General features: G+C 37.3%; 1 protein-coding gene across 1 annotated transcript; it reads right to left on the bottom strand.

Moving 5' to 3' along the window:
* Positions 1-30,735: 30,735 nt before the first annotated feature.
* On the bottom strand, positions 30,736-32,724 carry FLRT2 (fibronectin leucine rich transmembrane protein 2). The gene has a single exon (XM_009485593.2). It carries the CDS (start codon positions 32,722-32,724, stop codon positions 30,736-30,738), a length of 1,989 nt encoding a protein of 662 aa, XP_009483868.1.
* Between the last annotated feature and the right edge of the window lie 39,365 nt (positions 32,725-72,089).

Below are 72,089 nucleotides of genomic sequence, written 5' to 3'. Positions count from 1 at the left end.
TCACACCAGGTCTGGGGTGGGGGTCTTTTATAGGCTGTGTGCCTGAGGCAACAACTTCATGCTTGCGCAGAACTCCCTCGCATCCTCCTTGCCCAGGGCGATGGCACTTATCCCACGTCTCTGAGCCCCCCTCTGCCCGGGGTCTCACGCACCAACCGCATGCACATGCCCACAGCCAGTTATCTACATGGAGCAAGATGTTGCTATGGCCTTGCTGCTGTCCTTGTGAGCAGGTGACATCTTGCACAAATTCCTGCAAGATTTTGTTAGCTTCATGTGGGCAAGCTTTGAGACAAACGTTCAGCCATTTCATCCCTCACAACAGACAGTAAAGCAAATGTAAAGAAGGGACAGCAACAAGAAAAAAAGCTGCAAATTTGTAAGTCAGGAGACTGGATATTACAGTAAAGAGAAAGTAATGATAAAGCTTTGGGTGGGGCAGTCTCATCATTAAAGACTCTCGTTTCTCTTTCATGTCAGATCCTGTTATAAAACCCAGTGAAATGAATCTTGGAAATTGTAAAGCTCATTGCTGAATTTGTTTGGGGAAGATGCATACTGTTGTTATTGCTGCTCACTCTTGCTCTCCCATACTCTGTCTTGCTCACTCACTGAGTCTGTATTTGGAACATAAGGAAAACATTTCTCAGCTAGCATGAGATTATATTTTTCACTAGCGTTTGACATTTCCATGGCCTGTGATCACAGTGGAATTTTCTCCATAAGTGTTATCATCTTCACATGACTAAACCAGAGCTGAAAATCAGGCTCAGGGAGAAAACAAGCTAAACATACCTGACCACAGCCTTGTATCAGGAAGGGCGGTGACTTGAGACCGACAAGTGAGGGGAGCAGGTTGAACAGGAAAAGATTCCCAACTGGAGTATAAATGTCTTGGTTTATATTCTTTTAAATAGTTTGTGTGACTTCTAGTGACCTTTGCTGCCTTCTGTGTCCCTGCGCGTTCAATTTGTAGAAGTCACCTCGACCTACCAATGCAGCAGCATATTTACACGGATGTTAGCTACTGCTAGGTTTCTGTTACGGAAGCGCAAGTCAGCCAGGGGTTAAGAGATAGATATGTCCACACTTTTTTCTTAAATAAACACAGGGGGGAAAGAAAAAAAAAAAAAAAACACATAGCAACTTCCCCTTCCCCCCAGACAACATCTCCCAAGACAGAATCACAGAATGGCTGAGGTTGGCTTAGTCCAACCCCCTGCTCAAAGCAGGGTCACCTAGGGCAGGTTACTCAGGTCTCTGTCCAGTTGGGTTTTGAATATCTCAAAGGATGGAGACCCCACAGCCTCTCTGGACAATCTGTTCCACTGTTCAGTCACCCTCATAGGAAAAAATCTCTTTTTTTAATGTTTAAATGGAATTTCTGTGCTTCAATTTTTGCTGATTGCTTTTTGTGCTCTCACTGGATTCCACTGACAAGACCTAATGCATATTTTTTTAAAGAATGTGAAGAACATATAATATGCACAGTAGAGACAGATTAAAAGAAAAGATTTTAAAACTCCCCATATTCACACAAATATTTTTGTGGAGTGGGTTTCTCCTCCTTTCTTTTTCTCACTCTAGCAATTTCCAGGGCCTCTGAGCACACTCCACACAGTCCTTATTCTGTGTTTGTTTGACTTGGCTATGTATTTGCTTCCTACTGCTCTCAGGAGCCTCCTCAACTCTGCTCCTGCTGGATGGTCCCAGCTTGTCCCTTCTCTCAGTCCCTGCTGACCCCTCACACATTCTGTGACATCCCGTACTTCCACAGGCACTCCTGCTCTTCAAAAGGTATAAGCTCCCCCTCCATCTCCCAAAGTGACCCATAATTTTGCAGCAAGGAGAACTCAAACAGGTGATCTTCTTCGCTGCTGTTCAGTCACATTTTTTAATGGAACATAATATAAATAACATACTGCAGAAGAAGAACAAATAATGTGTTTGCTGACTGTTAGGTATAGTTGGTAAACATTACTGCTAGTTTTCCAGTGTGCTGGTGTGCTTAGATTAGGCTGGGAATTTTTCCAAAACTCCCAGTGAAAAAGATGTATTAATCCAAATCAGAACAGTTTCTTTTACAGGGTTAGTATTGCATTATGCTGCAAGCAACAGATGGTAGGAGTACTTGAATAGTAATGTATACACAGAGAGATGATGAAGCTATATCCTTCATTGCTTGTCCTAAAATAATTTTATGTTATAATTTAGATGTTAATAGATTTAACTTTGTAGCTTTTTTACTCTGTATGTCACTGTCTTGTCCCTATTTTACAGTCAAGTAATCCAGTGAACAATAATAAAGATCATTACACATTATCATATCAATACATTATCTTACACACTAATCCAGCATTTTATACTACAGTAACAGTTTGAGTGACTTGGTTAAACCAACACAGGAAATATGTAAGAGAAACAGGATGATGTTCCAGCATTTTTATTTTCTTTTTTTTTTTTTTTTACTTTTTATGTTGTTTTTAACCACAGAGTCTGCCTCTGCTAATGAAAAAAATGAAAGATTTAATCCACCAATGTACATTACTATGTCACCAAACTTGATTTGCTTTAGATAATGAGGATGACAGAGAGTAGGATCACATTAAAACACCATCAGAAAAGCTTAGGTGAATTAGGTGGGTGTTGGTCTCTTCTCCCAAGTAGTTAGCGATAGGATGAGAGGAAATTGGCTCAAGCTGCACCAGGGGAGGTTTAGGTTGGATATTAGGAAAAATTTCTTCACGGAAAGGGTGGTCAAGCATTGGAACAGGCTGCCCAGAGAGGTGGTGGAGTCCCCATCGCTGGAAGTGTTCAAAAAACGGGTAGATGTGGCACTTTGGGACATGGTTTAGTCTAGTCTACCCTTGGTTGGTTTACAGTGGACTTGGTAGTGTAGGTTAATGGTTGGACTGGATGATCTTAAAGGTCTTTTCCAACCTAAATGATTCTATGATTCTATGGTTTTACCATATGTATGAGCAGGAGCATTTCCTGTACCCAACAGCATATCTGAAAGTAGGAATTCTTTTGCAATCACAGAAAAGTTATATTAAAACGATCAAAGAAATGAAAAACAACCCAACATTCATCCTAATCATCACAATATATTTCAAGCCACCAGCCATTGAGCTAGTCTGAACATTTTTCAACCTCAAGGGATATTAGTTTTGACCCTTTTGGCCTTTTGATTTAATAATTTTACAGTGCGATTGAATTCTTATATTCAGGTGTCTGGGAAGAGATGGCTGGTGCTGAGCTGGTATTGCTCAGGCTGAGCAGATGGGATACATTGTCTCTGGAAAGAAGTAGATATTTCTTGTTAGTTATGTTTACACTTTATTGCAATTAAATAAACACAGTAAATATACATACTTTTTTTTTTGTTTTCTGGTGGTTTTTTATTCCTAAAGCAAGAGCTGACTCCTCACCTGTTTATAAGATAAGCTCTAATGTAGTGTTAACACGCAGTTTTTATCTCTGCTCAGCAGTAAAGATGGTTTATAAATGATATCTCTGCCATAAAGTAAGCAAAGATAATAGACCTGATTTGTACACAGCATATGGGCCTTTGTATCCAATTTATTTCCTTTTTTATTTCTTGGATTTGCCTAAAGCCTGTGTTCTGTTTGTTTAGGGTTTAATCCAAAAATGAATCTTAAAGGCATCCTCTTCAAATTGTGCATTGCCCCTGTTATAAACAAAGTGTAATTCAGACATCTGCTAAACGGTTCCCAAATATAATCTTAAGAAAGACAAAACTAACACAGCTCTAGCCAATTATTGTGTTAATTCTACATTGTGGAACTTTAGCATCTGCATTTAATATAAATGTGTTATAATGAAAATATGCAGTTTAAAAACAGCTTCTGAAATTTAATCACTTATCTAGAGGAGGAATACTTTTTGTTGCTATATAAGCATTAAGCATGCATTTTGGATCATTCTGTTTTTTTCAGATGGCATTCTTTAAGAGAGAAGAATAAAGTTAAATTAGTATAGATCAAGGAAAGCTACCGAATAGCTTAGTGGGTCTGCTTTCTGCCTAATGGCTGCAAGACTTGCCATCATCTAAATCTGTGATTCCAAAAACTTCACCAACCTGTTTCTAGCCCTGGAAGAATCAAAAGTCTCTGTCAAGAAGGAGTTTGACCACTGTGTTTTTGGAAGTTAGCACACAATCTCCTGTGAGACAGCTGTACTTTAAAGAAAAAAATTAGCCCTTTCTTAGTTTCTGTATCAAAGAACTTTGGCACATGGATGAGCATTTGCAAATGGATTCAGTTCTGTGTCAGATTTAAGTCTTAGTCCTAACATGATCAGCAAAAACTCAGTGATAACTCTTATGTGCCACTGCATCCATAACTACCTCAACAGTTTAAGATGCTGCAGTCACAGCCCACGTGTCTATCTGATATTATGTCTCTAATGGAAGCTAAACTCGAGAGGTGGTATCAGACGATGTGTCCACAGGAACCCTATCTTGGACTAAAAGAGAATAAGTTAGCTTAAATTATTTTCAAGATTATTCTGATTAAAGTGGCTTTGCCTTTGAAATGGACAAAATAAATTCATACAATCTAGAAGAGCAGCTCAGTTCCAGAAAAAATAACTGAATTTCATTTTCTTTATGAAATCCTTGTTCCACTGAAGTCCATTAGGACTTAACGCAAAATTTCTTTGTATGAAATTCTTGTTGACTGCCAAGGGATGAGGATTTCACCACAACTTTTTACAGTGTCAGATTTTGCCAGACAAACAAAACTTAGGTTATCTTCCCTTTTCTTCAGTGCAAAATAAGCCAGCCATCTACTTTCACACTTCCTATTTGGAACTGCTCCAGAAACTGAAGCCTGAATGCAGACTGGGATTTATAGTTCTTGCCACAAATAAGTCAACACATCCCAAAACCCATGCTTTTTCCCCCTTCAGATTGGTACAGTTTGAATAACAACCCCACCTACCAGGCTCGCAGAAAAATCAGAAAGGCCTTGCCTCTCATATATGGAGGGTCTGTTTTGATACTTGTCCTAAGGGGCAGATTTTACTCTTCTATATTTAGGTGCCAGGTGACCAAATGAAATAAGAGCCAGAGTTGTGTTCTGAAGGAAAAAAAATATTTACTCAGCGTCTTTCAAATTTTCTTTGATCCTACTTCCAGAAAGCTGTGGCTGAACAAAAGATCGTCATCTCACATGTCAATTGCTAATGAGTGTTAGGAAGAAGCCATGTTCTGTTAACTCATTAGAAGATTTAAAGAGACAGCTGAAGGTGCACAGGTTGCCCCCTTCCCATCTGGTCTCTGTCTCCACAGGCAACAGTGCCTCTGTGGTATACATTTCCTGCAGGTAGCTCACAGAAGAAGGCAATGAAACTTTGCTAAAGGTGTAGTTGACAATATTATCTGATTCTATGAGGTTGAAGTTCCCTGAGATGTTAAGAGGCAGTGTTCTGCTTGAGTTCTCAATCTGCAGATGAGACATGAAACTAAAGTCTGGTATCCTTACAATCATTTAAAATGTCATGACACTCAGGTATCTGTGAAAGGACGTTAATGTAGAAAAACTTAATGAAAATTCCTCTTGTTGTTAGATGTATGTTGTAGGATCTGTAAATCTTATTAAACTGATTCCATTCCACACATCTTGAAACTACAAAGTGGAAAAGGAAATTTGAGGATAGCAGAACAATCAGTTTAATTTCAATTAATTTCAATAGTGTCAGCAAACAAATCAGATTTGTAAGCACTTGGGGAAAATATGATGATGAATATTGGCCAACTTTGACCGTCAAGTGCAAAATGTAACAAGGCAATCTAATTTTTGTCTATGATGCTGTAACAGCTGATACAGTTGGAGAAGCAGTAGAAGTCATACAGTTTGTTTTCTGGAAGCTTTTGTCTCACATGACATTTTCATCAACAAATTAGGGAAGTATAATAGAACCACTGCAGGGGAGATGCAAAACTGGTTCCACACTCAGAGTTATCAACAACTCACAGAGCAGACAGGAATGCAGTGGTGGAACAGGAACCTGCATGAATGTAGTGATGTTTCATATTCATATTCGTATTCATGATATACAGACAAGAAGATAGTTTAGAAGGTTCAAAACATGTGAGTTCAGAAGGTTCTTACAAACCACAGAACATTTTTGAACTGACCATCAAATTGAGTTTTAAGAATAAACAGAAAAAATTAGTACTAATAAATAGCCAACCCATGCAATATTAACTCATGAGTTCTACAGGCACTCAGAAATGAAATTTTTTAAATGTAGTAAGAAATCTAATAATTTAAAAATGTGCTTCACAGAAATGAATACAAATAATTTAAAAAGGTGTTATTAGGGACTGACACAGCTAAGGACCAACACGTCTGACTACCACGCTGGAAGGCAAAGTAAAAAAATAAATAGAAATAATAGTGAATATAATATACATGGGAAGGTCAGTATAATTTCTGAAAATGAAATTTTAGAATCATAGAATCATAGAATCATTTAGGTTGGAAAAGACCTTTAAGATCATCCAGTCCAACCATTAACCTACACTACCAAGTCCACACTAAACCAATCAAGGGTAGACTAGACTAAACCATGTCCCAAAGTGCCACATCTACACGTTTTTTGAACACTTCCAGGGATGGTGACTCCACCACCTCTCTGCACAGCCTGTTCCAATGCTTGACTACCCTTTCCATAAAGAAATTTTTCCTAATTTCCAACCTAAACCTCCCCTGGTGCAGCTTGAGCCCATTTCCTCTCCTCCTATCGCTAACTACTTGGGAGAAGAGACCAACACCCACCTCACTACACCCTCCTTTCAGGTAGTTGTAGAGAGCGATAAGGTCTCCGCTCAGCCCCCTCTTCTCCAGACTAAACAACCCCAGTTCCCTCAGCTGCTCCTCATAAGGCCTGTGCTCCAGACCCTTCACCAGCTTTGTTGCCCTTCTCTGAACATGCTCCAGCACCTCAATGTCTTTCTTGTATTGAGGGGCCCAAAACTGGACACAGTATTCCAGGTGTGGCCTCACCAGCGCCGAGTACAGGGGCACAATCACCTCCCTGCTCCTGCTGGTCACACCATTCCTGATCCAAGCCAGGATGCTGTTGGCCTTCTTGGCCACCTGGGCACACTGCTGGCTCATGTTCAGCCAGCTGTCTACCAGCACCCCCAGGTCCTTTTCGGCCAGGCAACTTTCCAGCCACTCTTCCCCAAACCTGTAGCGCTGCATGGGGTTATTGTTATTTTGGGTCTCACAGAGCTACCAGAGGTCTTTTAAGGACTACTTAACACATGGATAAAACATGAGGAGAGGATGCTATCACAAGCTGAACAGGAATTAACAGTGTAATGCTATGTTGTGAAAAGGAAAATGCCAAACTGGAGCAATAGCTGTAAGAGCGATATAATTCTGATTTCTTTAGCACTGGTAACATGTCAATATTATAGGTAGTTTTGTTGTGATGCACTTGAAAAAGCAAGTAAACTGCTTGGACAGAGGTATCAGGAAAGAAAAGAAGTGAAAAAAAAGGTCTTGGAAGCTTGAATGACAAGAAATGATTGAAGGATCTGACCTTGCTTAGTCAAGAAAGACATGACAAGGGTTAGAAAAACTAGTAGTTATTAAAATAAAAAAAGTCATGTAGAATAATATAATAAATGCTATTTCATTCTCCATTTCCAGGGCTAGTAGGACAAGTAATAATGGATTTAAGTTTCAACAAGGCTTTAGATAAGGTGTTGGGAAGCTAACTAAACTCCAGATGCAATTCCCTGGGACATAGTATTTATCACTAAATATAAAGCACTGAATGGACATCTGTCCGGAATGTCATGAGGTGTGGAAGAAAGGAAAGGATTAGAAGGCTTTGAAGATCCTTCCCAGACTAATTATCTATGATTCAATAATTATATCTATAAGTTTCAAGTTCTGTTTCAGGAATTTTAATCTAAGCACCTAATCTCAATAATTGTACAATACTTCAGTTATGACTTTAATTATAACATTTCCAACAAAATATCTTTCTGTGTTTTCTCATCGGAAAGTACCAATCCTATGCTTGTCGGGAATTGCTACAGTATTCCTCAAAGACTAGTTTGGGCAACATTTATCCCAGACCATTATCATTCCAAAGTGTTGATTAATGTCATGCCTCATCTCAGTTAAGAGCTGGTAATGAATGGCAGGCATTTTTTTCCATCTATAATCTTGAATTAAGTATGTTTTTCAGTTTACAGGTTGGTATCAAATTTAAAGCTTTGTATGTGGAGACTTTTTACATTGGAATGCACACATTTAGTAATTAAACGGGGAAGAGTGCACCTTACTACTAAAAGAGTTCAAGAGATGTTAATGGGCAATTCAAGAACAGGTGACTTTGCATTTCCAAAGAATAAAAAATGCAGTCTATAATTTAATAGGAAGAATGTCAAAACCATCTCTAGATCATTACAGGTGAACAAGCTTTGGGAAGAGAAAATTATTTGGGAAGGGAAGCCCTAAATGAGGCAGAGAAATGATGGGCTTGATAAGTGCCTATGAAAATATTTACACTAACAAAACCAAAACAAACAAGCAAAGCTCCGAGTGGCTTAGAAAGAATTTTTGATTGTCCAGGAGGAAGTCCTCAGAAAGTAGTTATGCAGTAAGATGGAGACCCATGTTGAATGAGAGTCTCTAGCTGAATACTGGCAACAGAGAAATCTGATGTTAGTATAATAAAATAATGTCCTTTTGTTACCTGTCCTTTACAAGCATCTATAACATTATTGTATATTTAAAGGTTTAAATACTCTTTATTCGCATTTTACCATAATCTGGTTCAGATTGTGGCCATTAAAATACATGTGGTTAACAGCAAGCTATTCTACATCAACAGATGTGGTGATCCTTAAAACTGGGTTCTTATCAAGTTCACAGCTTCCCTCAATATTGACGAAAGAAATGCAAAAGGTAGAGAAATCTATCCTTCCGTTTAAGCTGCATGGATAAGAGACTATATCATGAGATTAAGAGAGAAAGAAATATTTTTCAGTTTTTAGTAGTAACTGTGTGGCACTGTAGTGAGCAGGACAACGGAAGCCTGAAGGTCCCAAAGGAATTGTTCAAGAGTGCTGTAACCAAGGTAGTCTGTGTTCCTACTGGCCAGCCACTTGAATCTCAGTCTATTAAACAAGCAAGAATAAGTGTTTTGAAGGTACTATCAAGGAGAGGGGCTCACTTTACTGAACAGGTAAGAGAAAAAGAGTAAGGTTCAACCAGTACATTTCTGCTGGAGATTAAAAGATAAGACAGCACAGGGAATTTGCAGAATGAAAAGTCCTCTGCCTGACTAAGGACTGCTTTGCCCAAGAGAACAGTCACAGCCAGAGCTGTAACTGTACACAGAGAAACAACTGTTTGCTTTTGATGGCAGTTAAGAAAGACGTAATGTGTCTGTTGAGAACACAGACGGAGTGTAGCATATAGGACTGTGAGGGGGAAAAAATCCACAATAGACAGGAGCTTCTGTAATCCTGGAATACATCATGAAGAATGGGGAGTGTTATTAAGACAATACACTTGGAGGAATCAGCTGGGGAAGAGCAGGAATTTGTCCTTGAGTAAGAAGGTGTAGGGGGTGTCTCACTAGTGGGAGTTACTAATTACTTGCAGGCATGCTGCCTGACATCTTCTTCCATGATAAAAATAGAATGGCTAAAACCAGAGAAGTTGTGGATGACAGATAGAGCTGCCACTGTCAGCAAGCCAGTGGTAGCTAAGGACTAGGATCTGCTCACTGGCACAAATACTAGGAAGTCAGAGGATTTATAGAGGGAGGATCAGCCCTGCTGAATGAGACTACCTGCACCACAAGATTTTATGTGCCAGAGAAGAAACTCTTTTTATGTAGAAGTCCTTGTCTCAATGTGCCATTGCAGACCTAAAATAAAAAAGACATTACTCATGGAAAATTGTGTCTATGCAGAGAGGTACCTCAAAGGTGAGAGGGATTGTCAGAGAGAGACCTGTAGACTCTTAGACACATGCTATACTGTTACAGCTAGCACATTACTGTTCTGATTTAAAGTCAAGAATGTTTCTGAGGTTCTCAAGAAATGATTCTTCTTCATCCTAGCAGGCAGGGTAAAGTAAGAACTGCTGTAGCTTCTGTGACCAGACCTCAAAAACTAAAAAGCATATATGCTTCCAGGAAAGTCCCACTCAGTTCCTCTCTTGGTCAAACAGCCATTTTGAATGGTCATTATGAGTACACTTATGGATCAGGATAGATGGAGAAAAATACCCTCTAATTCTGGCCAGAAATTCCGCTACCTAATATCTTAAAGTAAGTGCTTTGTCCTGTCAGATAAGAACTGAAAAGACAACTTTTATGATCTTAATTTTTAAAGAATTATAAAATGGTGACACTTGCTTTCTATTATCCAGAAATAAACTGTTTAATAGGCATTTTCATCAAAATGCTTAAGGCTAAATTAAAAACATATGCAACCAGAAAGATTGCAGTGGCAGCATAGTATTACTCCATTTACTCTCTGGCTACTACAAGGTACTTCAGAAATCTCTGTGGTTCATCAGTTTAGACACCCATACAGAAAGAAAAAACAGAAATCTTCAGATCTCAATGGATATTTTTTGTGAAGCAGCACTAGGTTGAAGGAGGAACTTCACATATTCAGAGTGTTATAAGGTGATTTAAAATCCGCATTACATTTGATGCAACAAAGTATGATCAAAGGCCAAGGACCTGGAAGAAGTGGTACAGCTGGAATAGCTGCAAGAATTCTTTTGAAGTAGAGGACTTGGTGTTACCCTTAATCCTTGAACACTACTTTAAGATGCAAAATTCTTGGGAGGGAAGCCTTTAAGGAAATGAACATGTTAATGAATCTTCTCACAATGTCAGGAAATGACAGAGTCAGGCTCTACCACAGACTGTACATTCTAATAGTTTGAAAGCCTGTTACAGATTTAAAGAGGTTATAAACATGGTTTGTAGGAAAGAGAAGGGATCCCAAACCCCTCTTCTGTCAGATATACTCACCAACAATGAAAGGAAACTCATTCAAGAACGTAAGTCTGCTCTGGGATTTAGCTCCTTCTACAAAGGCAGAACCACACTTTGCAAAATCAGTAGAAATATGTTTCTGATAAAATAGCAGGCTGTTAAAGATCCTATCAGACAAAGTTGCAGCCAGGAATATGAGGTCAGGGAGGTTTGAGCATTGTAATTAAGGACTGAGGCAAAATTAAGTAGCCCCTGAGACACAGTAAGAATATTTTGAAAATGCATTTTCCATATGAGTTTACAAAGGCTAAGCACAATGACAATTTCATTTATTTCCTTTTTTCAGGGTAAAGAATTTACTAGAAACTTAGAACAAATTCAGCCATCTCAACCAAACTTCCATTGGGTTTGCTCAGTTTGTATGTGGGAGATCAGGACAGTGCCTCCTGGATTGTTCAGTGCAGAATTTACATTTCAGAAACCAACTAAACAAGAGATGCCAGGACTCCATTATTTTGCCCATGATTATCTTGGTGGCAATCATTTACAGAAGCAGATGCAAAGAATGCATGTAACAGGTTGGAGCTGTCTTTGAAAAACCAGATTCTAGTTATTAGGAGAACATCTGATGCCTCCACAGTTAATCACCTGGACCACCAGCTTGAGGACAGGATACCTTCCTAGTCCCTAAGTGAAAGCCACAGTGGATTGGATACCTGAATGCCAAAAATCAATGACAAAGAAAATTCTTTGGACCATGGAACCATGGTGAGGAGTGTGAATCTTGGAGGCATGACATAGGAACCTATTCTTGTTACCCATTTTTTAAAGGAAGTTATTGCAAGAATATTTTTGGCAAAAATAATTGTGGAATTCACCTTACATAACTGTAGGAATGAACAAAGCTGTGAAAGTAGGACAGTGAAGTAAAGACAGAATGAAAAGGTGTTGCTGTGGGTTTGATATTTAAAAAAAAAAAAACCACAACTTTCTTAGATATTTCTGTGGATTGATGGAAAATGTGAAAGTTTCAGCTTCTTATCTTTGTTTAAAATGCATCAAAATACTGAAATTCGACTATGTCTTTTGAAACCAGAATTTACTTTTTCTCCACATTTCTAGGCTTTTCTTCAGTGGAATAATTTCTGATTAACAAGAAAATCAGTATTACATCCTCTGCTGGAAATTATTTGTTTTTATAATTCTTTTGATTTTATCACCAGTGGTAGGATTGACAGTTTTGGTATTTTGTCATCTTTTACATTAGAATCAAGCAAAAATATGTAACTGATACTTTTTTTTTTTTTTGGTAGATTTAAAATTATCTGTGCAAAAAGGTTTGAAAATCTGTCTTATTGTCAAATATTCCTTAGCAAAAGCAAAACAAGGATCAGGCAAGATGTATATTTTTTAAAATGTCATCTTTTTATACTTAATTTGGATATTTGATGGCGTGATTCATAGCTTTTGTAATCCATGGACTTGGTAACATTTAATTGAATCAGATCATTCCATCCCAAATCAAAACAATCCAAGCCCCCTGATGCAGTAGGAGCATAACTGCAACTTTCTTCCTTAGAAGATATATGAAATTTTAAAAATCATTTAACGTAATTATTTCCTTGTATTTCTCTAGAAGTGCTGTTACTAGTTTGAAGTTTAAATAAGTTAAAACCCACAAACATAAACATATTCCGAAGTACAAAAAATGGCCTCGCATTTAAGGCTGTATTACACAATATAGTATACTAAAAAGGCTTTCAGCAAAGCCTCAAATCAAACCTTCTGTTGAGAGGACTCTCAAAGCATGGGTTAATTAAAAACTACATTTAAATCTTACCATTTGGGGCACATCTGTTTTGCTTAGTTTATGCCAAAGTATAAGCTATAATGTTTCTTCACAGACATCTTTTTAAATGCAAAGAGACTTTCATAAACACTGTCCATTTCTTAATGTTTTATCAGGAGAACAAGGTGATGCACTGGATGAATTGCATCCTCTGATACTATTACCTTCTTTTATTCTTTTCATCCTTTCTGATTTTAAAATTTTCAGACTTCATCCCTAAGTGAGGCTTATGCAATCAATCACCCTGTTTTTTCTAGTATGTGGCAGTGCCATTAACAAAACTCAATTTGTTTGATTTTCTTGCTCTTTTATCCTAGCAATACCCTGTTGTTCCCTACTCAGCTTGGTCTAATATGATTCCTTAGGTGATTTTCTTGCAGCATCACTTCACCATTTTTGGGTTGCTTTATTTAGAAAACAAACACTTTGTGTCCTGCATCCGCCTGTCAGATTGTCAGTCACACCCGTTTGGGTTGTTTTGTTGGGTTTTTTTGGTTTGCCTTTTTTTTTTTTTTTTTAATTTGTTGGTTATTTTTAAGCAAGTAGGAGAATAAAAGGTCTCAGAAATAGCCAGATGCTCAAAAATGTGTGAAAATTGGTGTCTGGGTAGATTGTAAAGTCTCTGTAAATGCCTGTTCTCAGGGAAAGCTAGATAGAGCACAACCAGCTGAGCAACCCGCTGCCCTGTAATGGTTTATCACTACGTCACCGCATCACTGCTCTCTGTCAGTCACCTACAGCATATTTTACCTGTTACCCAGCAAGTTCCATATTTAAACAGTGGCAGGTAATGTGGAAGGAGCTGAAAGCACTGTGCAGGCACAAGAGGTGTGCCCTGAACGAAAAGAAGGGACACAGTGGAAATGGACATGAAAAAGGAGGGGAGAGAAGAATGGAGAAGGATATGGGACCTATGAAATAAACTTGTAGCAGGTCAGCTTCATTACTTGCTCATGCAACAATTTTATAGTGGAGGGAGAACCCTGGCTGGGAACTTGTACTTTTCAGCAGCTTGCGGTACATTTTGGGGAAGAATTCTGTGATATGTTCACTTAAAGATTCTACAGAATAAGAGTTAATTAAAAGATGCAACAATAGACAAGGAGGAAGAGGAAAGAACAGAAGTATGAAGAGAAACAGATACAGCCTTGTAATATTTCTCTATACTTGAAATACCACATCTTCCACATATAAACTATGTGAACACTAAGCAGAAGGGAAATTACTGAAGCATTGAAAGGAAAAGGTTAATAAATAGACTTTTTCTTTGAGAAAAGCAGAACTTTTGGATGCAGTAACATGGCTGATAAGTACTTAAGAATAAGAAAAAGTTTAGAAAATAAACCAGAAAAAATCCTTGCCAGACAAATTGACAAAATTATCTAATTCTGTTTATAGTCATATTTGGATGGATGGGAAGGACACAGAGGTGTGACTAGAATACATTCTTCCACTAGGTAAAAACAGAACTCTCCTAGCTTAAAAAAACTATTTTTGTATCATATCTGGGCTGGAAAAACAAGTCATATTCAAGAATAAAAGAGAAAAGCCATATGGACGACATCCAGCTGAGCAATGATCAGAGGCCAAACAGCATATTCAGGGTTTTGGTTGTTTTTTTTTTTTTTTTCCTGTATTAAAAATCTGTTTTGAAAACAACTTCAAATTGTTTCATTTGATCATTGGAGGAATGAAAGCAACACTGGTAGGCTTTGTCATCAAATGTATTGATATTCGTTTCTTTAACTTTTTTTTAAAATTCAACATATAGAATTTTAGAGCTGAAGTACAAACATGCCTGCAGTTATGTTAGCTGTTTGAAAATTCAACAGAAAATAGTTATTATGAAAGTTTATTCATTTCAGCACTATCTATTCAGTGTTTTATTTAACAGTAGAAAGCCTGTGGACAGTAAATAACAGTAATGAAATAATAAAAGAGAAAATGCTTTCATTTGAGACTATGGGTTTTCCTGCTTTAAGAGAGGAAGCTTTTCATTGTTGTAAAGGCTAGTTGTTTTTAACCTGACAACCCTTAATTAGATTAAAACAAAGCACATTATCCCACTGCAAATATACAAATACATAAAGTAGGCACACTTGATACTGTAAGAGAGACAAGTTATAATTAGATATCCACCAAAAAAGAAAGAGAAAAGGGAAAGGTTCCCTTTCAAAAAGAAGAAAAGAAGAAATCTTGTCATTGAGGATGTCCTTGATTTAAGTAACGGGACTGTATCATTTTAGGAAATCTACTAAGGATTCTATTTAAGTAATAAAAATATGGAAGGTTCCCTATACAACAGAGATGGACTAAAGCATCCCATTTATATATGATATAACTTCCTTTAATATCTGTTTAGTATTGCATTTGACCTTCAGCTGGATTCCAGATCCGTGTGCCTTTACATGAATGAGGAATTAGCATGAAACACATGAAACTATGCTTCTTAGAGAAATATTGAGTGATCTGGCATATCTATCCTCTTACAAATAAGCAATGATTCACTAAATTTTTCACTTAGAGGGCAATATCTCAATACAAGACATAATTAATCAATTACTTTAAGTGTTAGCAAAGTTAAAGATTCAGAATCTGTTCAGAAAAAAAAAAAAAAAAAAAGCCAGAACATGAGAGTAAGACTTTAGGAAAGTCTTATGAGAAATGTAATCTCATTAGAGAAGCCAGCCATCACACTGAGAAAGACAATGCCTTTTAAAGTGGAACTGACATCTTGTAAAGATTTCTCAGAAACAGATTTTCCCTATCGAAGTTAAGGTTGCTGAATCACTGCGGAAACTATTACCAACTTTGCATGGGTTTCCACAATACATTCTCTTTCAGAAGACTTTATTTAGACTAAATTATAAGCCCTAAATTGTAGAGAGGTAGTAGTAGAAAACTAAAAGGACCAATTTTTTAAAATCACATTTTTAATTATAAATTTAAACACTTCAGGCCACTTTATAGGTACTCTTACAACTAAGATAATGCTTTTTATTCTTGAACAGATTCTTTCCTGTAATAGTCCATATGCTAGTCTCTAAACTAGGTTAGAGAGGATGTACAGGTGCCTTATTACAGCATTTTTAACACATGTACTATCTGTCCTAGGCTGTAGCTCAGAAATACAGTATTTCCATTGCTAGCAATAGACCACAGGATTTGTACTGAGTTTATGAGGCCTGGTTTGTCAGACTTACTTTGTTGACCTTGTCTCAATCTACCTGGAACTTTGCTTTGACCTGCTTTAGCTGTAACTATTTTTCTCTAATAACCATATGACCGTGCTTAATTCATTTTAATATAGCTTGTCTTCTCTAGTGTAACCATAGTTTTACATACAGTTGTAATAAGTACTTGTTTCATATACAATGAGGTATTTGTGACTCTAATGTAATGAAACAAATATAGAAAAATACTGGCTTAGTATGACAGCAGAGGCCTTGAGCAGAGTCACAGGATGCAGTATAGAGGAATACAGGCATGGGATGATAAGAGATGGGGCACAGGCTGGCACTGGAAAGCCTGTAGTTATAAACAACTCATCAACAATTAGTTAAAGAAATGCAGACCTGCACAAAATTGATGTTAAGGGTATCACAAGCGCACCATATGTAGTAAATTGGATGTAATGTGGACTTGCGGACCAATGAAGAAACAGCAAGGTGTAAAAGAGAATTAGCAAATAAAAAAGACCCCAGCAGATCCTAAAGTGAAGAAGAAGCCAACAATGTCAACACCATGGTCTTCCCAGTGAAGGAGTTGGGGTGCTGGTGATTCACCTTATGTTACCCCAGCAGATGGAAGGATCCTAAGGGGCAGTGGAAGAGTAAGCACACCACCAGAAAAAGGGCTAGTAGCTAGGAAATGTATGATACAATTGTAACTGTATTATTATTTAAGAGTTTTTTGGGGGCTTGGTTTGCTTTGGTTTTTTTGGTATGATGGCATCTTTTTCTTTATATTCCTCATTTTCTTTTTTTCTGTTATAGTTAGATGTTGACTAACTCTCTAATTAGACTGTTAAGATTGCAGTTATACTAATAATGAACTCCTGGCTTTACATATAATTGTTGGGGTTTTTTTACCCACATTTTTTTTAAGCAGAAGTGTGGATATTGTGATGATATAATTGCATTGTATTCTGTATATCTTTATTGAAATCCTGTGGAGTCCATATATTAGATTAAAGAAATCTCTTTGCTAAAATGGTAAATCAGATTCTTATCTCCTACTAAGATCCTCTAGGTGAATCTACTGTTTTTCAGAAGAGGTCATATAACTGCATATGGTGAAATAATAAAAATGCCTAGCTTTTACACAGTGCTTACCCTAAGTAGGTCAGTAAAGGATGTACTATTTGTCCCATTATAAGCAAGAATCAGCAGGCATGCAGACTCAGGATCATTAGTATTTTGGCATCATAATTTCTATTTTCTATGCACTAGATGACACTGAAGGTTAGAACTTTATATGTGGATCTACAGAAGAGACCATAACTGACCTAGATAGCCTTTTACAGAAATTATTCTAATCTGACAGTGGATTTAGCATGTTTTTGGCTAAAGATATGCTTCAGGATTTATTCCAGAACTTGTTGAAGCATTTAGAATTCCCTCTGAAGAAGTCTGTAATGCAATCCACAGACCATTCCATCCCTTTTAAACTCCCATGCAATCTACATCTTGCTAATATCTTTTTAATAAAGAGATGCATTTAAGTAGTCTTAAAGGATGTGGATCCAAGCAGAGGTGACAGACATGGTGATGGTCCACCATGCTGTTGCAACCCTTCCCCTTCACAGCACCTGCTGAGGGCTCTGTGTTAGCTGTGCAGGTGGGCATGCCTGGCAAACTGCTCTTGGGTCACCATCTTGCCCAGCTGCCCTGAGAAAAACCTACATATGGAAAAAATATGACATATTCTCCACATGATCTGCTCCATCAGGGGTAGTCAAGCAGGATAAACAAAAGGAAAAAACCTGTGAGCAAATCCAAGAGAGCATTACCAAACACCTGTCAGGGCTGGAAGCAGTTAATACACCAGAGGAATGGTATTTAGCATGACTAAAAGACCTTTCTGAAATGGACAGTTTCTGAAACACAGTAGTTACTCAACAGAGTAATGCTGTTAGTCTTTTACTCCTAACTTTTCTATTTGCTATAGTTATTTTACTCTCATTCTTCATCAGCTGTGAAAAGCTAAATCCAAATGAGTGCACCTTTTAGAATCAATGCAGCTAAGGCATTCATCTGGTAGTGCATTTCTCTACAATTTCAAATTAAGATCAGTCTTTGAAACATAGATATATATTGTCTCCTAATCAAACTCTGTTTGCTGGATTATTGGGGCTTGCAGAAATCTACCTCTAAACAATTTATCTTCTATAACAAGGCAGAGGAATGTTTGCTGTGAAATTTTGTTTTGTTTTGTTTTAACTGACAAACATGCAGCTTTCCACACTTGCTGCAACTCAGCAGATATTGGTATCTTTGGAAAAAAATGTAAAAAGAAATTAGAGTGATTCAAATGAAAAAAATAAGTAGTTGGCAAATGTACGTAGCAAATATTTTTTCTCAACCCAGACAAAAAATTATCAATGGTCTATTAATACAGGTGTTTGAAATAAGCAGCAACCCTAATGAAATCCCACAGACAGAGAATATTGCTCCGATAAGGAAGATTTGTATCCTTATATTTACCATAATTATATCTGTATACCCCAGATTTAAACAGAGTTTTTATGTTTTGGCCCATATTTATTTAAAATACATTTTGTACTGGCACAGTTTTTGTCTTTCACATCCCTACTTCTTTCTACCCTCCTGCCCTAAATACTACATTAGCTTTGAAGTTCAGAGCAGTGTGTTACAGAAACTTCAGAAACTAGAATGAACTTCATTACTTGTATAATTTCATTTACGAGCAGGGATGATCTCTAGCTGGAAAACAGTGAAGTTTACTAACAAATTCTAGGATAATATGTACTCTATGCTTTTGTGTTTCTGAATATGAGAGATATATTTAGCAAATTGTATGCAGTATTATGGGTTAAAAACAAACCCTGAAAAACAGTAATAAACAATTTTTTTTTAAATTGCAAAGGCAGGTATTTAAAAGAGGAGAATATCAGCTTCACAGCTCTGCATGAAATATCTTGCCTTGCTTTGTTTTCATCTTGAGCAACGAGTAAGGCAGGAGTCCTATCAAAAACAGATTATGTAAACTAAGAACTAGAAATTGCAATAAAATGCATGTGAACACAGAGGTTCTGAATCTTCAGAGCTACAGTATAAGCATGGACAGGAGTAATTTTAACTAGAGTTAACATATCTGGCAGAAGGAGAGAAGCTGAGGATTCTACAAGGCATGGAGCGTGGTTAGCACAGGGAAACAGTGTATACTCAGTGAGGGACCCCGTTCTCAGATCATTCCAGGATGACTTGCCCGTTTTTGGAGAAATGGGTGGAGAACATGTCTCTCGTCCTTTCCTCCTCATCTTGGGAGAAATAATACTTACATTACAATTTATGACCTCAGGAAGGGATGGATAGGTTTGTAGATCTAAAAGGAAATGATCTCCTTTTTACACAAGAGCTGTCTCAGAAAGGGGCAGTACAGGTAACTGGAGCCATGTATGGAGCACAGAGGACTTGGCTTGTAGGCTACCACATGTCCAGACACACAACTGTTGTTCCAAGCCCTGCAGCTCCTGCTCCTAGTCCTTGAATTTGACATGTGACTCTTCATGTTTTTTAACTATGGAGTCAGGATACTGAAGTTGTGTATGAACAACAGAAGCAAACTGGGCTTTTTGTATGTTAAGTCAAAAGCCAGATGCAAATGGAATCGCAGGGAACAAAGGAAAAGTTACTGTTGCAGTACTGTTGGTGCAACAAGGAAGGTTGTTGCTGCAGGCAAATTTTCTTGCACGTTTGCTGCAAATAGAGAACCTCTGAAATGAAACACTGGAAGAATATTTCATAGCAAATTTTTAAGTCTTCCTATAATAGCACACTAGCTGCGTGGCTCATCTCCACAAGATCTTTTTGGAACAGTTAGATAAATGAATTGAGGAGGATGGGAGGCACTGACCACTGCCTATTTGAGCTGTTACATGCAAATGCATCCACTCATGTATAAGAGAGGCCCTCATTTTGGGTATCACACAAAAATCCCATATAACAAAAGGGTTTTCATGAAGCAGAAGGTGAAGAGTAAGTTAAAAGGCAGTTTGCATGAGAAGGAAAAAGTGTCAAATATATGGAAGGAAGAATAGGCCACAGAGAAGAAAATGACATAGAAAAATCAACTGTAATGCTAATGATGTAGAAATATCTGAATTTTTCCCTTCTTGTTCATACTGGGTTTAAGTTACATACTGTCTTTTCCCACATTCTCCTCTGTCTACAGTTTATTTAGCAGCCACACAGAACAGTCCTGCTATAAACTGACTCATCAGATGTGCTTTGTGCATTGGAAAGTGTATTTCAGAAGGTGCATGGTATCCACTTCCAGGAGCTATCTTAATCTTCTCTGTATTATTCAAGTTTTAGTGCACAGGCTGCCAAAGCACATACATTATTGAAAAGATACTCTCACCAGTACTGACAATACAGTTCTTCAAAAAAAATCATGCTATTCTACATCTTTGCTGACTTTCAGAAGCTTAAGTGGAGCTGAAATGATGCATAAATCCAGAGCAAAAGATCAGTATGGGGCTCAGCCTAGACCAATCCATATTTATACATTCAGAAATACATAACATATGTCTATATATGCTTATGTGTATGTTTGAGCATCTAAATATATATATATGATGTATAAATACAGTGTGCTTGTGCATATGTTCTTGTGTGTATGTCTTATGTGTGTGTAAAAATGGTGAGAGACAAATAGTGCAGTAGACAGGTACAGAGCAAATTGCTACTACAGCAGCCCAAAAATGCAGGCAATCAGAAAACAGCTTGGTTTTCCTTGTTTTAATCTTAAATGTAAACAGTTCTAAATGACATTATCAGGTGAGGCACAAGCAGCAATCTGTCCTCTAAGCCAATCATGATAGAGAAGGTTGATGTAGCATAGAAGAAATGATGCAAATGAAAAAGAAATTGTGATTTTTCATAGTCTGGGTATAAACTGAATTGATATCACAATAGAAGTTCATTACCTTATGACAAATGGTTCACTGTACTGCCAGCATTTCTGTGGCTTAGCTTTGCTGGGTAATTTTCATCACAGTTTACAGGTATAAAGGTTCTGTAGAAATTTTTTCCTTGTATTGTGACAAATAAGCAATAGTACTAACTGTTTAGTTTCAGATGTTAAGAAAACAATTAATTAGACAAGGAATAATGGAGAAAAGTAATAAACATCTAAACTGAAAGTAGAAGTGTCCGATCTGACCACTAATTCAATCATCACATCTGCTGTGGTTTAGAAATTCATCTGCAAGTGTCTTAGTAATATTTGCATTGATAAAAGGAGAGTCATCCAAAACGTGACCTTCCAAACTTGTTACACACTCCTTCTTGAACATAGTGCTGTACCTGGAACTCCAGAACTTACAGGAAATGGTAATTAAAGGCCTGCAAAACAAAATAAAACTCAGATCCTTCCCTGCTTTTATAGGCACGAGTAGTGCATTTTGTTACAGACCTCCAAAAGGATGCATCTCAGTGAAGGTACCTTACTAGGGTCCTGTACAAACCAAAGGTCCTATATAATGCTTCAGAGGACCTGTAATTTGCTACATCCCTCATAAAATGATCCAGCTCTGCATCTGCCAGCTTCTGTAGTCAGCAAAGAGAAATGCCATGACTCCAGTTATTTTCCCCCTGTTCTGGATATTTTGTTTTTTGAGGGAGATCTCTGTGAAGTAGTTGTCTTCCTCCTTGATCACTACAGAAGTGAGTCTGAGGTACCTGTGTAAGGAAGAAGAAACATTTGTCCCCTTCTCTTTGTGCAGCTACTAGTAATAACCTATAAAACTGAACCTATAAACATGAAGTTCCTATAACCACGAACCTGAGTTTATCCAATCTTCCCAGCTCAACTTCCTAGTGTGACTACTGTAACTCAATGTTGATAAATAATGAATTCAACTTAAAATTGATAGCAAAATTCCTTAAGACAATTTATTTAACTCAGTATTCTTAAATTCTGTCTTCTGCTAAAAAGAAGACACAGTCATACCATTGCTGTAATTGTAGCAGAAAATAATTAAAATTTTCTCTACTTTAAATTTGCTCCATTTTCCACTTTTTCATAATGTTAAATTATAAATAAGAAAGGCAAAACCAAAGCAGAAAGGTATAGAAATATAGTTAAATATTAATTTGTCATGAAGGCAAGTATCACACATAAAGTAGCCTATCCCTCAAACTTATCATAGATGACAAAGTAAATCAGTGCATGGAGAGACTTCCAAATGAACACTATGACCAATTAGGTCTGTAATCAGGAAAAAAAAATAAAAAAGAAGTTATTGACTTCAAAACTCACCTACAATGTAGATGTAAGTGAAAAGCTGCCGAGACTAATTTCTTGTGAATGGGACTAATTTCTTGCTTGCTAGCAATTTTTAATATGAAAAAATTCATTACTTTTATGAGATTTTTTTAATTGCTTAAAGTACTCATCTGTATATTATTAGAATAACTATAGCAATTTGGAATATCTCCCCTTTCTCAGATTTCCATTTGTTTATTTTTTTCTAAGTCATATATGCTTGGTAAGTCATACTTGCTTTTTGTCAGCTAGGAGTAGTGTCTAGTGCTGGTGAGAAAAGTTTTCTTGAAAATGACGTAGAGTTAATATGCATACCTTGCTTCTGCAGTCCTCACCTACAAAGACATGCTAATACCCTGCTTGACTAAATGAAATTGTTCACATTAACATATACTGCAGTACTTGACTTCACACCAACTCTTAAATTTTCTTAACATGTTTCTTTAATGGGGAAAAATTCTTAACATTCGCATTGCAAGTCAGAGAGCAATGAATTACGTATTGGTTCCTGAACCACCAATGCACAAACCAGTTTCTGAAGGCATATGAGGTCAGGCTTACAAGACTGTCATTTAAATTGTTTGACTTTCAAGTCAAACCAAAGCTTGGCATTCAGGTGCATGTGTCAGAAATTTGGAAGGACTTATCATATAAACAGAAATACAAAGCTATTCTGGTTTAGCAGTCTTTTTTTTAATTTCTTTCTTTTTTTTTAACCACAGCTAAAGCTTTGAGAAAGTACTGTGCGCTTTCTGTACATACTCTTTTTATCACGTTTTATTGATTCTATTCATTGAAAGGGATTGCAGTCATTTCTGAGGATTTAATTGTTTTGGAATATTATGCATGTATTAGAAGTGGATCTCATCTGAAGAGTCTGAAAATTTCAAAGGAAATTTAAAATTATGTCGCAAATGTATATGTATACAGCATGTCTATATGTCCTTTCTCATGTCCATAAAATGTCAGTAGAGGAGTATATCTATATTCTGTCCATCATTATTACTATATTTCATCTTCACAGAACAAAACCTGCCTTTTCTTCCTCACAAGCAGGCAGTTTCAAACTATGAAAATTACTGCACTCCGTCTTTGACATTGTTCCAATTCCCATCACAAAGAATTTTATTTATCTGTGTGATCACCTGCTCAAAGTCTATAGGAATGGAAATATTGATTTCACTCAAGAGATATACCATTTTAACAGAATCTTTCTGGCAATTGTTCTTGTCAAGAATGGTCGTGTTCAGCTTAACACTAATTTTCATCATGGAGACTTCTCGCTTTTGCACAGAGTACATTAAAGTTGTAAACACACACGTGCATTTGACTGGGATTTTCCATAATAGTTTATACACTGTGTTCATTCTTCAAGGCATTCTACACTTAAAAAAACAGGATAGTGTAACCAGCATGACTTTTGTTCTTTTGTCACTTCCTCCTGTATATGAAACTCTTCTATACAGGGAAACGTAAATAATAGACCCAGTGCACAGGGTCACAATTCTTCTTATTCTATATAAGATGTCCCCACCAAAGTATAACTATACTATAAACTCTTAATATTCATACATGCATTTTTGCAGTCACATATGTTAGCCATGATATGGAGTTGTAAGCAGAAAATATGTGTGTTTATGTGTAAAAGAACATTCTTGCTATGCTCAGCGGCCTGTTTGTGGCTTTAAATGTCCATATCCTGTGTGGCTTTATGTTGGACAATGTTGCTCAGTACATAGTTCTCTCTCCCCTCATTTTCTGTAAAGTGTATTTCACTGCTCCCCATCTTTTCAGAACAGATATCAAGCTTATAACACGATACGTAGGCCTACTGCTATACTCGATCGATGTATTTCATGTGGGGATACATAGTGTGACATATTATGCAATGTGTCATACTGGATGTTTTTATACTTTATATATATTGCTCCTATAAATATTCTGATTTATAGTTGAAATCAGTAGGGTCAGGATTTCACCATAAGAGTGTACTAATTTGCTTTAGAAATGCAAATTATTGTTAAAAAATTCTCCAACCCTCTACCTGTGTAATAGAAGTATTTTAGTGACTTTTAGTTTGAGCCTTCACTGACAGAGACACTTTGAGTAGAATTAAAATATTTGTTTCATACTTTGATGACTGAATGTAGTTTCTCCATGTGGCACGATAACTCTTCTTAGATAGAAGAACTGTTTTCAAAGTGAAATATTGAAAGATGTTTACTGAACAATATTAAAAAATACTCCTACATGTGCTTGCTTTGGGGGTTCCTTGTAGCTAAGCACTCTATACCCAACCCGAGAAATTTATACACACATGCACATGTGCATGAACAGCTGCAGATAACTGAGCTTAGAACTATAAAAAATAAATATAAAGATTGATCTCTACAAAGAAGAATCATTTTTGGCTATTAAAACATTATCTGATGAAATAATCAGTGCTTGTCAACTTTTTTTTGAGAGAGAGAAAACAAAATTGTTGATTGAAAATGATGAAGCCATTATTTTTGCCAGAAAGATATAAAGGATTGCAACGTTTATCATTTACTTTACCTCTGTTCTCCACCTTCCTGTGGTAAGGCAAGAAGGTTTAGTTACCAGTGTCTAATCTGGCTCAGAAAAAATGTCAAGTTCAGAGAAGCATATTAAGCGGGGGCCTAGATGTGGATGTATTGCACAGCAGCTCTCAGTAGTTTTACTTGACATTCACTGTTAAGACAGAGAATAAGATAACTTAAAGATTAATTGTGACACTCAGTAATATTACATTTCTAAGCTTTGAAATGCCACAACTTGTAACATTCAATATTTGAGGTTCTGGCAAAGCCAAAAATTAGTTCTTGTATATGTAGCTAGAAGAGGGATAATTTTCATTTCTAAGTGGCTAAAGTATCTCTTTATATATACTGTATATATTACCATATATGTTATGTATAGGATATACAAAAATTTATTAAGGCCTATGTCTGAATGTTGTGCATTCTGAAAATTCAAGAACAATTTTGAAGGGAGAACTAGAAAAAAAATCACATTTCATTTCAAGGAAAGAGATTAAATAGATAATAATAGGTAAAAGGCAGGTTTAAGATTGTCAAGGATGAATATTAAATGCATTTATCAAATGACTATGCATATAATGGGTCACAGCTTCCACATATATATATTTGTTATAGACGTGCGTAGTTGCTTAAGTGTACCTATTAATTTCAAACACTGGAATACATTCTTGTTTTACAGTGCTTTCCTATATGCATATGAAAATGAGATAATCTTATAAAGATAGGATTAAATCTGAGAAATTGAAGTAACAAATGGTTTAACTCTTTGAGAGACAGAAGATGAAAATATTTGTCTTTTAGAATCTGAAGAGAGGGTGAACATACAGTAGAACATTTGAAAATGTTACCAGGAATGAAAGTACAGAAGTTTGATATTTTTGTTTTTCTGTTTTCCCTTTCAGATATTCACATCCTTATTTTAATTAATTTGCTCATATAAATACAGCAGGATTGTTGTAATTTTTTAAATAACTCTTTACTGAATATGTCAACAAGATAATATATAGTGTATAGTGAGGTTTTGAAGTTAACAATGCGTGCAACATGGCAGATTGCAGAAAACAGATAATGCAGACTTCAAACCATCTATTTTTCCATGTTAAAGGTAGAAAGTATACCAAACACAGAACAGAATCAAGTGTGCATGTCTCAGTTAAAACCAATTTTATGAAAGATCATCTTCAGATATTTGGGACCAAGTGATGATAGCAATTTGTTTAGTAGCTTATCTGTTTCTGAGGGGATCAGAATTCAGCTCTCATGAGGCACATTTCAACAGAGCCACAATATAATAAAAGCTTGCCAAATCTCTTTTGTACTAGTTTTCCAGATGGACTACTAGCCAGTGTCCTTTTAAAGAGCAAGACATTCTATGTTGTAACAAAAGTTTAATGCCAAATGCTTCAATATTGCCTGTATTATCATCTAGGATACAAAATGCCTTGTTCAGTGGAGTTCAAGGAAGGAGTGATCATCAGCTTCCTAGGAATATCTCTGTGTTTAGAAGAGAGCATCAGGCAGGATTTGATGAGGCTCCGAGCCCATAACTTTTGATTTTGGCACTCATTTCTGTTTTGTTTTTCCACTGAGCTGGAAAGATAAGTCATGATTAAAACCATTACTCTCATGTTCTAAAGAAAAAACTTTAATATCTCCATGTTATAATTTAAGGTGAAGAAGTACTATAAATGGAGAATTCAATGGGAATTAACCACTTCACTGTCAAAAGCTGAGACTGAACTTTCACTTCAATGTCATTAATAAAGTGCCTTATATAGACCCTTAAAACCATAACAATACAATATGCATAAAGTCCTTTTGCTTGCAGAGTTAAAATTGATACATTTCTCAGAGTGAGAAATTTTCTCTCACGAAAAAAATAAAATGGTTGAGAGAAAAATATAGTTGAACTACTCTAGTAGCAAATGGCATACGCTATTTCATTTTTCTGTTTTATGTGACATTCATTGTACTCCTTTATTGGCATACAGGGAAAACTGCTAATATCTTTTCAGTCCAAAGGAACCCAATCCCTAAATATTCTTATGAAGAAATTCAATAATAATGTCTCCAATAAGAACCTGTTGACAAAAAGTCCATGCATTCATTAGGTGTTTGTTTCTGCCAGCAAGCTACATGCAAAGAATACTTGTTATAGTGACAGAATTTGTGAAAACGAGGACCTGTTTGTAAATAGATAAGTCTTCAGAAGGAACCTAAGCATGGACATAGCAGTGTTGTGATACTGCTCTAGCATAATTTCACTTAAACTCTTATTTTATTCCACTCACCAATCTTTTCTGTACATTTATGTCACCTATTAGCAGTATACAATGGAAGATGTGTGAGATTTTGTCTGTAAACCACTCATTTGCCCTCAGGTCCAATGAACCTGTTCAAATCAGAACCTGGAAGTGAACATTTTGGATGAGTTGTATATGCACCCATTTGGGACTTCTGCACTATAGCCTTTAGTTAGTGTCTGTGGTCAGATATTTGCACTAAGGAAAGATGACTCCATTTTTACGAAGTCCAAGGAAAAAGCTACCAATATTAAACTTTACTTTGCCAAAAGATCATTGTCCTTTTTTAATTCTTTTTCCAAATATTTTACCTAGTGAAAATTGCCCATTATGTACTTATCTAGATGTGTCCTGAAATGAAGCCTCAGCTGTTTGTGTGACTGACTCTTTGAAACATCCCAAACTCTCTTGTGGGTTGTAATACATTAACTCTTTTGCAGCTGGATAGCAATTAGAACTGGGAGAAACATTCTTCAGTAGAAACATGTAACTGTTTGGTTGACAACAATTGTGAATTTGTTTAGATAGTGAATTTGTTTAGATAATACTCCCAGTTCTATCCACAGATTTTGGTAAAAGTGGTTTGTTACTTTTTTCAGAAGTGTATTTATAGAAAAGAAGCTGTGTCAGTGTCCCATACCAATATATATATATATTATTCTTCACACTGAAAAGAAGCATAAACTCTGCTATACGACTTTGATTTTTGATCTAGGTAAGTGAGTAATAGTCCACAGATAGATGTATATACATTTCATCACCCAAGATCAAAACAAACAGTTTGTGAATGTCTTCTGTTTTCACCCTATTAGGACAGTAACCACATTTGTTGTCAGTTTGGGCTTGTGGATCATTCACCTACAGTACAGCTGAACTCCCTGAATAAATCATTTGCTACAAATAAGGCGTCTAGCTCATTTTGAAACTATGGTATCCTGAGGCCTAGAACAGAAGATGTTCATCAAGGAGGACAAAGATTCCTCCAGCATCAGTCACTGAAGTACAAAATTCTAGTAAGCGTGTACTTTCAAAGGATGCCTTTCGAAATAAAAAGTACGGCTAGTTATTTCAATGAAATTAAATACTACATCCACACCCAGTGGGAATCTCTGGCTCTACTTAATTTCAAACTCCAGCATGCAATGGAAGCGTGCAGAAGCACAACTATTTGCTGTTTGTCTTGTGGGCTTTGGCAGCTAAAACATATTAAACAAACAAAACGTAAGTATCAAACTTCTCATCATAATATTCAGTAAATAGGTCACAGAAAAAAACACTTTGCATAGACATTTCTACCTAGAATTACACCATTTGAAATCATATGGCAGCCTTTTATTCAGCAAAATTTCAGTGACTTTACTATTACAGTAGCCACACAGGTTGCCTAAAATACCTGTTATAGCTGGAGAAAATAGCAAATATACAGAATATAGAGTGGAATTTCAAAATGTGATTATAAAAGGTGTTGGGGGAAGGATACGATTCTTTATACAATGATTGTACTTTGCCATCAATCATAACTGGATTAATTTTGCCATTGCAGAAAATGAGTGTTATCATGCAATTTGAATTTGAGAAACTGCACTCATAGACTGCTGGGTTTCAAGAATGGGTTGAGTGAAATGAGCAAAGGAAAGGATTAAAACCCTCTCTCCCAACATAAGCAGCCTCATAAAGTGAAAAGTCTAAGCATTCCACAGTGAAAGTGCTTCAGCCTTTACTTCCAATTCACTTCTAACAACTTCTTGTCCCTAGCTGGTCACTGTAAGAAGTTTTCTCTTTGGTTCCCTACTCCCTCAGGAAAGTTTTCTCTCTCTCTAGTGTTTCTCTTTGTTGCGAACTTTTGCTTGTCCCCAAGCTCAGGAGAAAGTGAGCCACATTAAAAAACAAACAAACTGAAAAGAAAAAAAAAAAGGAAGAATTACATTCCATGACTGAGTTGGCAAGAAATCTAGAGTTCTTGGCAGTCACTGAGTCAATGGAGTGGCTGGAAGATTGTATAATTTTGAGAGCAGCATCACGGTTTTAATACAAGCATGTTTCGCATAGTGGATGTAAAGCTCAAGGACTCAGAAAGTATTCCAGCTAAAGAATTTGAGGGAATAAAAGAGCAAATTCTAAGACCATCTACTGCTTGTAAAGCACAAATCATTGTGGAAAATTTCCAAAAGCTTAAGATAAAAGAAGGGTAATTCAGAGGGACAGTATGTACTTGAGTTCTTAAAATTCCTCAGCTAATCAAATGCTTGGTTAACGTCGGTCTCTGTACTTTTGAATGGAAAAAAATCCCCACAACCAGGATTTATACATGATTTTCCCTGCTGAACATATTTCAGTTCATGATAGGCCTGGAGGCCTTTCCAGTAATAAATAAATTTTTAAAAGATCTCTCTCGTTTGTTTTCTCTGTTTGTTTGTCTTTTTTCTCTTATTTCTCCATACTGAACATAACTCAGACCCCTAAATCAAATAGGACTTGAACCATAAAAGTCAATAGCAACCATTGCACTGGCATCATATTTTGCATCATGTCTTCAGCAATTTACACTTTTAGATTCCAAATTCTGCGTGAGTACTGCAGAGCTGGGAGCACTCAGAATTTCCATCATTCAGGCTTTACCTGACCATGCTGTGTCAACAAATGCTGTTCTATTAAAGAGAGGTGCAACTTAATGACAGCTATCTGTTACATACTGATAACCTTCATCTCCCACTGTGAAGGGCCAGAGAATGCCTAAAGCTTCTTAATCATAATGAAAGGCAGGAACAGTTTCTATCATAAAAGTATATAGTATCAGGGGATGTTTTCAGAGTAGCTTTTGCAAATAGGAATCAAGGTCACTTTGAGTTTGACACTGAGCTCTGTCTACCTTTCCTATTCCAAGTATATTGGGAGAAAACTAATCAAACGAGTAAGTAGCCTTTTTGGTAGCACTCAGAACTCCAGCTTTCAGTTGGAGGTAGGAAATGCAGAACTGACAAAGGGGAATGGAATTATTTCCAACTGTTTGAAGCTCAACTGCAACTGCTGGGTTCAAGTCAGAAGGGTTGTATCCATTTTATCTGAATTGCTTTTATCCATTCTTAGTGACCCTGTTTTAATATGCACTTATTTTCTTGTACTACAGGACACCTAGAAACTTAACATCCCTCAGACAGCTTCGACAGCAAAGTGGTTAATGTTTGAAGAATGAGTCATTCTTTCCTTTGCTATGACATTGGGTTCTTATTGTACAACCCTGTACAGTACTTAGCAATATTTTTTAAAGATTTAAAAAGCAAAGAGTTACAAAACCATTTGCAATTAACTTGAAATAGAAAAGATAGCACTTTTTTTAAATCCCATTATATAGTACACCGTATAAATTACAGAGTATTCAAATGCATAAATGCATCTGTGTAACATTTATCAAATGTAATTTTTTCATTGTTGTTGGGGGGTTACTTTTTCCAGAGTTTTTTCTCTTTGTCCTAGAGACCCCCGTCTCCCCTCACTATCACGTATGACAGTGCTCCAGGTCTGAGACATTGCTGTTGCAGTATCGCATGTTATTGGGGATGTGGCAGTCTGTGTAGTTAATGCCCCCATTTGGGGTATAAATGGGCTGCAGTCTGAAATCTCCTTTAAGGAGTTGATCATTATTTAAGGAGACAATCTGGAAGCTGGTTTCCGTCATCTCCAGGATGGAGTTGTCCTTCTTGGTCCCTGCCTCACAGTAGTCATCTTTCCGACGGCCCCGGTTATATTTCCACTTCTGGGAGGTGTAACGCCCTTTTTTGTGCATGTGCCAGCAAAAAATGCTGAGCAGGACCACGAGGACAAATATCACTGCACCCCCAATCAACCCTGCCAGCAGAAATGGGGATCCCAGGTTCTGAGAAGTCGTCTGCTCATGGCTGGAGGGGATGTTGCTGCCATTGCTCAAAAAGGAAGCCTTGGTTGTGGCTTCTGAACAGACAGTGTCTTCTGCAGTTCGGTAGTTGTTATAAGTATCCAGCGGAACCAAACAAATCCGATAGGTGGATTTGGGCTCCAGATTTACCAGGCTTAAGTGTTGCTTCTCACCACTAACTATTCGTTCCTGAACAATTCCTCCTACCAGGCTATGGCCCATTTTAACCCATGTGAGTTTATATGCCATCACGGTAAAAAGAGACATCCAATTAACTTGGATGCAAGTGTCATTCACAAAATGGATAGAGAGTTGAATCCGTTCAGATATAGGAGGTGTCACCCTTTCTCTGTCCTCCCTGTCAGGCACAGTGGGGAGTGTGGCTATGGTGGGAGTGAGAGGATTATATTTGCTACTTGGGGGAGGAACTGATAAGGTGGGAACTAATGTAGTTGGCATGGCTGTAGGTGGGACTGGGGTGATGATAAGTGGCAGACCAGGGGTGGTGGTGGGGCATGACAACATATTCATATTGAGCTCCCTGACTGCCATACCTCGGACCTGCTCTGGTCCCTGGCACATAAAACCCCGTACATTGATGGAAGTGGGAATAAATTTGAGCCATTCAGTGACCCATTTAATACTGCAGTCACACAACCAGGGATTATTCCTTACAGTGAGTTGCCTCAGGTTGTGGAGATTATCAAATACCCCCTTTACCAACATCCGAAGTTGATTGTTGGAAATGTCAAGTCGTTCCAGCTTGTGGAGGTTTGAAAAGGCTGTAAGCGGTATATGGGTTATCTGGTTGTCCTGCAAGTAGAGCCTTAGCAGGTGAGTACCTGGAAGATCAGGAGGAGGGTAGGTCAGTGAATTCCGCACTATTGAGAATTCCTTGAGCTTGGAGAGGTGGCTGAAGGTGCCTTCAGCTATGCCTTTATTAGTAAGGAGATTGCCATCTACAATCAAACGTTCCAGACTTGTAAGATTCTGGAAGGCTAGGTCTGAAATGACAGCAATTCTGTTTTCATCTACCCGGAGTTCTTGTAAGTCCACTGGAAGGCCTACTGGTACGCTGCTTAAGTGATTCTTGGACAAGAACAGAAGCTTGAGGCTGATGGCTTCCCGGAATGCCCCATCCTCAACACCAACAGTGGAGATGGAGTTGTCATCCAGGTGCAGCTCTTCCAGCTTCAAAAGCTGAGCAAGGGCAGCCCGAGAAATGGTCTGAATGTTGTTTTCCTGCAGGTGGAGAACCCTGACATTCTTGGGCAGGTTCATGGGGAATTCATCTAATTGGTTGCCATACAGGTAGACGGTGTGCACAGACTGGACATTGTGCAACTCTGCAGGAAATCCAGCATTATTAATTTGGTTATTATGGAGGTAGAGGACGGTTACACCCTCCGGTATCCCAAGAGGCACTGAGGTCAAGCTTCGTTCATTACAGTAGACAAAGTTTCGGTCACAGCGGCACACTTTTGGGCAGGCCAAAGTTTTGGAGACCTGCATGTAGAACCCCAGGGAAAAGATAAGCCATGATTTCATGAGAACAGGCCAATCTGTGGGCCACATTCTAGTCCATGAACCCATTTCTAATTTAAAGAAATAAAGTACCAAAATGTTAAAGAACTAATAACAATAATAAAGCACAGGTAGCAAAATCTCAGGTCATTAAAATTGGCTTCTGTTTATGTCCAGTGTTCAGGCCAGAGTTAAAGTCCTGGAGGCTAAGTATAAAATAATCCTTTTATAATTGGCCTACCTCCTACTTTTGATAAGAAAGCCACAGTCTTATTAGCCAGGGTTACAAAGTTTGTTGCCTTCCTCCATGTGTGCTGAAAGAAACAATAGCCGTGTCTGCAGGTGAGCAACAGGTTAATTTAAAGCTACCAAAAGTTGTCTGTGTATGAGTTGCTTGGAGGGATAATATTTCTTTCACTGAAGTCTGTTGGTATTACACTCAGTTTTCTGAAGTCAGCTAAGTCTTCATATCAGCTATCTGCCAGATCTGGCCTGCCTGTAAAAGAAAAGAGGAAAGAAAAAGCTGAATAGCATGAAATGTTTAACAGGGAAGATCAAGCCCATTGGAAGACTATTCTAAGGCTGTGCTCTTTGCGGCTTTCTGGAAAAAAAGGCATTAATATTAAACATTAGCTTAATATTACTGTTAAATAGTCTTGAAATAGATTTGATGCAAAGTCATTGCAGTGATTGAAGGACATTCAGTGACTTCAGTGAAAGCTAGATCTATCACTTGTGTTTGCATATTGTACCTCCAATCTTTGTCCTCTCACAGTCTGCTTCAAATCCTAAAACTAAAACACTTTACAAACCTAAAACTAAAACACTTTACAAACCTAAAACTAAATTATTTACCTGGAAATTTTTGCTCAGGTATTTTTTTCTTTTGCAGAACCACTGACTTCAATGAATGATATTCACTGATGCCTGACAGAGTAGACTCTGGGCTGTATTATTTAACCAAACTCTATGCTTTTTTCATTTTCTACCAGACTCTGGAATGTTCTGCTTCTATTTCTGTAATGCCATTATGTATATTCTCCAGCTTAATGCACACTGCCAAATTATTGCACCTCACTACAGTGAACTAGCTACTTATGAGGAGTCTTTTAAATAAGTATGGTAATCCACAAATACAAGATACACTGCTGTAAGGCATATATTTGCTAAAACTATCATCTTGATATTGTTTCTGATGTAAACTGTGCTGTCAACAGACTTCAGAATTAGCTTTCTACTAAATGAAATGGGCTCACATCTGCTAAGTTATTGTTTTAGGATATCAGCTTAGACTACAGCAGTTTTGCAGAAGAGCACTTTCTTTGAAACTATAAAGGTTAGATACTTCTTTTAATTTTGCTACACAGTTGTCTGCAAATGACTTCATGAACATATTTGTTAGCTTTAGTATGGATGAGTTCTTTAATGTATATTTTCAGCTTTTAAATGTACTTTTTAACTTTTACCTTCCCAGCTACTATTTATTATTCAGATCTGTAACCAAACAATTCAAATCTCTAAAACGTGCAATGAAAGATACTGTCTCATATGACGTTGTTTTGTTGTATGTTGTTTCCAATGACTGAAAAAAATGCTGCATTTTACATACTTGAACATAATGAAGGATATAAACCTTGACAAGAACCAAGCATGTGTCAATCTTGATGCCTTGAATTGCAGCTACATAAGCACAGTATTTTTCCAGATTTTCTTGACCCAGATCAAAACTCATTGGTTGGGATTTCAGGAAAACCAAATTTCAGTAAATAGAAATCATGTTTAAAAATATCTTTTCCTTTATTTAAGCAGTTTAAGCATGTCCTGGTTTCGGCTGGGATAGAGTTAATTTTCTTCCTAGCAGCAGGCATAGTGCTGTGTTTTGGATTTAGTAGGAGAAGAATGTTGATAACATGCTGATGTTTTTAGTTGTTGCTGAGTACTGCTTATGCTAGTCAAGGACTTTTTCAGCTTCCCATGCTCTGCCAGGCGCACAAGAAACTGGGAGGGGGCACAGCCAGAATAGTTGATCCAAACTGCCCAAAGGGCTATTCCATACCATATGACATCATGCTCAGTATAGAAACTGGGGGGGGGGTTGGCCGGGGAGCAGCGATTGCTGCTCGGGAACTGTCTGGGTATCGGTCGGTGGGTGGTGAGCAATTGCATTGTGCATCACTTGCTTCGTGTATCATTATTATTATTATCATTATTATACTGTTACTATTAGCATTACTATTTTACTTTATTTCAATTGTTAAACTGTTCTTATCTCAGCCCAGGAGTGTTTCTCACTCTTACTCCTCCAATTCTCTCCCCCATCCCATCGGGGTAGGGGGATTGAGCGAGCGGCTGCGTGGTGCTTAGTTGCTGGCTGGGGCTAAACCACGACAAAGCACCATCCAGGTAATTCAGAAAGAAATGTAATTCAGGAGTACATGAAAGCTTGTTCTTCTGCTACAGCTGTGCAGTTTATAACATGTCCCAAATGCTGCTTTTGGGAACCTCATGGACTGACAGCGTAGAAAGTCTCTTTAGGAGTCAAACTGTTATAACCCTGCAACCTTGCACTTGTAGATTACTATGTTTATTTGGAGCACCACCAGGTATCAGCCTCGAGGCTAGAACAGCTGGAGGTAAAAAGTGAGTCCGTGAAAAGTCCTGTAGCTTATCATTACAAATTCAGATGGTAAATGTACCTATACTGTAATGCAGCCTATACTGTGGTGGTGTCCTTTTCTGGAAACAGTAAGATAAGCTACCCCACTGTTCAAGGTTTTCTCTCTTGCAGGAATATTTCAGTCAAGAGTGGTTTCTTTTCAATTATGTAAGATGACGTGATACTGTAGAGAAACTCTAACAGGATTACATTCTAACATGAGCCTAAGTGTGACAGTTTATCCGCCTTTAATATGGCCTGGCTCCCATCTAGATCATACTGCTCTGATCCGTCATGACACTGTCTTTTTAAAATAAGAAAGGACGTGCAGAACCTCCTCTGAGATGCTTGCAAACACACAGAAAAATAGTGGTTCTCTCACTCTCTTTCCATCATCAATGAGAGACAGTCTATACCTCCTAACAGGGCCAATGCCCTCACTGAGTTCTCTTTCGATTGCAAGTCCAATTGCTGATTAGGTTTTATTTGACTCCTGGGTATGACAGAAAGCCCAGTTGAGGACATGCAGCCACAGGCAGCTGCAGCTCCTGGTTTTCTGGGAACGTCCTAAGGAGGGAATGTCTTATTAAAACTGATTTATGCATTCACCTTATTCTAAGACTCTGCCTAGAGTACCTCTCACCAAGGTAAATTTGGCACCTGAATAAAAGATTTCAGTAATGATTCTAGTAAATTGGGTCAAATGCACAGCACTTCTCATTAGATATTACAAGTAAAAGATCTAAAGAACTTTGACTTGACACTCACATAAGCATATCAGCACTTTGGAAGCTGGCTCTCTGGAGTTTATCTCCTTTTTATTGTCACACAGATTTTGCCCTTAGAAATCTGTTAAAACTTTCCTATTGTTTTCTTCCTTTATGATGATGACAAAGGGAGTCCTTTTATTAATGCCAGTATCCTAATCTCCATCTATCAGTCCTTAATACACTGATACTATAAAATTCAGTACAGAAAACATGCATTGGTAACTACTGTTGATTGTATTAAGCAAGAGCACAAGGACAAATCTAATTAGTTATCTATGATTTCAGGTTTGACTGTGGTGTGACAGAGGGAAGGAATGAGGAAGCAAAGATACAACTGAATGTGTTTAAATAAATTATTTGGGAAAAGCTTTACCTCAGTAGTCTTTTACAACTCTTTAATGATAACTCGTAGTAGCAGTCATAGTTGCAGTATGTTTCAGCAAATGCAAAAGTGAGTTGTGTCCCTGTGTTAGAAATCTCTACCCCAAAGACATTAAAAAGATTGAAGATTTGAACAACTTCCTTGATTTAAAAAAGAAACCCTGCAAAGGAAAAACATCCTTGGCAAATTCCAGAAGGCTGGAAAAGCTGAAACAGTTTGTCCTTTAGCAAATTGCCAACACTGAAGGTAGGTAGAGTAATGGAGTTTTCTCCACATCCCTGCCATGTTGGCTTCCTAAAGCAAGCTCTGTATTTTCAATATTCTTAAAAGAACTGAATTGAGTCTTTCCGTGAATGAACTGATCATTTGCAGAAGCAGAACTTTGCAAGTGGAGGAGTTAAGGACACTCAATATCCCTAGCTTTCATGATTGTACATCTTGGGAATTGACTCATAAACTATAGATGACAGTGACTTTGCTTATTGTGAAGCTGGAAAGTTCTAAAAACCAATCTAGGAAGTGAGGACGAGGGTAAGGGAATTTGTTGCAGCTAACTTAAAATTAAAGAAATCAACAAGCAAATACCTCAATAATAACACACCTGGCTATCATCACCTTGGTCACTTCTGTTTCTATTTCCTTACCCTGTACACTTGATTTCTATTATTTCTCACTATATTCCTCTTGGAGCACAAGCCACATCTTCCAAGTGCTAGGACTTTTCCTGTCTTACTGCAGCCAGGATATTAAATCCCATAGGATTTAAGGAATGATACAATAAAGCTGAGGAAAGCACATTGAAATAGATGAGAGCACATGCATGTTTTAGGTGGCCATGTCTGAAAATTTGGCTTAGTGGCCTGAGTCCCTGACATCAATGGAAATGTTCCCTTTTGTATCTTAAGAGGAACTTCTGATCAATGTTTTCATCTCACTGTCTTTTTTCAAACCTGCCTTATTTTAATACCTTTTTGACACGACCAATGCTAGCTGGAGAAGAACACTTCTGGCTTTGTGTACTGGATAAAAATTTCAGTTTTCCTTTTGTTCAACACTGCATCTGAACAGCTCCTTTCAGATATCTTGATTAAAGGTATTTAAAGGTTGAAACATCTGGCTGCCAGTTGGGAAGGTGAAGGTTTTATTAGTCTCCCTTTTACTGGTCAGAATCACCCACACAACTTCAAGCTTTAGTTACCCTGCTGTGCATAGCCATGAAATAATTTATCTGCAATAAACAAACATGCTTCAATAATTAATATATTACTGAAAATGCTACTGAATCATAAATTTGTGTCATCTAGGAAAAAAAACCCAACAACCCACTAGCAGCCTGCTTGTGGAATTCTTTCCTACCTCACTGACCAATATTGCCTCAGTGGCAGTGTCTATGGTGCCTAAAGAAGCTCCAAAGCTGTCCTCAGGGCACCCTCCCCACCTTTCATGCTGCAGTCTTCCAAACATGCAGTCCTAGGTGTAGCAGTCAAGGTCCCTGTGGCTGCCTGAGAACCTATTAATGTTCAGGGGAGATAACAGAGAATCAAGGGAGGAGAGAGCATATGGAGCACAGCCTACATATGAATACTTACAGCCCTATGTTATAAGCACAGGAGTTCTGTTGTGCTCCTGAAGCCAGGTTGTCTGTCGTCATTAGTCTTCCCATATTATATATTAAGGGTATTAATTTTTAAAGGGAATCAAATCAACAACACTTGGCTATTCTTTCCTGCAAGGAATCCTGAAAATAATCAAAAATAGATCCTAGGAATCCAAGTTTTTTCTCTGATGTTCTAACCACTCAGCACCACTTTTCCTAGCAGTTCATCCATTTATCTGAACCTGAGTGCCATGCAACATAAATAGAAAGGCAAGCAAAACCAAAACCAAATGCTCATATCTACTCTTTTCACTACTATAAGTCAGTGAATCTCATTTAGCACAAAACCATTTGGCATAAATGGTCTTGGCTTTACTGCATACCAAAGTCATAATCAAGTCATAATCTTACACTACATAATTATAATATACAGTAAGTACAAGGCTTTTATGACTGGAGTTGAATGACAACCAGAAAGCAAACCTAATTCTATTCCTCTGAAACCTAGAACAGAGTTCCTAGTGCTTGGGAAAAATGCCCCTGTATTTCTATCAGCTGGTAACAAAAACAATTAAGGAATAATAAGTGACAAATCCCTTTTTTGCACATAAGTAGAGTTCACATCTACACATGAATGAACACCCTGCTTTTTTTTTTTTTTAATTGATTAGAAGCCTAAGGTGATAGTTTACTGTATATATTTCTCTATGAGTTACATGATTTTGAACTTTGTGTTGAAAATTTAATATGAAGCTATAATCTCTGCATCAAAGGCACAGAGAAAATCACCCAAAGGAAACAAAATGCTTTTACAGGAAGCCCTTTTGTGTGCTTGCTACTGTGGCTGCTTCATACGTATGGGTGTGTATTATGTAAGAAGAAAAGGTAAGGAGGAAGAAAAAGAGGTGAAGAGGAAGAGAAGAAACCATCCTTGGTGCCCTCTTCTAAAGTGAATATTGATGTCAGGATAATGATCAGTAGCTAGTACTGGAGGGAAACCTTAAAGTGTCTCTGTACACTCTTACAGACACTATGAAGTCTAAACGGACAGAATTTGGCAGAGAAACACATTATTGCCTTTGCAATACTGTTAGCAAAATGATTCAGCAAATGTACACAAATGAGCTCTTCCCTCATGTATTCTTTTTTTCTCTGATCAGGATGTTTCTGGGTTTGCTTCTCAATTTCCACTTTTAATTATTCTCAAAAGCTCAGATCAGGCCGCCTGCTGGAAGCAAGTGAAATGGATTTGGATCAGCCTTGTTGGAGGCAGGAGAAAGTATAGAGGGTGGTACATCTTGCAACAATGGGTGTAAAGACATCATTTGCTATCCTTTGCTCCCTTACTCTCCCCCAACCTTCCACTCCTCCAAGCCTTTTATCTCTTTCCAGCTACATTCCTGCAAATTATTAAGTAGACACATTTCCCAGAAGGATGCAGGCTTCAGGAAATCCCTTTTTAAAAAGCATGATATTATAATCAACAAAAGCTTTGTCTTTGGGAATTTGAGTAGTGTACAGGTTCTTGTCAGTCAACAGGAATCTGACAGAGCCCAATTCCTGACCGCCAGAAGGGGGAGCTAAGACAGCATGAAACTTTCTCTCCCCTGACAACAAATAAATGAATAAATGTCGGACCCGTTTTCTTCCCACTCTGTCCATCCCTACACACATGCACACACTTCTTCCTCACAGATGTCTGGGATACCCAGTGATTGCTGGCTTGTTTGACAGCATCTCTGTTACATGCCTGACAAACTGTTTGAGCAGTATAGCACTTTGTTTCTGGGAAAATTAATATTTCCATATTCTATTAATGAGCATTATTCCTAGCTTGACTTTTATGTGCTTCATGATTCAAGACTGTTCTTTATTTTGGGGTTACCACAGAGTGCAATTATTGTATAGGTATGAGGAGGCATGTAAGGGGAATGGGGTGGTGAAAAGAGTTAGCAGTGGAAAAAGAGAAAGAGAGGTTTGTGAGGGATACAGTTCACTTACAACAGATTTTTCTCCTTTTAAAGATTAGTAGGAACCAGTGGCAGGCCAAAAGAGAGGACAAACTACAAGACATAATCACTGGAGTGACCACTGTACTCCAGGAAGCAGGGCTGAAATAGCTACAAGAACAATGGCATTAATGCTTCAGGTGGAGCCTTGAATTCAAGGCTGTCGTTCATCCTGCTGGGCACTGTGCTGTGCCACACATCCTACTCAGCTTCTCAGACTTGTCTGTTGGTGGGAGTTGAAATGCCAAAGTTGAGACGTGGAGAATAGAGTCTGCCTAGACTAATGTATCTTCGTGCCTGCATTTACTTTAACAGTTATTTATTTATGATAGAAGGAAGTTATTCTCAAAACCTGATGTTGCATAACTTCATCAAGACTGTATCACCTGTGATAATTAATAAAACTCTGAGCCCAGAACCAGTTGTGTTTCCATTCTGTGACAAAAAAATTCATCTCTGCTTGTGCACAGAGATGCCCTATACGTTAATGCAATTTTTTGTCATAGTCAATGTATGTCAAGGAATATGACTATTTTTAGTAATAAAAAACAGTATATCTCTTTCCATTTCACAGATGAAAGACTAGAGAACATCTAATGGAAAACATCAAAGAAAGAGCGCATTTCCTCCTGCAAGCTCCATTAGTGGACACTGTTGTGCTATCCATCCAAATTTATCTTTTCGTTTATCATACCACCCAGTCCAATCTGAATGCCTGTCTGCATGGATTAATCCTGCACAGACCTTTGCTATTTATCATTACAGCTTCTGGCAGAACCAGGAGGAGAGTTCTAGAAGTGGAAAACTGCCACTAAGGACTTCCTGCCTGTGGCGTTCTGAATTATAATTTAGGAATCGTCAAAAACAACAATTTCAGCTAGCTGTAGCTGTCAGAATAAAAGGTAATGAGGACACATATGGCAAATTAAAAAGCAAAATCTTTAATTGCCTGCACAAGCAGGTAGGACTCCTTCATAGAACACAAGGGAGAAGGAAACATGCAGAACTCTAAGTTTTTAACTATGTGAGCTTCTGAGTTGTGTAGGACTTCAAGGCAGCCCGAAGTCACTAATAGCCGAAGCATGTTCATAAGGAAATACCCTTGCTTTCATTATAAAATTGCTGACTGTTGAAAATTTACTCCAGATGGTGACCATCATGACACTTTCACTCCTGCAGGCAAAGAGGAACAGATGATCACCTCCAGGACTCATATTAAATGGAGTATTGCACCTACTAGCAAAGGGCTAGTGGTGTCTTTATCAACCTTCCCCCAAGGCCTAGTCTAATTTTTGACCAGTCTAAATGCTGCACTGTTCAAAACTTAAAAAATTTGTCAAAAAGTAAGACTGTTCAATTTAGCATGGTGGTGAATTAATTCCCTAGTCTTTCATCCCCAAAGAACTGATCTCATATCTTAGGTGAAATAGTTTTGATGGATCTCATCTAGGACTCCATAAACTCAGCAATGAATGTACTATGTGATGATATAAAGTTGGACTGAGAATGTTGGAAACGGCAGATGAAAAGAATCTTACATGAGGAGCTATCTAGAACATTTCAACAAAATGCATTTTCATTAAAATATATGATTTCACTGAAGCCAAAACATTTCATGGAGATTTGTCAGTTTTGATTATGTTTTCAATAGGAAATCTGCCAGTTCCAAAGTTCCAATGCTTTCTGATCATTTAAGACCAGAGGCAGAGAGAGAAAAAAGGATAGAGGAAGAGTAAAAAATGTACCTTCTTACCCAAAAAAAGGTAAGTTTTAACACAATTTCATTTCAAGAAAACATTCATAAAATAGTGTTTACATACCACAATTTAAAACTGTGAAAGCTGTTGTGGAATTATCTGCCTCTGGACAGCCATACTTAGCATGGTAAAAGGAAAAGAAAGATATTCTTTGCTTGTTTTCTTGATCCTTTTCCAGAGGAAAAGCTTTCGGTGACAAAAAGTGGACATGTCTGTTTGAGAAAAACTAATAATACTAAGCTAATTTAAAATAATTCCCTTTTCAGAACACAAATGTTCTGTATGCATTTAGCATAATGCATTTTCTACTAAGAAAAAATGAAGGCAACCTGCTGGTTTTTTGCGAGCAAATTGGTCCCTACCTATAAATTATTCTGCACTGTGAACAAACAGTTTGCTTTTATCTAGAGATATGTGGGCAGCCTGGCAAAACGTCTGTAGATAATTTGAAAAAGCTGCTTTTAGTGACCTAAGTGACTAAACATTGCTTCTGTGGAGACAACATCTTGACACATTTTAAATGTGTTGCATGGTGCTACATCATTGATGAGATTCTGCATGGTGTCACATTACCTTGTGGGGTATAATTCATTTAGGGTCTTAGGCAAATGAGTGTGGGCTGCCATGTTCTTATCTTCCCTATTTGTAGCATATGGTCCAGGGAGAAAATATGGCACTAGCTGCCCCTCAGCCTCTTAGGCACCTTGATATAAATAAAGCTGAAAGTATCATCATACATTCGTCTTTCCAACAAAGCCAGATGGAGATCTCTCCTTCCCCTTTTAATATTACTTAGCATGCTGCTCCTTCACAGTACTAAGAACTACTCCATAAATACTGTTAAGGAGCTATCAAGAAAGATTAATAAAGTTGTTTGCACCCTAACTGCTTCAGAGAACCTGTCACGTGAGGTGTAGTCACTTATGGGACCACTGAACAAAAGATGTTCCCCAGCTAGAGAACACATCTTGTTTATACGACACAGCCCCTGTAAGAGGCAAACAGAAGGTTATCAAACAATTCTTTTAAATCATTGCCATCAGATAGCCAGTTAACAGAAAAGGGGAAAGATATTAAAATGATAGATAAAGAATGTACAGCTAAGCCTCTGAAATCCCTATTCAGCTAAATAGCTGAATTATTTATCAACTGTACAATATCTCAGCATCAATAGTGCCTGACAAGAGTCTGGGGATCTGGATTTGTTATCTTTTCCCAGAGATCCAATTACACTATTTTGTATGCACAGGTGGAGAAAGTGCAATATTCTCACTACTCCAGGAATGACACTAGACCACTTCATACAGGAAATACCTTGTGCTTCCACATTTCATCAGAATCAAAATTTTATTTTACAGCAATATAAAACACTAAAGATACAGCAGTGACTATTTTATAGCAGTACAAAAACATTCAGCATGTGGTGGCATTCTTTCAAATCCGCTGTTTACCTGGACATCAGTAGAACCAGTGATTTCCCTCAGAGTACAGAGAGGAAAGAAACACCAGAGGCAGTAGAGGGGAACAGTTTACCAAGGATATGGACCATTTATGATTTTTTTTTTCCAGTTAATTTTGTTTGGTTTTTCCATTTATTTTTTGCTCATTTGCATTCAGGATTCCAGTAACTCTCTATGATAATAACTGTTTTCTGTCTTGTTGTCCCTTTTCAGTATTGATGGCCAAGCATATATCTTAAGAATATACACACCTGAGGAATAAAAGGATTGAGGAAAATATGGTATGTGGTGGGATTAAAGAATTTGTTTGGTGCAATGAGGATGTGAATCCCCAAGTCCTGATTCTGGCAGAGAGCAAACATTTTTGGCACATTGCTCTGTTTGGTTCTTTGGTAAAAGGGTACAATACTACCTTCCCCAGCAGTCATTCAGATTTTCCATTTAACTGCAAAGTTCTTTGAGAAAGGGAGTCTGCATGGGACTGCACAGAACTTAACACAGGGCAGATTCAGTTTTAGGTACAAGTAGAAATAAGAACAAGCTCGGAACAGACATTTCTAACCCAATGATTCTCAGCCATGGAACTAAAACCACAAGATCATGAAAGGTCTTCAGGGATCACAAAGTAATAAACAAAGGCAGTGTCAGCCAGCAAAAGCACTGCTCCTGCAAGAGGAAGGAGTACAGGTTACATGTTTAAACACTGGCTGCAACAGTTTACATCAACCAAGGAATTACTAGCTGCCTTTAATTTCTGGCAGCAGCTCAGTTCCCTGGGGAAGAAAAGACAGAGCTGAAGAAGAAATGGTGTTTACATATGCAGCTATGATTAAAGTAACTTCTGAGTCTTCCTCCTGTTCTACTCTTTCCTTGAAGGAGCAACGGGGTGCACAACACAAGAGGTACACAAAGACAAAGAAGAGCCAAATGGACACCATATTTGCAGAAGCTGGAAATGTGTTGCTCCAGCCAATTTTTCTTGAGCCCCATGCTGATGGCTGCAGCACAGAATATTCTGTATGAATAGTTTCACATGCTATACATTGCAAGTCTTCTAACCATGAACAGAAGAAAGAGGATACAGTAATGGTAATAAGTCTAATTTTCTCCACAATGTACAGAGTAACAGGAAAGACCCTGCCATCTAAGTGTGTTTATGAAGGAGCAGCTCACAGAAGAATAAAATCCTGGTATTCTGTCCTAACATTTCTGTCATTATATTTTCTGAATAACTGCTCTAAAATTTTTTTTAAAGAGCTCTCCTAAACTTATTTCACTTAGGAAGTTTAAAGCCTCCATGTTGAATGAATCCTGACAAAGACAGAAGAGAGCACAGAAAGCATTTCAGCTTTGTTTTTCCACTTCTCCCCTTTGCCTTTGAGGTCTGTGTGTGGTTGCGTCAGTGAGATCAAAATTGCCAGCAGGACCACGAATGACACCTACCAGCAGTAGAGCGGAAAACATAACCCTCTACCTTCACCATGGGTGATCTTTAGCCTTGTGCAGACAGACAACAAGAGACTTGCGCACCACTTAAACTCTCCTAATAGCTTTTAAGTGGGTCCTAAGAGGTGCAGAAGCCTGGAGTTGGCCTTCAGCCCAAAAGCAAATTCCATCTGGCATGTGTCAAAGCATTTCAGGCAACAGACTCCTTATCAATATGTGTCCTTGTGCTACTTTTCAGCACAGTCCTTATTGCAAGGAATCACAGCAGTATTCTTATCAGCATTTTGTGCTTATACAAAACTAAACATCTCAAATGAATTCAAGAAGGCAGAGAGGCAGTCCCTAATAAAACCTGAGAGAGGGCCAGAGGGAGAAATATTTTAAAAAAAGAGTGATAGAGTTTTAAGCTATTCTACAGGCAGCAAACTATGCCTGCTCAAAAATGCAATTATTGTTTTCTTGTGTTTGCAGAGCACTCTGTCTATTCAGGTCACTGCATGAATCAACTAAGACGACACTCTTATGTTTTCTGTGTAGACCTCTGGGTACTTTAAATGGACCTCATAGGAAGATCTGCTAAGGCATTTGGGGGTTTGCTGATGGTTTTTTTGCTTCGACTAAAAACTGAGGTAAGTACCTAATACAAGTATCTTTGTAAGCATGGGAAATCTTGGATCTTGACCTACGTCTACACCAAAATTTTAGATACTGGAGGCACAGGTTCTTATACTTTTGCTGATAAAGCATATATTTGTTGTAACCCACTGATGTAGGGTATAAAGCCAATGTTAACTTTACATCCAATCCATGGTATTTTCAGCAATTTTACCTCTGCTAGTCTGTTCTGACCTCTACATAATCTTTTTGTATAGGGGGCTATAAGATAAGGGAACTGAAAAGCAAATCAACTTTGATGGCCAAGGAAATATTCCTATTGCATACAAACGTAACAGCAGGCATAGACTTGCACCTTCCTGTTTCATTTCTTATTGGATACAAACATGCAGCTGTGGAAGGATACCTATAGAGCAAATGAGAAAAAACCCAAAATTCTTTGCCTTATGGGTAGATGAATGGTAACAGAGCCTACAAGCAGCCTGGAAAAATGATTCTGAGAATTGGAGTAGCTGCAGATGTTGCTTTGATTACACAAAGGAAATTTTCTTATAGTGCAAAGTCCTCTTTACTCCACCTCTGTCTTCCGGCTACTGCGTCTGTGTTGTGTTACTCGAGACATACAGCCCAGACAACAGAAGTGGCACTGAGGATTAGAATCAATATGGAGGGGGGAAGTCACCTGAGCCTTCACACTCACTCACTCACTCACTCACACACACACACACACGCACCTTCAGTTTGAATTTGGCAGGAATTTATCAGACATTTCACTCCAGATCTATCTAGACCTCTCTGACCCATTATAGTAAGGAGCTGACCTTAATTCGAAAAGTAGTGTGAAATAACAAAGGACAAAAACCCAAACAGTTGCAGCTATTCCACAGGATAACAGACTTACTGACTCCTAAGAGCTTGAATGAGCTCAGCCCACAGCAGTGGAGTTTGTTTACTGTATAAAATTATTTTAGAAATCCTTTCCTTGCTAGTTCAATCAAAATGAACTGCATTTCCTAATACCATACATCCTGAGAGATACTGCCACATGCTCTATCCAAACACAGGCTTAAACTAACCCACCCTGGCAGCAATTATCTTCAAGGCTTTTGAGCCTCTTGGGAGATATTGCCCTCCTCTGTTCCAGGGAAGCAAAAAAACATCTTGTATTCAAAAGAAAAAAAAATCTGTTTCCACATTCACTGCAAATACTTAAGCATTAACCCTCCTCCTCCCAAAAAATTTGCTCAGATCTTCTGTGTAGGGTTTATATGGAGGAAGGCTTGCCAAAGCAATAATGTCTATTATTATTATTACTAATAAACAACTATTTTTGAAGCATAGATAAGACCTGACTAAGCTATGAATATTTAAACATATTCACTGTGGCTGTTCTGGTCACTTTCTGAGTTCACTTCCCACAAATCATTGAGCTACACTATAACAAAAGAAAATTTAAGGTAATTTGCATAGGTACCTGTAGCAAATTAACTGTAAATTCACAGGCACCAGTCTTCACCTGGGAAGCTCCTGACTCCCACTGCCTGAAAACAAGCACTGAATTAGGAAAATTCCTATATGAAAATCGTATTTGTAATACCAAGAGCCACTGAGATTCACTAAAATTATTAAGATATCTGTTTAAAACAGATAATACAAGGTACTCCTTTATGCAGCAGGTAGTGAAATTTGCTGCCACAGGTGTCTGTGGAGCAGACACTTTCGGCAGGTTCAAAAAAGGATTCCACAATTTCATGGTCTTTAAACAGATTCCCTTAAAGAGAAGAGGAAGGCATGCACCCTTGAATATGCCTAGTCCCACCATTTCAGGCACTGTTGGGGGATGTGCAGGGGGGAAATGGATAGCAAAAAGCAACTCCAACAATTTCTTGTCTTTGCTGGGGACAAAACACTCAGCTAGATGGACTGCTGGCCTGTCTCAGTTGGGAGTTTCTTACGTTTTAGTGAGTCACACTTCACGGTCAGAACTAAGGACTAGGCACAACAGCGGAAATGTAGCATGCATGGACCTGTCCATTACACTTGCAGAGTATTTGAGTCAGAAATTAAATATGTATCTGATAGCTTAAAAGTCATCAACACAGCTCAAATTCTGTATTTTGAAACTCTGGATAGCTGCTAACAACCATAAAGATAGTATTAAGCCTAAACTGACCAAATAATGTAATCTCAAGCAATTGTTATTTACTCCTGAGTATTCCAGATGCAACAAAAAAGGAAAAGGGACTCTTCACTGCTCTGTTCTGCTTCTGAGGCCATGAGTTTTTAAAGTGAGAACAAAAATAAAATGGTAAAATGATAATGCAAATATGTGCTTCCAGGGCTACAGTGAGTTCTAGTTCCCTAAATAGCAATGCCCTGCTTTAGCTTTAGAGGACTGGAAACTTTATAGAATGAAGTAGTGACCACAGAAGGAACTGAAACATATCATCATGTTTTGGACTCTTCTCTTCAATGACCCCTGAGTCTTTTCTGTAGAGAAAAACCCAAGCCACAATGTCTGTATATAGAATTGCACTGCCTTGAAGCTCAGACTGGTTTGAATCTAGGGTTTCAGTTTGAACACATCTGTAATTTTTATTTCTCTAAGCTTTGCAGAAACATCATCAAATTATTTTTTCAATTCCATTTGTATTCTTTGTATGATAAAGATGGGATCTTTCTTCTCAGTCCCTGACCAAACTTTGGTTAAAGAGTTCATTAGACCAGCTGCTATATAAAGTCCAAATAAGGCCTGTGAACTTGCTAGGTTATGTCTTTTCCTTTTTGGCTGCTGGGATCATTGTCAGAATCCTTTGTAAGAAGGACTTGCTTGGAAGCTCACTTCACCTCCTTTGAGATAAGATATTTTGAAAGAGCCTCATCTTTCACTAACCTATAGAATCCATAACTTTCGTTATGCTTCAATGTAAAGCGAGTTTAGCCAAAGTTTAAATTTTATATATTTTCTTTCTAAATTTGATACTTTTGAAAAATAAGATTTCAGAAAAAATATAGTGATAAAAAGAAACAAAACCAGAGAATATCCACACCTTTGCTTCTTCTGATCCTGCACTCAATTTCACCCCACCGCCACCAGTAATAACTCAGCACCCATCCTGATGAATCCCTCCCCACTTTTGGTGGATGGACACTTCAAAAACTTCCACTCCTCTCTGCCATTATTACCTAAGTAATAACAATCACATTTTTAAAAGTCTTTTTTCTAATCAATCACTATTTTTCTGCTGTTTGGATGTGCTGAAGTAAATAAAATAAATTCCAGAGATGGTCCCTTGACAGCTATGGTACTGGCAGTCAGTAAGTGCTTGGTAACAACAAATAAGGCTTGCTTATTTCCTCCTTCTCTAAAAAAATGCGGTTACAGATTTGTGATCACAAATGAGAATTTCCTTTCTGTGCTATATTTGCAATCTTTCTCTGAGAGAGACACCTCAGCTTTTGCATCAGCTACTGCAGGACACAGTGAAGATGATCTTACAGCGTTAACACATCCATGAAGGTTCAAACACTGCTTTATTGTAAAAGGATAATTATATCCCATGATCTGTTGGGCACAGCCATACTTGTCATTGTATACATCATTATTCACCTTCTGATTACCCTTTCTAATCCAGACTAGGCCAGTAGTGTCCAGCCATCAGTCATTAGAATGGGTGATGAGTATGGTGAAAAATGAAGTGGCAACTTAAGGCCTTAGGAGAAGTTGAGTCTGAAATGGTGTGAAGAGGAGGCAGTTGCATGTAAGAGAGTCTTATTTCTCTTTCCTGACTCCAGCACCAAACCTTTGATTAATTACTGAGCCAGAAGCAGTTAGGCATACCTCTAAAAGAGGTGCTTGGAGAGGCTAGCGTAACTCCACTGATAGAACAAACTCTGCTCTTCAGGCTCTCTTCTTTGTTGACACTGTTTTTAATCTGACAAGCCCTTTGGGTGAAAACTGCCTTACTGTTGGAAGCAGTAGATGAAGACAAGATTCAAAATGAGACCATCCTCCTAATGTATGGCAAGTAGAATACCCCTGCACCCAGAGAAGCTCTAAATGGTGTTGTTTAACTGCTGAAATAATTTCTTTTTCTAAGAAATGCTGTGGTGGCCCAGACAGCCATTAGCATTCACATTTGCAAGCACTACTCACATCCCTATAATCACAAAGTCTGGCATCTTAGGAAAGAAAAACCCAAGTTCTTCTGAACCCACAGGTTCCAGGAGAAGGAGACATAGAAGAAATGGCAAGTATCTTAAGATTCACAATAAAATCAGAGCTGGCAAGGTTGCAAGTCAGAACCTATAATCAGGCATAAAACCAGTGATGTGTTTCTTAAACTCAATGTGAGCATTAAGTAAATATGACCGATTAATCCAACTATCCCACCTGGCTCCCCACTTGAATATTTATGATATCTCTATCTCTCCTGAACATAACAGAAGGTAAAATGAAGCCAAGTACCTAAAAGCAGTATTCTCCATCAAGCTGCATGGATAGGCTGTCCCAGATATCTCACTACAAAGGTGATGAAAATAAACAAGATAAAGTGTCCGCTGCTGGCTTGTGTTCAACAGCCAAAGAAACAGGGCTTCTGGCAGTACCACAGGCTTCATTGAGCCAAAGTCATGGCAGAAAGAAAGGAAATTTTCCTTTTCTGATACTTTTTTAAAAAACTTGTCAGGTTTGGGTTTCCATCCTCAAAATAAGGAGTCAAAAGGCCAGGCCTCATATGTTTATGTGCCGGCTTTGTGAAGGTATTTTTTGGCAATACAAGATACAGTTAATTATATTCACCCCAATGCTCATTTACACATATCAGTTTGAGATTTGAGAGCTCTGCCCTGGAATGCAGTACTGACCATGTTTCTGACCAGATGGCTGCCAGCAGGAGATGGGTTAATTCCCTGGTTTGTTTGTGTGTTATGGGAACGTGGGACCAGGGCTGACCTCCTGGGTCATGGAGTCCGGACCCTGCTATCGAAGGCAGCCCTGTCACTGAAAGGTAATATGTTAGCCAGGAGCTGACGTACGGTTTGTTCTTCCTGCTGTGAATCCTTTAGTGGCCATTTCCACTTTCTCCTGGGAGATAAGGCCTTGTGCTTCAGCTGCTTTTGTTCCCAGGGTTAGCTAACAATCCTTTGCAAAATCACAGCATGACAAGCATTATTAACTTCCTCCAGGAATTCAAAAAGCATTTTTATTTTTCAGTTTAGATTGAGAAACTGAGACATCACGGCTGCGTGTTTTGGGTTCAGCTGTGGACTACGTACAGCATTGTGGGAGAATATGGGAACTACACAACACCTTTAGTCTCCTCTAAGGAAACTGCTGTGGCACAGCCAGTATCAAAAGCAGCTCAGACTTTTCCAAGAAATGCAGGATAAGACCCAGTATATGGGATATAAGGGAGAAAGGCTGAGGACTTTAGGACCTTACATAAGTGTACTACACTGGGAGGCTTTTCTGAGCTTCCTTCAGGAGGCCTTCTTGAACCCTTGGAGCAGCCCAGAATGAGGACAACTCAAAGTGCATCTTAAGCCTCCCTTGGCCTTTGGGACTGGTGTTACAACTCTAAAAAAGGCAGTGCTAGATCTTCCTCAGAGTTAAATAAAGTTGCTTAAGGGTTGCAAAGTGAGACAGGAGCAAAAGTAAAATTAAAAGTTACAAGTTCCTGTCTCCTAGTCTGCCTTCAATCAGTGAAACCACATGTTCTCTCTGCTTAGACATCCAGCTTTGAAGACGTGGACCTTCATGGCCTGAGGTTTCACTGTTCCAGCTTTGTTATTTTGGTTTGGTTTTTTCCCTTCAGCCTTTACTACCAACCTCAGACAGAGTCATTGAATGCAAGTACAGGGAAGAAGACTAGTGTCACAGTGGGGAACTCAATTTAATGAAAGCACTTGCAGAAATTCTTTTCTTTATTGCAAGCATGTAAATGGACAGTATGATTTACAAGGTTACAAGGAAGCAAGCACACAGCTTCCCCTGATGCTGTGGTTAAGACAGCTTGGAAACTGTTGTGCTGTGTGACAGAACAGCACAAACATACACAGTTGAAAACCACAGGAACTATTCAAATCCATCTTTGTTTTAAGTACCAACTATTAAAGTGACCATGCTGGTTTTACCTTGTCTCTCTGACAGTGGGTGACAAAAGTCCTTTTTAAATGCTGAAAAGTTGCAAGTCTGCCTTTTCTGAATTGCAGAGGGAATTTGTCTTTGTGGTTTTTGAATAGCGCTGCAAAGCCAAAGCCAAAAAGAATAGCTGCACATACTGTGTCAACTATGCACAGTAGAAAGCAAATATAAACCTGGAATATGGACATCCACATGAATTAAAGTGCCTAGATTTTATGGTATCCAGGTTTTAATGTAGCCTGAATGAGACACTGTAGAACTTATAGGAGTCACTTTACTTCATGAGCAAAAAATATACCTCATGCTGGTAATACCAGGATACTCCACACAGGCAGACTACCCCAATCTCTTGATTTAACAATATCATGTGGACAACTTTATGCTAAAATTAAAAAATCTTTCTGTGTTTCACCACTTCTTGCACTTCTATTGACATAGGATTGAATGAGCCATCTTAGTCTTCAAACTGAGACAAAAAAATTGCAATAGTTAACTGAAAATATCACCTCTTATAGTGTTCCTGGAGTGCTCTTGATTCAAATATCATGATTTTCTAAAATATATTAATTTTCTGGAATTATAAAATAAAATATTCTGCAAATTATAGCAATGAGATGGATTATTATTGAGTGTCCTTATTATTTGCAGTTGGTCACATTATGGAGAGCTTCTGGTTTCATGTTCAGTGCTTGTAATTCCTATGATTGATTTTCTGGTGGAAATGTTCATAGAAAGATATATAAGATGAACTCAACACCACAGCGTACAATTCACTTTTCAAAGCCTTCTCAAAACGCACGCAAATATGCCCAAACACCAAGAAAAAAGGAATGCAAATGCATCTCTCTCATTTTCAGGCATTTCTGCTTCCAGGGCCAAATTCTCTGTTGATGAAAACAAGCCCTTTTATTGTGCTTGTCCAGCAGAGAACATACTGTGCAATATTTTGACATTTCAAACCAAAGTCTGACTAAGGGATTACATGGACATTTTAAGAAACAAGTAAAAAAGAGCATATAACTCTTAGCACCTTACGTTTTTTCCAGTTCAGTTCTAAACTTAGCTAAGATTTGTGGAGAAATATTTATTTTTTAAAACTGATGCCACAATTTGGTAATGAAATTTGAGAATGTGAATGTTCTTCCTCTCTTAAAAAACAAACCAAAAAAGCTCTCATCCTGATGTTCTTTCCAATGTTGTATACTAATATGTTAGAATAACATCTAGTCCTGTATGCTTTCTCAACAAGTTTAGTATTCGTATTCTGAGTACAAAACAGATTCTACTGTGAATGACAGTTATTTTATTACTTATTTTTAAATATTCAAGTTTTATAACACTTTGCTTCTCATATTTATTTCATATTTTTGATGGGGAGGTAGGTTTATTTGCACTAAACTGCAAGACTATGTGCTTTATTTCAAGAGAAGCCAGAAATGATTAAAATTGGTAAAAGAAGGTGGTCTATAATAAAAGTACAATTTTGAGAAACTAGTACAAAATCATAGTCATGGATTCCTTTCCCATGTATGAAGCTTCATGGCTCTGATTCTATTCTACTGCCTTTGAAGTCAATGTAAAATTTCCCATTAGTTTCAGTTGGTTCTTTGTTTTATTTTCAGAAGTATTTTTTAAAGTTTCGCATTTCCAAGTTCCCATGATTTAACCTTGGGTGTGATCTTGAAAGAATTTTTATGCACATGAGTAGACAGAGTTACTGAAGTCAATGAGCCTGGAGGGTTTAACCCAACATCACCACTTATAGTGCTATATTCTGTTAACTGCATAGAATGCCAATCACATCACTTGATTTCTCCATCCCACTTTATAATTCAAGATATACAGCTCTGCAGCTTATGCAATAGTTATATTGCTAACAATGGCAGCTCACTAGAAAAACACAGTTAATACTTTGTGGAATGACAAGGACATAAAACTGCAAGAGAGTGCTTTGAGTACATTAGGAAAAAAAGCAAAAAGGCAATTTTCTCCAAGTTTCTTGGGACTGTTCTGAATGACATTAAGTGTAATAGGCTTGAGAGCAATATTTTGAAGAAAGCATCTGAAACTTTGTTTTACATAAAGTCAGTTGATTCAGGCATGCAATTATTGTTGCATCAAGGGATTTTTTTAAAGACCTGAATAACAAACAAGATAATGGGCTCCATCACTTTCATAGGATATTTAAGTGTCTAATTCACTTTTCAAAAAGAAAATTTTCTGGTGGTGCAATGCACCATCATGCACTATGTAAAATCTAGCAGCCATGGTTTGATTTAATTTGAAGTAAAGATAAAAACACCACTGCATGTTACAGCAGCTTTGATAATGATCGTCAGCCAAAACTTTAGCTTATTCCAGGCATTGTTCTTTTTTATTTTTATCCTCACATCTTTCTACAAAATCAATGTTATTTTATTTACTGTCAGTTAAATATTCTAAAGTGTTTTTAATTCTTCTTCTCCCTTCCCCCTCCCATCTTAATGAAGATATCATTAGTACCACTGAAATGCTAAGGAAGAGTCCAACTGGAACCATGTAAAGGATATTCTTTCCTCTATTCTGTAAAAATAAACTAAGTTCACAGACACACAGACACACACATCTGTATTTCCACTATTTCTTTCCCTTTCCCTTTCCCTCTTCTGGGCATTTGTTCTACATTCTTTCTCCCTCATCTCCCCACTCCCCAAGGTGAAACACAGTCTAATCCAGGAGGATTCTGTGGATTTCAGCAAGGGTGGACTGGTTTCTGACTGCTGTTCTCCCCCTCCCATGACTTACATGAATTAAATGGTATCCGGATTTTTGAAAGGGCTGTGTTTGGTTGGAAACTGAATACTACTTTGATTATTAATTGTTCAAAACAGAATTTCTAAGGGTTTTTTCCTCCCTCTTAAATATCAAAGTAATTGAGTCTCCAGCAGCTCCAACTAAGTTCCCCTTAGATTTGTGAACTGAAGTTTTTGTTTCCTTTAGTGTGCTGATATTCTTTCAAAATGGCAACAATGAAAAGAGCATAGAAAATAAACCAATTTTTCTTGCAAGAGGTCTTCTGTGCTAAATAAATGGATTTAAGGATGCCCAGCCTCTGCCCATAGGAGATAATAAGAACATTTAGCACTTACAGTAAATGTACTTTTCTGCTAAATGACTTTTCATGTCTCAAGTATCGTAGAAGCATTAAGTAATGAAGCTCCAGTCCAATAGAAAAACAGCAAATGGATAATTAAGAAAACAATGAACACTAGAAAACCTATAAAAACCCAGACATGCAGCTAGGCCAGTTCATTAAGTTCAGTCTAACTTGATTTCAGTTGTAACTATAATAATATCCAGCAGACACCCCCCTGCTGAGAGCCGAATGTGCAACGAATCTCTTGACCTACTGATTTTAATAAAACACTTGTTTCAAATGCTACTTTTTAATTAAATGTCTGGGTTTGGGGATGGTAGGTATCAAAGAAGGAGTACTAGATACTCAGGAAGTAGGCAGTACATAACTGAAAATATTTGCTTATAAGTTGAACAAAGAAATTATGAAAATTACTATTAAGCATTGGTAAGTGATAATTTATTGGGAAAAGATGGCAGAAAGGGAATTCAGGAATCAGGTAAAAAAGTGGTCAAGGACTAAAAAAGTATAGAAAGAGCACATCATGAAACAACTCCTATGGTTAAAAGTAAAATATTTACAAGTAGACTTCCCCACACAACCATAACTGGGACCAATGCAAAAATATGTAAAACAGAGAAAATTAATTCTACATCAGTAAGGCCTCTAACCAGAATAGACAAATTCTGGATATAAACAACATAAACTTGTGATAAGAGTCCTGGATTACCTAGTACGTTACTACCTCTAGGGTTTCAAAGAGATTAAATAAATTTCTTAATTGCACCATATTTGTTTCAGGGCTCTGATGGTCTCCTATGGGACAGGAAAAGATATTTGTCCACTGGTCTTGATGAATAATTTAGGGTTTGGGACTTTTTCCTCTATTGGCTGCCAAACCACCCTTGGCAAAGGGGAGGAGTGGATGCACCTTGCCCCCTTTTCCTTGGCACTGTTCTCCTGTGTTCCTAGCAGCAGCACAGTATCTCAAGTGCACACTTGGTATGGCTGAAAAAACGTGCTTTGAGTTAAATCGATTGTCAGGTTTGGGTTTAAAAGAAAATGTTTTCTCACTCCCAACTGTTTTTGGAGAGAGGGCATTATTTGTTGTCCTATCTAGTGTGGGTATTTTCCACTTCCTACACGTGCATGGGGACTCACATGGGGAGTTCTCTTTAATAAATTCACAAGTAAGGGGTTGCTCTTGCTTGTGAATCCTATGTTATTCCTACTGCCGGAATTGTTTTGACTTTTCATCTTAAACTGGGCTTTAAAATGTATTTTCTGGCCTGTAGCATATGATAGTAGACAAAGCAAATTATGTGAATGATTGCAAGGCCCCTTCCAATATTTTTCTAATGATACTGGTGCAGAATCAATATTATCTTCATATCTCTACTGAACATACCAGGCATACAGTGCTGCCACAAAGCGTTTGCAAATCCCAGGTTCTCACATGATCTATGCTTAGATGATCTCTGCTCTATGATAATGCCTGCTCTGTTGCTTTAAGGTAGCTCTGGTACTTGCAAAATTTAGAGGCACTTTAGACTGCTCTAAGCCCTTCTGGCTGGTAGCAGCCTCTGCACAGCCATTTGCCATCTGAGAGCAATTGTAAGCAGACGCCAAGCTGTTGCCTCTGGTAAATGGTTGGCTCTGGCCCATCTGACCCCCAGGGTAACCCATTTTTTGTGGCCAGGCTAGTGATGGAATTGTCAACTAGGAATAAGCAGTAGTACTTATTCTTCTACTTTGTTCTGCCAGAGCAAAGCTGGATTGCAAGAGCGTTCCTCTATAGGGTAGGCAATATATACATCAAAAATTATTTAAGTATTTAGTGTTTTGCTTATGAAGAACTGCTCAAAGGGTGCTACATAGGTGTCTAGAAATTAAACTTGATGACCATGCAGACTGTTTCCTGATGGAGAATGAAGAGGGAGCTTGCTTTTTCCCCACTTTTTTTTTCCCATAAGAACAGGTGATGGGACTAGTCATGACAGTACCAGGTCCCTGGTTCATGTCAGTCCCCTAGGAGGGGTGATGCACTACTGACACCTTCTTCCTAGCCCATGAAGCTTCCTGAATGAGATTTGCTCTCATGTCCTGGCCACTGAGACTCTTTAGCTGTTCAATTGTTAGAGCTGTGCAGGAGCTCCTGTCTTACTCACTTCACTGACAGTGTCAGCAGAACAGGACAAGGCCATACATCAGATGGGGGTTTTATGGGGAGGGCTTAAGTATGTCCCCAGTCTCAGTGATGAGATGTTCAGCACACCTGTCTCCTCTCAGACTAACGGAGAGGAAAGGATGTATATATGTAAAGACTCTGGCCTTCACCCCCACCCCAACTACCATGGCCACTGTCAAAAATGAAGGATGTCCTCAGAATGTTACCAGCAGCTTCTGATAGATTGGAAAAGGTGTAATCTGTACTTTGTCTGAGAATACTGATTATAGACTCACAAGCAAGAGAACAGAAATGACAATGTTTAAGTACTTTGAGTTACAAGCAAATCAACAATTGAATTGTTTGGGACAAAGCCATGGGGCTATCTCTTGGCTAATATCAGATGTCTGCTGTAAATAATACAGATATGAAAGTTTCTGAAAGAATTGCTTACAGTAATCCTTTATAAAGGAATTGCTAGCCAGCCTAAATATAGGATTTGCAATTAGCTCGCATTATAATTATTGAGTCAAAACCCAGATGGGAATAATAGACATGAAAAATAGAATTCTCTAATTCTATTTAACAAAAAGTTAGGGGCAACTAATACTAGGACTACATTCCAAAAGCATCTGTTTGAATATTTTAATAAAGTTCCACATTTTCAATCATATAATCATAACAATGTTAACGTCTGAGTGTTTTCTAAATGCCAAGTTATTATTCCTACCATTAGAGACTGTGATTATACAAATAAAATAAGATTTTAATCTCAGGAAGGACTGTCAAAAATTAATGAAACGCAGAGGTATGGCAGTCAAGCCTTGAGTGAGATCAGCAAGTTTTTCAGACTAAGAGCTGTTAGCAGTGCATGCATCACAAGTACCACTAGATTTACATACCTTTTTACATTTAAAAACATGTTATAAACATGAACAAGTCACCAAAACTTTCTGTATGGTAGATAAATACTGTAGACAAACTAGTTGAAGCAGAAAACTGAAGAACTGTATTTTGGAGATTCTGAGCAACAACAGGTAGCTTGATTTCTAATAGGATTTTAGATGCTTAGTACTAGAGTGGTATTTATTTTTTTCAGCAGTGCATATTTTCTGGTGGAAAATCCTGAATCAATGACATTGAAAAGGTTTTTACTGTACTGCTGTCATTAGATTTTTTAATTGTAAATTGAATTTAAAAACTATTCAGGCGTGGGTGGAATTTTCATTGTTCATACAAACCAGCATCTTCCTGCTGCTGACCTGGGACCAGATGACTCTCAGGGTTGATTCCAACCAGTCTCACACTTTTTTGTAATCAGCTACTGCACCTCCTTTTGGCCAGGTTCCCATAGCCCACCCTGGCTCTCTAGAGCCAGGAAAGGAGAAAAGATAGACCTGAGTGCACGCAGATGTGGATTCAGTCTTCCTTCTGGGCATATATTAGAGCAACAAGGTGCCATAACCACGTTCATATAGCCAGGTCTAGGTTTCACAGTTACCAATGACAAACTAGTATTAACTAACTAAGTGTAAAAAAAAAAAAAAAAAATTAGTAAGGTTGAAGTGAGATGCCTTGGAAAATCTCAAGAGTTCTATTTGTTGTTACTATTGAAGAAGAAAACATATTTTAAAATTATAAAATTCAACATAATTCTCATTTTAACATATTTTTTTGAGGGACAAATAGAAAATAATCAGGATTTAGAGCTAGGACAGTGTAGATTTGCCCCAAAGCAGTAGGGGTCTAATGCAATTAGCCCTAACTTCCACATCAGACAGATCTATAATAGTTTCTGCATGACCTGCTCCTAGTCTCAGCCTATAAAAATTTAGATTGGAAACACTGTCCCGAAAACAATACAGCTTGTAGACATGGTATTAGTTTAATATAATTATGAGGAATTATTTGGTTGAAAAACTTGGAAATAGCATACAAGTTCCCTCAAACTTTGGCATATTATTTCAAATCAATCTCAGCTGGACCCAACAGTTATTGCCAGCCGATGGCAGTTCTGTATGAAGTAAGTAGATTCCAGCATGGTTATCACTGGGCAGGAGTGCACAGCAATAATCACAGTTCCTATTTGCAATAGCTGGCCCCTTGTGAGGCCAAAAAAGCAAATAAGCATGGAGATGAAATTATCCACTTATTTGTCCCTCTACGTTAAGCTGAGGAACAAAGTGAAACAATATGTATGTGTGAAAGAAGGACAAAAACATGGCTCGTGCTTCCATAGTGCTTGTGCTGTATTTCTTCTATGAATAATCGGAGACGTTTCAAGTTCAAGGTTTTCAGTCTGATAAACCAGCACTACAATAATTAATCATTGAAAATGGTGAAAATAAATCTTTCCTAGTCATTAAAATGTCAAGATAGGTAAATACAGACAAAGTATAGGCATCTTAGTATGTTTTCTACTCTGTATTAAATTGAGAATCCATTTAAATGTCTTTATTCTTATCCTTCTTAATACAGTATCAGAGAAAAACTAATCATACTTATATCACCCTTCACCAAAAGAATGAAGGGAAAGATTTCTCTATGCTGCACACAGATTTCTGTATGATCTCCATTAACATTAATGGGAGCCTTCAGCTAAATCCCCAAGCCCTGCAGCAGACATCTACCCTTTATAATTTAGGGAAGAACTGAAAACATGGTGGAGTAAGACCTAACAAACATGAAAAAAGAATCAGCAGAAATCAAACAGTAACTGGAATTGCAATAGGGGACAGCAAAAACACTGCAGAACTTTGTAGTTTGCAAAGGAATAGTGTTCTTGGATTCCAACAGAGCCCTGAAAAGGTAAAAATAGAGCTCGTGAAAAGGAGTGACAGAAGTCCAAGCAGCTTAGGAAGCTCAATAACCTATCATCACCTCCAGGAATAGTGGCATACACCTCCATGATAGTGCAGAATGGAAGATATGGCATTATTTCCCAGGGATTAATCATTTACCATTTCTATACTGTGTTTCATTAGTGGGTAATTGGCTTCTTGGAAAGAAATATATCTGTCCTTGTTTCAGCAAAGGGAACATGAAAGAAGATATATATGAACAACCCTATGCTTTTGCAAGCAAACAAGTGAGAATAAAATTTTAAACCAGATTAGCTCTTGTTATAGCTGGCTGTATATTAAACACAATTTTGCAGCATAAAGGATCACTCTTTGAGTTTTCCTCTGTCTCCTCACACTGTATGTGCACTGAAAGAAAATGAGATACATTCATGGGGGTGAATATGTCAGTCTTGGCAATCTAAGCTATTGTATCTTATAACAGCTTCTGTTCTTAAATCCCACATCTTGTACGTTAAATTCCATATCAGATCAGACCCCTTACATGACAGCAGAATTTGATGTAAACAGAAAGCAAGATTTAATGGAATTATGCGAAAAATACTTTTGGGCCAAACTGTGTATAGTAGAATTTCTGCCAGTGAATTGGGTGACAGGAGCAGAAAATCTAATCAAATTTTTTATTATGCTATCCCCTTTGAATTTAACTATAGACAAACAAATATCAGAATGTATCATTTCCATGCAATGGGGGGTTACAAAAATACAGATATTAAATGAAATAGCCATTTGAAAGGCAGAAAAGAAGGTGAGTTTAAAGCAGTCTGACCTAGTGTGGCTGGGGATCTCCAGTATATGGTGTGAGAAAGTATTTTTTACACCTGGAAGAACTGTGCTGAAGAGCAGGGGTACTTATGCAGGGCAAAGACAAAATAAATGAAAGATTTCTTTTACCATCTGCTCTAGAAAAAGGCCAGCTTCTTAAGGAGTTGAACACAAATAACTAAATTCAAGCATTAATCTAACATGTAAAAGACTGTTCTCTGAGTTGCGATTAGCATTGTGATTCTAGGTTAAGAAACTCAGATTTGGTCAACTTTTGTGTGATATATATCTGTGTTGCCTGTTTCCAACAAATGTGCAAGACCCTTCTATATTCATTCATGTCACTAACCGCAGCTTGTTTTTCACTCCCCTTTCAGATGTAGTTAAGTTCAGAAGTTCATCCATAACTTGTAAATTCACACTGCAAACAGTTTGTGTCTCTTGCAAACCAAGAAGCCTTGGCTTACTCTGCATCCATTCTAGCTGTCCTCTTATTTTGCATTCAGTCATATCAATAGTTAGATGTATTTCTTTATGAATCAAGAATCAGCAGAGTAAAATGGCTACAAAAAATTACAGAGAGGGTGTTTCACAGTAACAGATGTAATCTGAAGGTTGCACAGAATTAAATAGAGAAGAACTGTGATTTAGGATCAATACAGGGAAAGGAGTTATAGTCACCAAAATAACAGAAAACTCTCTACTGAAATAGCAAAAGAGTGCTTCTCCCTCTTCTGCATTAAACTCTGCCATTATTGAAATTAATACATTGTTCTAGACGGACTTTATCAGGAAATTCTGAAGGATGACTTTTTAATATATGGAACCTAATTTCTCTTTCACTTATAAATGAAAAGTAAAGAACTATCATCCTTAACGCCATCATTTTGAAAAAGTGACGAGAGTTCTAAAGAAAATCTGAAATGTGTTCTGAAATTTGTCTACAAGAAATACAGTGTATGTATGTATATGTGTATATTTTCCTGTGAAGTTTTTTTTTCCTTCCTTCCAAATCTGATGTGTTTACCCAGAGAAATGGTATCAAAGGGGTTAAAGGCATAATATTAATGCTATACTACACTGATGTAAGCAATTTATGATGGGATGGTGGGTTCCAGTGCCAGAAGCTATGGCACAGGAGAGAATGTTATTTTAACAGCATGATTCTCTATCAAAGCCTGTCATCTTCTGTTCTTGAACCTTTGCTAATGTACTAAGGCGACATGCCCAGATAGAAAAGGAATGTTTTTCAGCTGTTATGTGGTGGCTATTAATATAGTTACTGCTATACAATGAATATACTGCTACTGCTTGCCATCATTTTAAATTGACAAAGACATAGGAATCTCTTGGGACACCATTGTTTCTGAAGGGCCCCATCCTTCATTCCTTATTCAGATGAAACTCTTAATAACTGAGCTCAGGATAAATTTTCCTTTTAAGAATTTTAAGCCCTTGAGACCATCTGGGTACAAATACCATGCTGTGTCAGGCCACATTCACTGTGACTGACAGGGCATAATGCAACACACAAGTTCAAATGTTTCTGCATTGCTGCTCTCATACTCCTTTGATATTTTACTAACATGCCTGACAATACTATAGTAAGATCCAACACATGCTCAGCAGCAGGAAGACAGAGATGAAATTCTGAACGTTATAACTGATTTACCATTATGTCTGACTAATAGCCCTCACCACTCACAGTGGAATAAAAAGTTTAGCACTTTAACTCTTCCCAGAATTTTCTTTCTTTCTGTTACCACTTTCCCAAATCACTCACCTGCGTTCCAAAGATTTCCTTACTTCTTTTTCAAAACTAAATGAAAGGCAAAGAGAAACTTTCTTTCTAGTAAAGTGATTTTTTTATGTATGGCATTTGACCAGTTGCACATGGTTTTCTTTTGGCTAACAACTTCTTGCAACATCATGGCCAAGGACTATGGAGGTAATTCTTCAAGGCCTGATGGACAGTTTTACATAGTTGTTCATAGCTTACACCCATGTCCTTCTAGGCAAGTTAACAATGCCTATTCTTGAAAAGATAATTCTGTCTACCCCATTCATCAAGAAAGAAATCTGACTCACCCGATGAGCAGATGCACCTTGATCGTCCCAGTCACCTTAGCCAATTAGGTCACCTGAGCCAATATGGCACTTTGAGGCATCAGGTCACTCACAAGAATCAGCTCAGAGATGTGGGAGAGCAAGACAATTCTGTGGAATCAGTGGAAATTATACAAAAAAAACCCATCTACAGAGAAATATTTACATCTCTGTATTTGAATTTCCTATAAGTCTGTAAAAATAAAATACTTCTTTAATGTTAAATCAAAGTAGCTGTTAACGCCTTTTATACCAAAATTAAAATATAACATACGTGTATATATTACTGGTCATATTTGAAGTAGTGTTACAGTAGCTGTAAAACTGGTTGTAGTTCATACCTACTCATACATAATTCCTACTCAGAAAGTTTACCACCTACATTTCATGTACTTTGTTGCCTTCACTCACCCTAATCTGTTTTTCTGCCAAAAATACATGAAGCAAAACTTGAAAATTCACTGGAAAAATGCAGAACTGTAACATTATTTCCCTTAAACATAAAAGACAGAGAGAGAAAGGGGAAAGAAAAAAAAAAAGAAAAAAGAAACAAATCTAAAACTATGTCCCTGACTGCATCACTGCTGGAAACAAAAATTGAAGAGACTTTAGACAATGTTGAACAAGATCTCAGCAGAGGAAGCAACTAATCACAGAAATAGGTGATCTACTGGTCTGAGCACAGAACTGCAATTTGTATGAGCACATGCTGTAGAACTAGACAAGGCATCCTGGGTCAGTGAATCCAATTCCCTGCTATCATAAGTAATCATGTCATATAATCCCATTCATCTCATTTGAGCTCCATCTTAAAACCCTTTTTATGAATTTGCAGAATAAATGCATTCATAGCTAGTTTATATTCATTTCTTCTTGTGTAACCTTGTCCTTTAGCAAAAATAGCTCATTCTCCTCCTGGCCACCATTTATTTATAGAAAGCAATCATACTTTTTCTCAGCTATTATTTTGCTAGCTAAGTCCAGCTCTTTCAGTCCCCTCATGTAAAATAGCTTCTTCATTCCTCTAATTATCAAAACTGCTGGTCTGTGTACCTGCTCCAGTTTAAACATTTTTTTTTTAATACTCTCTACAATGTTCCAAACAGTTTTAACCATTCCTACTATTAACCATCAAGTTTTCATTACCTACTGGAAATACTTGACTTCATACATACTAAGGTTTTTTTCCTTCTTTCATTCTCTCTCCCCTCCTTCCCTTCCCTTCCTTTTCCCTTCCCTTTCTTTTCCCTTCCCTTCCCTTTCCCTTCCCTTCCCTTTCCCTTTCTTTTCCCTTTCCCTTTCCCTTTCCCTTTCCCTTTCCCTTTCCCTTTCCCTTTCCTTCCTTTCCCTTCCCTTCCCTTCCCTTCCCTTCCCTTCCCTTCCCTTCCCTTCCCTTCCCTTCCCTTCCCTTCCCTTCCCTTCCCTTCCCTTCCCTTCCCTTCCCTTCCCTTCCCTTCCCTTCCTCTTTTCCTTCCCTTCCTCTTTTCCTTCCCTTCCTCTTTTCCTTTCCCCTTTCCTTTCCTTTCCTTTCCTTTTCCTTTCCTTTCCTTTCCTTTCCTTTCCTTTCCTTTCCTTTCCTTTCCTTTCCTTTCCTTTCCTTTCCTTTCCTTTCCTTCCTTTCCTTTCCTTTCCTTTCCTTTCCTTTTCCTTTTCCTTTTCCTTTTTCCTTTTCCTTTTCCTTTTCCTTTTCCTTTTCCTTTTCCTTTTCCTTTTCCTTTTCCTTTTCCTTTTCCTTTTCCTTTTCCTTTCCTTTTCCTTTCCTTTTCCTTTCCCTGTCTCATGGCCAAAGTCACACAAGTGTTTTGTAATTGACTTATACATCCAAAGCTCCATTCCCATCTGCTGTTTTCCTGGCTTGCAAGTTAAACTTTTTGTTAATTAACAATATAAATGTATCTATACCTAATATTTTTGTTTGTTTTGCCTGTTATTTCTGTGTCTTAGAACTCTCAAAGATTTTTCCTATATTGGTGCAGTACTCTAATGAGAATTTATCTCAAATTTTTGTCATTGGTTGATTTTATTCCTAATAAACTAAATTCCTAAATGAAAATGCTAATAATTATCAGCTTCAAAGATAATGCTAGAGGAATTATGATAATATCTCTGGAGACAAATTACTCCTTTTTTTTAGCTCACTCTCCTTTAGTTGTTTTACACTTACAAAACTAATTGTTTCCAAGTCTTGTAAGTCTCTAAGTCTCTTCCTCAGGCTAAATAACTTCACTATATCAGATGTTCTCTTGAAGTCCAGATAGAAAAGGTGCACTATAATTTTATTCTAGAAAACCAGTTATCTTGTTGAATAGAGATGTCAGCTAGTCTAGCATGACTCCTCCCTCTATCTTTAGCTAATGCAAATTGCATTCCATCCCATTTTTCACACTTCTCTGTGTTCTTAAATATTGTCTCCAAATGTGTTTTAAATCCTTGATTATGACAAAAGCAAAGAACTATTAGCCACAATAACAAAGATAATCACTTCTTTCTTTTCTTCTCCTTCCTTTTCATACATTCTGCAATTATGAAGGATGCTTCAGGAGTTACTGTTTCAAATCTTCCAGATTTCCAGGGTGAAATTTATGTATCCTTAACTCTTGTTGCATTCTCAGGTGAAGCAACATCAGTTTTTAAATACTTGTTTCTGTCAGCCTTTCTGCCTTTGCATTTTTCAGTGTCATCTTCACTGAAACCTCAGTAACAGAGTTCTAACCCTGATACTGAGACGAATTTAACTCACTTGGAGTTATAAAACCTTATCTCTTCATCTGTTTCCCTACAGCTGGGATAACAAAATATATGTTACTCAAAACAGGATTAGGAGGTTCGATTTGCTTATATTTACGTGTTGCTTCAGAAATAAAAATCACTGTCTATGGCATCATTGTATCCCCAGTTAAATGACACTATGATCTCATAACCTAAGTGTCCGAATGTTAACCCTCCTGGTCTCTCACAAGTTCTGCTGGATGAAAAACTCTCATATTAGGTATTTTCTAGGAGTGCATCTAGATTAAATCATTACAGTCTATCTTTTTGCTGTTGTGCTATGATAATAAGTTATTATACTGTTCCTATTGTTACAGACTAATCCTGCAGTGGCAAAAATTACTACAGTTTTATTACAATAGCTTCATAATTCATGAAAGCAAATGAGAAACACAAAATGCTACATAGGCTGAAAATTCTAATAAGAAATGTATGCAGCATGGATAATATTTATGTGCAGGTGCATATATATATGCATGAAAAATCTTTATAAAATATAGCTCAGTAATGTAGACTAGTAGCTTAGATAAATGACTTTAATCAGGACTAAACCTGGTAAAGTAGATGCTGAAAAGGTTACACGGTATTAGACAGAATGAGAGGATTAGTGCTAAAAATATATAAAAAGAAGATAACTTTTTAAACAATATGGTAAGTGGCAAGATCCTGACTAGAAAAAACAATTGTTTCATATGGAAAATATATGCTATACATCACAGAAGGGAGAAGGGCAAACCAGACCGGTCAAAAGGAGTGGCCATCACCAGACACTTCAGAAAGTCCTAAAGACTAAAACACTAAAGAGATCCTAAATTCTAATTGTTCACATATTTGTAAACAAGTCTCTAAGCTTCTACCTAGCTCCTGAATGATTAACAGCTGTCTTATTCACTCCCTTACAAGAGCACATATCCTTATATCCATAAAATATTTTTATTTTGTAACTAAGAATGTCCCATTATCCATATAAATAGCTGATACTTGTCCTGATCATAATTTTTTGACTTTATGGATATCCCGTGGCACTGAGTTCAGCAGGATAGCTCCTAACTACAGAGAATACAATCATTTTAGTAAGTATTTGTCTATTTTTATAGTGTTCTTTATACAGACCCTTCATCTGATATAATTTAAAAGATACTTTGGAATATTCTATTTCTCCCTTTCTACCTAATAGCTTTTGTATTACAATATCAGCTCCTTTTGGGCATCTCCTTTCTGAGCTAATTATTTCTATTTTGTGTAGCATCTCCTCATTATATTAACAAATTTTGTTGTTAAAAATGCATGTTTCCTTGGGGGGGGGGCGGGGCGGGGTGGAGCAGGGAAGCAACAAAACCAAACACAGGAAACACTCTTTTGCTCTTGACTTCAATTTTGAAGAAACTGAGATGTCTAGATTTTTATGGGACATTTCATACAAAGATCATCTTTCACTGAATCATCTTTAAGGGTTTTACAGACAATAGATGATTCACCAACACAGCTTTGAACAGACTTTCTGGCATAGGTCAGAATTTTTAACCGGACAGGACCGAAGGTTAAATGACTTGACCAAGTAAGCTAGGTGAGTCATCAGTAGAGTCAGAAGGAATAAGACCCAGGAGTGAAATCTCATCTTTTTGAAGCCAACAGAAATTTCCCAACATTTTCTGCAGAGACAGGATTGCACTTCAGTTTCGTTAATATGCTTCTCCCTCCTCTAATCACTAAAGCACAACTGCACTAAGTTACTTAGTACACAATTGCACAATTGCATTTCAGTTTCTAAATTTTAAAAGGCCTTTTTTTTGGTGGTGCTGGTTACAGTTTTTGCTCACTCATGTACTTGATTTCATATGATTTCACAAAAGTGCTCATCATGCATTATTTCAGTAATATAAACTTAGGCAAGTAGCATGATTTAAAATTTACTGACACTATAATCCCTTTAAATAGTTTCAGCATAGCATTAACTTATTATAGGGAATGAAACTGACAGTATAATACCAAAATTTAATCAAGTAAACTATAAATAAAATTTCTGTAGAAAGAGAGATCTCTTTCCAGGCTATTTGCACCCAATAACGTGATGATAATGTACAATATTTCTGTACTCAATCTAGAAATGCTTTAACAACTTTTGTTTATTTGTATGGCACTCATACAAATAAACAATGACAACATCTTCTGTCCTAAATCTTTGGAAACTGTGAAACAAAGTACATGAACTATTGTATTTTTGATCAGTCTGGAGAGACTCAAATAATCCAGTAGATTTTAATCTTCCTTCTTTTGGTAGCAACAAAGCTGTTCAGGAGTTTTCTTAAAATAACTATTTTTCATTTTTTCTTGTTTATTATTACAATACTTGATAAACTTATCACAAAAATTTGCAAGCACCAAATCACTTTTAATGTTTTTGCAGCAACACTCAATAATTAGTGGAAGCTTAGCTCAGACATCTCCAATACTTTCTTGATAATCCTAATAATTTTCTGATGATAGCAACTATCCAGAATTTTGCTTAGAATGCTTGAGAAATATTTGAAATGAAAGAAGTGATTCTTTGATTTAATACTTATATTTTTAACCAATACAGATGGGCATATTTTCCAATGCAGTTTTACCAGTGACATTCAATCTGGACAGCTACAGTTCTCACATTACTGAGATAATGTTATTGCTATTAATAATCTCAAAGAACCTCTGAGTTTGAAGGCATTGCATAGAGCTGCAGATGGATGCATAAAGGTCATTATTTTTATAGATATAACATTAAAAATACTGGAAACTCCATACACATGGCTTTTTTCTGCTGTATGTTTACCTTCAAAAAGCCAGAAATGAATGTGACAGGAAGAACACTTGCAGGAAACGTAACACTATATAAAAGACACTCTACTGCAAGCTAAGCTTATGGCAATATAAATATTGATGTTATTAATGCCACCTAAAGTATCCAAGTATAAAATATACCTCCCTATCTTGTGTGCAACATGGCAGTTTATGTCAGCAAGCCATTACATCTATTGCAATAAGTTTTATTTTAAAATGATTTATTGTACTGAAGTCCATCAGGAAGGAAAAGGAGCTTGAGGAGGTGCACAATGAAAGTAAGAGAGGACCACAAAAAGAAAGGTAAACCGGATGCACGTGGAGTTCAATAACATAAATGATCACAGTATCTTTCAAGAGGTTTCTACAGCACACGATTTTAACTGTTGGCTGCAACTTATATACTACCCGTATGTGAATGTGGTTTCCTGAAGTGAATGGAAATTTAGACATTTGTAAGGGTTTAGCAAATCGGGCCTATGGATATAAGATCTCGAACATATACATAACAGATCTTATGAATAGGTGCCTGGACAAAAACTCTGCCAGCATTCAATAGACCTTTGCTGTTATTTCAGTGCCATGTGTTCCCATTATCTTCTTAATTGCCCACAGCTCCAGTTGAAGACCATGATGTTGTAGTCAGTGCATTCTTTGCAAAGGAGAAGATATGAATCCTATTCAACCCTGGTCATTCCTTTCTGCTATTCCAAATGACCAAACTCAGTTAATTAATTTCTCTTAAGTGACAAGAAATTTTCCTTATGCCAGTTGTACCAGCCCTGTCACTGCAGGCATATTTTCAACACTAATACATCAGTGCTTTGTCAAAGGTAATTTTATTTGTGCCTAGAAATGAGGCTTCTGTAATTTCTTGGAGACTGAGTAATAATTTTTGCTTTTAGAAAAATGTCCTGATGTTCTGCTTATTTGAGATGAAGGCTAAAAGAGTAAAGATGGCACTCCAGATAGTGAGACAAGTATCATGATCTTCAGTTTCTCAGAGAATACTGAGCATCTCTCACTAGTTTTTATCTGCTTATGTGGAGACAAACAATTTTAAGAAAGGCAATTTATTAGGGTCTGTGAAGAATTCAAGCCTGAATATTACAAGTCTATATGGCAAAATACACATATAAGTATTGGAACCCGGCTTTACAAACTTTCTTTAGATCATTTAAGTTCAAAGTTATTTTTACATGATTTTGCTGAGAGATGCTAATATGCAGTATTGAGTCTGAATTATAGACAGAAGTTATATGTATTAGCTTAGATTCCAGGTGTCTATATAATATTTTTTTGTCTGGCTTTGGGGTGCGTGTTTGTCTCAGTACACATGTTCCATCAGTGCACTGAGCAGGAAGAAAAGGAATATATCCCTTTCCAGGTGGCTTGTAGGACTTGACAGTAGAGGTAAAAGTAGCAATCAGATCACAAGTGTTTATATGTGGTCTTTTGTTGGATGGATGCTCCTTTGCATGAGAGAGGAAGCATAAAGAACTCATAAGCATATCAAAAATTTTAACAACTACTCAATGATGTGCTTGAGTGACGTCCTAATTAGCCATAAAGGATACGGAAAGGGTAGTCAGAAGTTACTCCACTCCTTTGATGTCAGTGATTGATCTTGCTGAAGACCAAAACATCACCTAGGTCTTTGACTCCAGGAACTTTAGTCGCTTATATTAAACAGAGACTCTCAGCTATTTTGGTGCTATTAGCCACACAAGTACCTAAAAATAGACTATATTCAAATTAATCAATTACATATAACAATAGGCTGGTACTGAATTTCAGGGGTTTATGCAAATCAAAACAGTATTTAGGGCAGCAAATAAGTAATTTTGCATCACTTTACATACCCTGTTTCACCAGATCAAAATGTTTTATTTGACATTTATTTAGATATTTCTAAAATTTTCAGCCAATTCTAAACATAATATCAAAGAGAAAATTCATGACTTTGTGTTAAATTTAAGACAAATGGATTCATCATTAATATCTGACATTCTCTTTAATTTTTTGCTACTCTGGAAAGCTAGTCTAAAGATCAGATCATGTAGTTGACCATTCATTCCTTGGTTCAAACCCTAAACTATCATAACTCATCTAATGATGAGATAAAGCCAAGAAAATTATGTCAGTACAGACCAACTGAGGAGCAGACCTGCATGTTCAGATTACAGTGTATATATATTCTAGCATCATCAGATACACTAAATATCAAATCAGTAACTGGATGCCCTACTTTCAGCCCTCTGGAATTGCACCCACTACAACACTACAATATTTTCTCTCCAGGAAACACCTGAGAAGGAAAATTTCATATATATATGAAAAATTGCTAGGATAAGCCTCATATTGCAAAAAATATTCCAATAAACATTCTTTGTTTGGGAAATTAGTTTGGGAAGTTTTAGTACAGAGACAAGTTGTATAATTCAAGCAAACCAAGATGTTGGAGACATGCATAAAATCTTTCCTTTGAAATAAATTTTAATACCTCCCATGTCTGTAGAAGGAAACTGCTTTTGACAGATTATATTTTGCCACTGTTTCATTTAATAATTCATTTCAACATTTACCAAGGGAGATTGGTCTTTGCTTTAATTGTCATTGTATGCCAGCCAACCTGCTACCTATTCTTGTGACTTTTACTACTTCTTGCTGTTGTTTTGTGGACTTTGCCGGTGATCCTGCTGCAATTAAACAAAAAACCATCAGCATGAGAAAATTTGATCTTCAGAAAGGTTTTTTATTTCAAATTGTCTCAGATTTGTATTTTAGGTCATACTATATTTGGAAATTAAATCTTTCTCACTCAAAAACCTAACAATATAATGGGTGATGCTTCTTGATCCTTCAAATAGACATAGCCACAACCCATTTCTGTGTGTTTAAATATATGTGGAGACCCTGCAAAATGGTTATCATGTTCAAAACCTATGGACTTTGACTGGAATTGAAACTATGCAGAATTTTGCAAACTTGGCCTCAGCTGTGGAAAGGGGACGGCTTCCTGAATTTATTTTTGTTCAAGCTGGAAATAGAAGGACCCAATGTCATATATAGCATAAAATAGAGGCCTGCATTTCACAGGAATAATACCTTCGTCAGGTTTTTTTTTTTGGGGGGGGGAGGGAGGGCGGGGGCAGGGGAGAAGGTAGGAGAGAAATCAAAGAAACTTCTATTGTTTTGACCTGGAATGACTACAAAATGAGTACAGCTGTATCATTCTTAAGGTTTTGGAGGAAAAAAACAGTCTTAGATATTCTTAAATTCAAGTAATGTGGAGTCAATTCTCCTCAGAAGCAATACTCTACATGCACTGAAATACTCATGAGAAAATATTCCTGACTTACATTGCTACAACGGAGAGCAAAACCCTTAGAAATCAACCACGGCTGCCTATAGCTCTCTGTAAGAAGTGATCTGTACATAAGTTGTAACAATTATAGTCACTTTGTTACAGTATTCTTCAGATTTTTTGTGTACTTTCTGGACAGCTTTACAATGCCCTTCCCCTATTTACTCCAATTTCAGTTTCTATATGGAAAAATCAGATATTGTGAAGTTGCAGCTTCATTGGGAATTATCTGATTATAGTAACATAATGCTTGCACTTGGGCTGGAAGTAGACAATTGTTCTGCTGGATTTATTTTTATTATTCTCCAAGGTCCCACATACTCAAGTGGCAGAGTGGCTACATACTAAGCACATGTCTGAGTCTCTACAGGATGGCATGCTAATCATCAAAATAAATCAAGAAACTTGGCTCAAACAATGTGATAATTTTGCTGTTTATGGAATGACAAATTTTTTCATAGTTAATATTAAAAAGTAGAGGATTCTTTTTCATTTCCCTATTACTTAGTATTTTTAATTAAAATCTAACATGCTTTTAAAAACTGAATTTTTGGACATTCCCTTTGGACTAAATGTTCTACTTTTGATTCTGTTTTCAAAAATGTTGTGGATTTTTGCACTTCCTTTTTA

This window comes from Pelecanus crispus, chromosome 6 (genome assembly GCF_030463565.1).
Source record: "Pelecanus crispus isolate bPelCri1 chromosome 6, bPelCri1.pri, whole genome shotgun sequence".
Classification (NCBI taxonomy): domain Eukaryota; kingdom Metazoa; phylum Chordata; class Aves; order Pelecaniformes; family Pelecanidae; genus Pelecanus; species Pelecanus crispus.
The sequence above is the reverse complement of the archived record's forward strand: the minus strand, read 5'-3'. Positions and strand labels throughout refer to the sequence as shown.

Excerpts from the sequence above, each read along its gene's own strand:
- FLRT2 (XM_009485593.2), bottom strand. The coding sequence starts at position 32,724 with ATGGGTTCATGGACTAGAATGTGGCCCACAGATTGGCCTGTTCTCATG.